At 35.4% G+C, this 72,089-nt stretch overlaps 3 protein-coding genes across 3 annotated transcripts; 2 read left to right on the plus strand and 1 right to left on the minus strand.

Annotated features, from left to right (window-relative positions):
* The first annotated feature begins 13,990 nt into the window (after positions 1-13,990).
* LOC128204529 (uncharacterized) lies at positions 13,991-15,771 on the plus strand. Its single transcript, XM_052905941.1, has 4 exons — positions 13,991-14,387; positions 14,442-14,683; positions 15,289-15,405; positions 15,685-15,771. Exons 1-4 carry the CDS (start codon positions 13,991-13,993, stop codon positions 15,769-15,771), a joined length of 843 nt encoding a protein of 280 aa, XP_052761901.1.
* A 2,489-nt stretch (positions 15,772-18,260) lies between these two features.
* Positions 18,261-18,662, minus strand: LOC128204530 (uncharacterized). Its single transcript, XM_052905943.1, has one exon. It carries the CDS (start codon positions 18,660-18,662, stop codon positions 18,261-18,263), a length of 402 nt encoding a protein of 133 aa, XP_052761903.1.
* Positions 18,663-23,414: 4,752 nt separating this feature from the next.
* On the plus strand, positions 23,415-54,555 carry LOC128205369 (uncharacterized). Its single transcript, XM_052906947.1, is given in 26 exon segments — positions 23,415-24,381; positions 24,636-24,749; positions 28,014-28,171; positions 29,037-29,190; positions 31,309-31,447; positions 33,882-34,031; positions 37,172-37,287; positions 38,838-39,062; positions 39,894-39,965; positions 39,968-40,047; positions 40,253-40,418; positions 40,921-41,122; positions 41,969-42,118; positions 42,563-42,777; positions 43,825-43,897; positions 44,830-44,952; positions 45,192-45,310; positions 47,060-47,235; positions 48,596-48,682; positions 48,904-49,080; positions 49,328-49,385; positions 49,824-50,013; positions 50,614-50,735; positions 51,132-51,313; positions 51,856-52,149; positions 52,577-54,555. Coding segments are annotated over 26 exon segments (4,500 nt in total). The 5' UTR covers positions 23,415-23,442; the 3' UTR covers positions 52,596-54,555.
* The last annotated feature ends 17,534 nt before the right edge of the window (positions 54,556-72,089 follow it).

Genomic DNA, 72,089 nt, shown 5'->3' on the forward strand with positions numbered 1-72,089 from the left:
TATTATTATTTTGTTTAGTATCGTCGTAAACAGTTTTGACATACAACTAACTAGGGTAATGCCTCTATAATTATTTACATCGTTTTTAGCTCCCTTTTTATGTAAGGGTATAACGTTTTCTTTAGTCTAGCTTTCGGGGAAATAACCAATGTTTAAAATAGCATTAAACACATTGCACAAATGTAAACCCAAAATATCTATAGATTCTATGAAATATTCATTTAACAAGGCATCTAACAGGACTTGTTACGTTTTAATGTTTTAACAGCAGCATTTATTTCAGCAACTAACGTTTCGAAACTCTCACTTGTATTTGTAAAATCAATATTTCAAACAGAACCTTCGGCTTCACCATTTTCAGTTTGTAATATATCATCACTCAATTCTGAAAACTATTTGGTAAAATTTTGCAACGAAATATAAGCACTGCTGTTCTGTGTAGCTTTTTTTAAATATTTCCAAAAGGCCTTAGGCTTTTAAACAACTTTCGCTTACGCTTAACGAGCTTTTTATAAACACTTTTCAAGGTGCACATTTGTATTCTATTTGTGTTCGATTTACAATGAGTATACATGTTCGCAGCGTCCGAGTAATTACGTTTTGCCGTTATACAATCATTATCAAACCATTGTTTGCTAATACAATGTGAATTGTCGACAAAACAATTTTTCTCTTTAAATATATAATCATTTTTAAACAAGGGATCAGCCGTGAATGGTTTGTGTAAAGTAATTAATTATATTATTGATATCAGATCTATTTTGTATATTTACATTTGCCGTTCATGTGTTAAACACAGTTAGTTTAGATATTAATCCTGCTCTATATTGATCTTAACAAAATTGCACTGCGTTTTACTTTTGTCGCAGAAAGAATAATTTGTTTTTATCGAAAACGCTAGTGGACAATGATCACTCCATTCATTGAATGGACAAATATTAAATCCGATAATATCATCAAAATTGAATTGCTTCCACAACACGTAATCAATAAAAGACGACCCATTTCTTGATGCAAAGGTAAATGACCCAGAAAATACGAAATCCCGTGGATTTGCAAAGATCAAGAAACTGTAAACCAAATGAATTACAATGTTTGTCTAGAGAGGCCCGAGCTAGGGGTATGTCTGCAATATCATCATTATTAATATCATTAGTAAATCTATCATACACAATAAAATCATTTCTAACTCCAACTACTCGCACTACGAACCAGTATTAAGTACACCACTTTTTCAAGCACTACCCTTTAAATGCCGAGCTCCAGGCAAGGGAGCTACTTGTACCAACTCCAAATTTAATGTTTCATGGCTTAAACCGTTACTAACGTTTTAAGAAAAATGCATAGCACATACATTTTGGAGCGGAAATATGAAAATCTGCGATCTGATCTTTTGTCATCTTTTTTTATCACTGGTTTGCAGATATCAACGGAAAAATTTGCTCGTTCCAAGACAATTATATTATATTAATTAAATGTATGTGGTCACAAAACACAAAACACAAAACGAATACAGAAATAATACAAGGGAAAGCCCAGAAACCAACAACTCAAATACAAACCCAGTTAAGGGGCAAACTTTAAGGATGTAACAGACAGCGACCGAGATATACAAGCGTACAAACATTACACAAATACCATACACGCACCAAAATATCTGTATCAATAAATAATGGGATTACCCCCTTTAAAACGGTCCATAAAAACAGTAGGGGTTTAAACGACTTTATGAGTACACAACCTCAATCTTGTCCCAAATATATTTATACTTGCAAAATAATAAATATGATACGATTCAAAGACTGAAAAGCCAAAGTGATCATATATTTAGACTAAACTTGTTTCCTAAATGTCAAAAATTCTCACAGCATACTTTATGTTCATAGTTCACCAAATACTTACGCATGCTGTTGTTATTTCTTTTGGCCTTTCTTGTCAGTAAAATCAGTCAGAAATAGCAATTGTTGTGACAAAAAAGTAGAGTTTTATTTAATTATGTACATGTTAAAATTCATTATCCAATATTATAAGTCCTCATACAGTCCTTTTACTTGATAAAGCTGCGATGAGAACACTATGGTTCCCCATCATCATACTCGTACAACATAGCCAGTACTTCGTCCATCAGCGTTTCAATGCTATGAAGTTCACATTCTTTGAGGGCGCCACCCGTAGATACGCATACCAAGAATTGCACTGTCCCTATGAACAATATTAAGTATGTGCATGAAAGTTGTGATCTGTTTGACTTCAAAACATATTTGATTTAAAAAGTACAAACTTGATAAAACAAGTACATGCATGTATTTATAAAAAAACCCAAATCTTTAGCATAGTAAAATGAATTGGTTTAAGGTATAGCATTAGACCAGATTATCAGCTTAATTATTCGTCTTCGGCGAAAATGAATTCCTGTCGAGGAAAAGGTGACCTTTTCTTTTTTGTTAGATATCGAGTCTCACAAGTAGGCAATCACAGCTACTTTTCAATATTTCTTGCAAATTATCAAATTGAATTGTATGCGTGATTATTTTTGCTTTGTACGCTCATCACTCGGTTAAATTTCTCATTGTCGTGTTTGTAATCGAGTAAGGCTGATTGTCGAAGCAATGACAGGATGAATACCGGTAAGCATGTAAATATAATGTTTCTAACCTGGTTCAAAGCAGCCAGTTGAACCTGGTTCAAAGCAGCCAGTTGAGCTTGAAGGCATTGGTCCTGACTGGGGTGATGAGGGCTGGATATTTCTCGAGGAAGATGGTGAAGAAGCAGAAGAGGTTCGCATTGCAATCGATCGTGTTGGCAATACTGGGGTCGAGGAACGGAGGCTTGGTGGTAATTCGATTCTTGAAGAAGAAAGATTTGGCGTTGGCCTTTCAGATGAAGATGTTTCTCTTGTTCTTGTTGATGTCGATTTTGTCGGCGTCTCTCTTGTGGACGAAATCCGAGCTATTCAGGTTACCAAACGTCTGGATGATGTGTGAGGTGGACTGATGTTTCTGAATGATGTTGAAGAAATAGCTTTTGTTGACGTTGGCCGGTTAGTTATGCTGGATCTGAATGAACAACCGGCATCTTAAGGCCAATTGCATTGTTTTTTACTACGTCGTAGTGTAGATTACCGGGACACTGGGTAATAACCTCGCCATCTGGACCACATTGGTAGAACTTGTTACAGTCCATATGAGGGTAGTTTCCAAACGATTTGTCACTACAAAAGCCGTCAGCCCATCCTGATATAAAATATATATAGATACCATGTTACGTCCGATTATAAAGAATAAAATGGAAACTAGGGAACAAGCTAAGCGAAAAAAATACTAACCGTAAAGTTGTATAGAGAACGTTTTTTGTTTAGTACATTTACAGCCAATGTTATAAGCATTTCTTTTTTAAAAACATATAATAATCATGCAACTGCCATGGAACTTTTGTCCTTACTATTGATAACGCTGAGATATAAAGATATTTAAAAGTAAATACGAAAGATATATTATTTAGTTCACATATTTACCTTTAACAATAGTTACCAACTCCAAACAAATAATGATCTATTTTCATTTATAATAATGCGTTTGTCAGGGTGCAAGTTCCAATGATAAATGGTTCAAGCGTTTGTATTTCTTCGAAAACAATGCATTATATGAAAGCAAAAAAAAAAACATTGTGGATAAATCGAAACATATATGCCTGCCACAATTGCAGAATTGACCCTAATTTACATGACGATATCGGTAATTATCGAAACAGCGATTCTTATGCTAAATATTTATAATATGCCCATTTCTATATATTTGTGTCGCCTGTAAGACAGATAATATGCATATATAAGCATAGAACTTAATGTTCTCATTGCTTCTAATGTTAAAAAGAAGTAATCTTTAAACTGGCATACGACAATCTGGCAAAATTTACATGGATTATAGCTTTATTGCAACTAGTTCCTTATTCCTTATTCGACTTAGTGTGCGGTTTAAAGTACGTGGAACACTCCATCCTGCTCAATAAGAAAACACATTTATTCAAATTATTTGATAAGATATATGTGCAATTGATATTTCGTCAAAAAATAGCATATGAAACACTTTGATATTCAGTTTTTTTTTCGTAAATTCTGTTCCTTATTCGAATTTTGGAGCGTTTTTAAAGCACTTTAAGCACTAAAACTCTCTTGAATAGACAATGCATTTCTTTAAACTTTTTATATAGACAACTTCTGCATAGTTATTTTGTCGAAAAGTGATAAAACGAGTAAGTTAAAAAAAGAAATACGTTTTCAAGATTTCTGTTCCTTATTCGGAGTTTGGTACGTTTTTAAAGCACTTTAAGCACTAAAACTCTCTTGAATAGACAATGCATTTCTTTAAACTTTTTTCTGTAGACCACTTCTGCATAGTTATTTGATCAAAAAATGTTTTAATCAAAAAGTTGAAAATTCACCGTTTCTGTTCTTTATTCGTGTTTGAATAAGGAACAGGGAACTAGTTCCTTATTCCTTATTCGATTTAGTGTGCGTTGTAAAGCAATTGAAACTCTCCATCCCTTTAAATAAGTCAATGCATTTATTCAAATTGTTTAAAAGGATCAATTTTTGATATTTCTTCAAAAAAAACTAGCAAATTAAGCACTTTGAAATTGAGTATTTTTCGTAAATTCTGTTACCTATCGGACCTATTCGGATTTTGGAACGTTTTTAAAGCACTTGAAGCACTAAAACCCTCTTGAATAGACAATGCATTTCTGTACACTTTTTATGTAGACCACTTCTGCATAGTTATTTGAAAAAAAATGTATTACTTAAAAAGTTTTTATTCCTTATTCGAGTTTTATTCGATTTTTTTCTATTATCGTGCATTATTTTATTCACAAAGTTGTCGAATTGTAATGAAAATATGAAACACATAACAAAGAAGTGATTTTATGCATATCTACAATTATTTATTTTGAATAAGGAATAAGGAACCAGTTCCCTATTCCTTATTCGAAAAAGGAATAAGGAATAAGGAACTAACTTATCGTTCATTTTCTGTTGGTAGTTTGTTATTTCTTGTTCTTGACTTGATAAGTGGACATAATAATGAGTTTGGTGTTGAATGAATTAAGATACTTCTCATAGCCAAATGATGTTTTGAAGATTTTATAAGATTGACTGTTGCATTTTTTAATAAGGGAGTACCACAGTGGTTAAGAATTATCTTTAAGCTTGCGCTTTACCGCAAGTTTAAGCAGTTTAGGATTTACATCTTGTTCATATTCCCAAATTCTTATAAATCCACACTTTGTATTGTTTATCGAATTCTTATTATGTCAGAAGGTAAAGTTTGAACTGTTCCGTAAATGCATTTATATATCAGTGATGATAATTTATCATCATCATTATTATTATTATTATTATTATTATTATTATTATTATTATTATTATTATTATTATTATTTTTATCATTATTTTTATCATCATTATTAATCACATTCATATTATTATTATTATTATCATTATTATTATTATTATTATTATTATTATTATTATTATTATTATTATTATTATTATTATTATTATTCATAATCACATTCATATTATTATTATTATTATTATTATTATTATTATTATTATTATTATTATTATTATCGTCGTCGTTACCATCATCATCATCATCAGCAGCAGCAGCAGCAGCAGCAGTAGCAGTAGTAGTAGTAGTAATACCATGTAATTAATCAATTACTTTGGGATCTCTATTCTCTTCTATATTTAGCGTCACTGGTTTTGTTCCAGTTTCGCCGTAAACTATATAATTTGGAGTTGAACGTTTTAATTTTAGAATATGCTTTAGGAAATTCAGCTGAACTCTTCAAGTTTATGACATCATAATTCCGTTACCCAAATTTCTGTGCCGTAAAGTAAAATTGGTTTAACTATTCCTTGTATTTCTCTTTCATTTCAGAGATTCATTTAATGTTCATGTTTTACACATTTTTTTCTCGACACTGTTACGGACCTAGTACTGGTATAGTTTATAGGTCTCTGCCACAATAAACATTTTGGATGGGAACATTTTAAAATTTTGTCCTCTAAATCGGTACGGATAGTAGACGGGAGTTTTAACCCGGAAGTTTTACATCGTTGTTTCTTACTGTCACCAAAACTGGGACAATAACAATAATACTTATTCCAGGTCAAAATAAGAATCGTTTTGGACATGACACTTGAAGCACAAATGTCCAATTTATGTAAGTTATTATATTTGCTGCATCGTGCAATTTTGGCTCATCCAACATGAATACTACAAATGAAATAATAATAATAAATCCTAAAGGTAGTCATTCTGCGTCCAGGCTTTTTTTTTAATGATGGGTCCAGGCTAACCATCATTAAAAAAGAAGCCTGGACGGCATTTTAGAATGACTAATCCTAAAGGCTAAAAAATTAATTGTTCTAGGTATGATATTTATTTATTTGTACCGTCATTGGCACACCATTTTCTCGACGGATTATGATCATTGGTTAGTCTAAAATAATAGACGTGTTATACCGGATTCTTCCAATCCCGAATGTCTAAACGGGAATGTGCAAAAAACAGGGGTGTTTTAAAAATATTGAAAATGTTTTAAGTGAAGTATTTTATGGTTGAAATTGATCATGAAGAGCTAAATTCATATTTTACCATGTAAGTGAAATGTTATTTTGCACTAAACAAGCATTTAATGCATTAAAACAAGTTGTTTACCTTTCTAATAAAACGAAAGTAGACTGACACAGATAACAATTATGCGGAGGGGAACAACTCGATACAATCGTAATAACTCGGCCTCCTCCGACAAAGCTTCGAGATAGACCTCGTTATACAATCGTAACAACTCGGCCATGGCCGAAATGTTTCTAGCGATTTAAAACTGTGCCCTGAAGCCTTGCAGGTGCCCTTCATGTATATATCGTTATGTTTTGATAGAATGAAATGAAGAAAAGCCGTCAAACTCATAATTATAATGTTGGATAAAAAAAAATTGTGTACGGACTAATATAAAATAACATTATCTGGTAATATTTCTTGTTTTTATGATATTTTATAGACGCTATATGCTTTAACCCGGAATCCTGATCGGAACAACTACCCACTTTTGATACTAAACAATTTGTACGTGAAGGATTTGCCATATCAAAAATCTAAAAAAAATCCGTCAACGTACAATTATTTGGACTAGATCATTGGTTTACTCTCAGGTCCATAACAAGAGCATATATAATCCTGATTTAAAAAAACAACATATATTTATTTTGACTGCATTCATGGTCTGTGTTTAAAACAGCCAAAATAAATTGGATTAATAATACAAAAATAAATTACTGTGAAATCATTTATATTTGTTGGCATGAAATTTAGTGTTTTTTTCGAAAATTTACATTTTGTTGGTATTTGAATTCGTGGTATTTCATATTTGAAAAATAAAATCTGAAACTGCGATCGTCCTATAGTAAGTTGTCGCATAATCTCCACACACTGGGCACATGATTTCCATCTTCTAGGTCAAACTGTTAATGACACTCGTTATAGTGGTACAACATGCCAAATTAGTGCATATACCCATGTAAATTATCAATTTATTTGGAAATTAAGGTCATGAAAGAATATGCACCCTGATCAACGACATACATGTGATAATGTCCCGGACGTCCGGAATTATCCGGGAAATCATATCTCTGTCACGGAGTCATGGAGGGTGCATGTTTGTCCCGGAAAGTCATAAAAAAAAAACGAAAAAAAAATCTCGGAAGCGATTATCTTAAGGCCTAAAATAAAAAAATTCTTGTTTGGAGTAACGCGACCGACCCATAAAAATCGTTGCCGACTCAAATTTTTTTTTGGCATTTTGATCCGCGATTTTTTTTTCAACGCCTTTCCGCTACTATTTTCTGTTTCTGCTCTTTTCTTCTGTTTCGGTTCTTTTCGATTTGTAGACACACTCGTAGAGCTTCGGTTTTTATCGCTGATCGCAATGAGCGTTTCGAAAACATGGCTGACTGCAAGTTTGTCGAACGTGTACCGAACGAAATTACGTTTTGTGTGACAATAAATTACTTAAGCCATATATACTGCATACAACCCCTTGGGGCAGGCTCATTTCATCAACAGACATAAGTTTAACATACTAGTTTTTAAATATTATTCATTGCAAATATTATTTATTGCAAATATACCTTCATGATTGTGAAATAGCTAACACAAAATTCCGATAGAATTGATTTTATTTGGTAAAACATAATGAAACATTTTACAATGTAAAATCAAGTGAACTACAAGTACACAAAGCCATTGTTTGATTGTATGTAAACCAATTTGTTTCACATTTTCGTTTGCTTATCCTGAGTGTCATAAGTTTGTTTTGTTGAGTTCATCTCTGCGTCAGTCTTAAGTAGATTGAAATTCTTTGAAATTAAAAAATAAAGGATCAGAAGTTAAGATGTTTGTTGTTCAAAAGTTTATTACAATGCCTTGAATAACTAGTGTTATGTAGTGAATGTACTGTACACAAGATCCAGTTGTCGTTGGAGAAAAAAAAAAAAAAACCTACCTACCTACCCACCTTAAAAAATCTGGGTAGGGTTACTCCAAACAAGAAATTTTTTAAGGTTGCCTAATTTTTCCAATGTAAGTCAGCTATTTTGCCTGTCCGGGACACTGGTCGTAAAACACAGGACATGTTGACACTAATCCGTTAATTGGTACGTGAGTCGTCGAGGTCATTGTCAATCACCGATAATTGATCTATTGGCCTATTGTTGTGCTTAACGAGTCGGGGAGGGTTCTTGTATGCAAATTTTTCATATGGATTTGTTTGGTCTTATGAATGATAGCTTTTAATTGATGAATTGATATTTTTCACACATTTTACCGACAAACGAGCATGAAGGTAAGTTCAAAGAAAGTGACAAAATGAGTAAAAAAAACAAAATTAAAACACGGAAAACATCCCATATTCCATTCAAATTTCAAAGTCGATACGTCGTTATACTTTAAACAACTTTAAACAACTTACGCGTCCATAAGGAATTTTAGTGTTTTGAACTTTTTTTCGAACTATCGTTGTGTATATTATTCATATCTTGGATTATCATTGGCTTTGTGTGTGTATTAAAAAGTGGTGTTTAATGTAGTGTGGACAATGTCCAAACGTCCGGCAGATTCTACGACTTGCGTCAGTAGCACCAAAAGAAAAAAACAAACCATGTCAAGTAAAAGCTACGTTTTGGCCGTCAAAATGGGTACATTTTCCCGATGTTAAAAATGACTAAAATAGCCCCAGATATGCTCTAGAATGCACCACAGACGTTCCCCATTTAAAAAAATAATCCGGGGGGGGGGGGCATGCCCCCAGACCCCCCTAGTGTGCGTTGACATTACGACAAGTGTACTGGAATCGACCCAAGATATTATCACATGTATGTCAAAGATATAGATTCATTGTAGGCAAAGCCAATAAATACTAATTAAGAATTTTGCAAACTAAAAACACTGGGTAGGCAATCAATAATGGATTAAATATTTCGTTAAAGAAAAAATCAAGTACTGACACTTGAAAAAGTGAATAAAGGGTCTATATTTCATAGGATCTTGAATTCGTGGATCACCAAACCCATGAAAACCACGAACATTGATGTCCAACGAACATAAATGATTTCACAGTATCCAAATTTTTATGTTCGTTAAAGATTCCATGATTAGAAAACCACTAAAATTTTATTAAGCTACCTTAAAGCTGCACTCTCACAGATTGAACGTTTTGACAACTTTTTTTTTTTTGTCTTGGAACGAGCCAATTTTTGCGAAATTCCATGAAAACCAGTTAAATAAGACTGCTGATTAAAACTTAGATCGCAGTTTTTTATATTTAAGTTCAAAAATTGATGTTTTATGCATTTTCCTTAACCCGTTAGCAACAGTTTAAGCTATAAAACATTAACTTTCGAACAGAAATATGGAAATCTAAGATCTGATTCATTTGTCAGCAATCTTATATCATTGTTTTGCAGATATTTACGCAAAAAAGTTCTCTTTCCTAGACAAAAAAAATAAAAAGTTGTAAAAATCTGTGAGAGTGCAGCTTTAAATAACTGGTTATTAGACACACTTTTTTCTCATATATTTCGATGTAAAAAAATGCCTGCGTCTATCAACCAGTAACAGGCTCTTGACATTTTTTCTGAGGTCGATTTCAGGCCGAAATTGGCTCTTCAGAGAAATAAATTGTGAAAATAAACTAGTTTGTTTAGATTTATGTAGAAAGGGATATCACTCGCATCACCCGGATCAAGTTACGTGTTAATACGGCAGTTGAAGATCGGGATACGGTTTATCGTAAAACTTTTATTATTTTAAATATACATTATTGTAAGAATAAAATTATTCAATATTTTTTTTGTATAAAACAATAATTAAACATGCATATAAAGAAGCAATTTGTCAGTGGTATGAAAGGTGCAAAAACCTCCAATTCCCTTAAGCAGTTTAACATACCAATAGTACAAACTGTTGCAATAATAGTCTTTTTTTCCAATTTTGTCACAGTCTTTTTACTTTCCTGTAGGTGTTGACATTTTGAGAACAAACATGTACAATATAAGGTTTTTGCTTTGCAAAGCTTTTCATAGTCGACTGGTTATTGTTTACGACACACCGTCGGAAAGAATATTTTTCTATGTATAAGTATTGCACGGTTTAAAATAACCATCGCCATTTTCACGAAAAACAAAAATTTCATCACTGTCAATAAACATGGTGGCCGATGGTAGCAGACAAGATTAATATTTTTCTATGCGTCCTAAAACCCAAAACATAAATTAAAAGTTTTTCTCAAGTTTTCACGGATTTTATGCCTAAGTCTTATAACCCCTATCGTCTTGTAACCAGTCATTTACGGTAGTTGTATAATTGATATTTTTGTTGCATGCCACAGACATCACAAATGTGTTAAAAAAAATATTGGCCATTCGGACCGACAACTTCCGATATTTTGTTGGTCTGAAAGAATATTTACCAGTGGTACATTTTTGTTATAAATCTTGTTTTTACTAAGCCTTTGTTGCTAATTTTACATTGACAAGGAATAAAAAGGTATGGAAAAATTAAGAAGTTATTTTTGCCAGATTTTGCTCCAAAACTAAATTCTTACAATGCCATTTTTAGCTCACCTGAGCACAAATCGGTCTATGTCCGGCATCTGTCTTCTGTCGTCCATCATTGGCGTCAACAATTGTTTATAATCATCATCTTCTCCTAAACCACTTGGACAATTTTAATGAAACTTCATAGGAATGATCCTTGGTTGGTGCTTTTTCAAAATTGTTTAGAGAAATGAATTCCATGCAGAACTCTAGATGCCATGGCAACGTAAAGGAAAAGTGTCAATAATTGGTAATAATCATCATCTTCTCCTAAACCCCTTTAACAATTTTGATGGAACTTCATAGGAATGATCCTTGGTTGGTTCTTTTTCAAAATTGTTCAAATAAATGAATTCAGTGCAGTTCTCTGGTTGCCATGGCAACCTAAAGGAAAAGCGTCAACAATTGGTTATTTTCATCATCTTCTCCGAAACTGCTTTGACAATTTTAATGAAACTTTATAGGAATGATCCTTGGTTGGTGCTTTTTCAAAATGCTTCAAAGAAATGAGTTCCATGTAGAACTCTTGTTGCCATAGCATCCTAAAGGAAAAGTGTCAACAATTGGTTATAATCATCATCTTCTCCTAAACTGCTTTGACAATTTTAATGAAACTTCATAGGAGTGATCCTTGATTGATGCTTTTTCAAAATTGTTCAAAGAAATGCATTCCATGCAGAGCTCTTGTTGCCATGGCAACCTAAAGGAAAAATTACAGAACTATTTTTGGTAAATACTATGAGGCCTATATATCGAGGGCTCAACGCAATAGTGTCGTAACTCCATTTTTTCACAAAATGATGTTTTTGCATTTTTCACATGCTTTAACAGTTTTACATCTGTCATAAAAATATTTTTGAAAAATATTGATTTTTAAGTACTTAAAATGAAAAGTTGTCCAAAAGTCGTATCTTAAATTGACTATTTTCATGTATGCAACACTGTCGTAACTTGAGTTACATACAGTGTTGCACTGAAAACTATGCAAAGTTCGATTAAAAAAAATATGCAACACTGTAGTAACTCAGTGAATTTCAATAAAATGATGTCATAATAATGATGCCATAGTGCTGTGATTTCACTTTTCTTAGAAAAGAAAACAACAACAGTAAACATATACATGTACATGTTAAAAATGATGAAATCCAAGTAATTTTGAAGATTTATTTGCACCACATCTGAAGATTACAGTTTTTAGGTGTTTTTGTTTGTTCTGTTTTTTAAATACTTATGAAATATTCCTTATCCTAGTTATGAATTGTAACTTGTGCTTATAAAAGTTAAATGATTACCTTAATATTTGATATTCTGAGGCGATATAAGTTATTGCAGTAGCATCTTAAGTGAATTAAGTCTTATCCTAATAAAACTGACTTTTTCCATAACTTACTTATCAAACTTATAGGATATTTATGGTAGCATTTTGATAAATAAATGAGTCTTACTAATACTTCTATACCATACTAGTTAAAATAGCTTGCATTTTTAATGTGGTATTGCAAATCTAATATTTGTAGAAAAAAAAGACTTAAGGCAAAATATTGTGATTTGGATAAGAATTTTTTCTCCCTGAAGTTGATAAGTCAAAATGGTTGGGAATCAAATAATGCTGATTCAAATGCAGTTCTTGTCAGTTTTTTTGTAATCAATCTTTAAATTTCACATCATGCTCCAAGCAAAAGCTACCTAAGACATCAAGGAAGCGAAGTGTTTTGTAGCAGAAGGAGACAATGTGTAGCAAATTTGGTGTGCGCATTAGTAACATCCTATACATTTCAACCAACAAACTGGAATGAGGAAACAATGGATGAAACTTTATTTAGGGGTGACAAACTTATAGCGGTCAATTTGAAAAGGCCATACTGGTCAACAGATGATATTCCTGATGTTCTGGACTTCGTTAACATTAACGGAGTCATGGCTCAGGAAGTGTCAGATGTATCAGACATCAGCAGTGAAGAATGTGGTTGTTTAGATGATGAGGACTCAGACAGCTACATTTTAGATTACTTGTTTCAAAATTAGGCAATGACAGACTTAAATAACATTTCAGAATTACTTCAAACATTTGATTTGAATACTTGAAGAGATGCTTGTGAAAATAATGTAAATGTTTGTGAAAGCTTGTATGATGATGATGATCCAGTTTACATCGAGTTATGATGTTGAAGGGAGTGGTATGGATAGTAATGTTGTTGATGGGAATAATGTTAGTTGGGATGCTGTGATGGGGTTGATGGCAATGATGTTGATGGGGGAGATGTTAATGGTTATGATGCTGATGTGGTTGTTGGCAATGGTGTTGATGGGATTGATGCAAATGGTTATGATGCTGATGTGGTTAATGGGGGAGATGTTAATGGTTATGATGCTGATGTGGTTGTTGGCAATGGTGTTGATGGGATTGATGCAGATGGTTTTGATGCTGATGTGGTTGATGGAAAGGGGGAAGGTCTTAATGGTTATGATGCTGATGTGGTTGGTGGCAATGATGTAAAGGGGGGAGGTCTTAATGGTTATGATGCTGATGTGGTTGGTGGCAATGATGTAAAGGGGGGAGGTCTTAATGGTTATGATGCTGATGTGGTTGGTGGCAATGATTTAAAGGGGGGGTCTTAATGGTTATGATGCTGATGTGGTTGATGGCAATGATGTAAAGGGGGGAGGTCATAATGGTTATGATGCTGATGTGGTTGATGGCAATGATGTAAAGGGGGGAGGTCTTAATGGTTATGATGCTGATGTGGTTGATGGAAATGATGTTGATGGGGAAGATGGTAATGGTCATGACGCTGATGTGGTTGATGGCAATGCTATTGATGGGGAAAAATATTAATGGATATGATGCTGATGTGTTTGGTGGGAATGCTGTTTATGGGGTTGATGGCAATGATGCTGATGGGGGAGATGAGAATGGTTATGATGCTGATGGTGTTGATGGCAATGCTGTTGATGGGGGGAGATGTTAATGGTTATGATGCTGATGTGGTTGATGACAATAATGTTGAAGGGGGAGGTGATAATGGTTATGATGCTGATGTGGTTGATGGCAATGAAGTTGACAGGGGAGGTTATAATGGTTATGATGCTGATGTGGTTGATGGCAATGATGTTGACTGGGGAGGTGGTAATGGTTATGATGCTGATGGTGTTGATGGCAATGCTGTTGATGGGGGAGGTGTTAATGGTTATGATGCTGAGGATGTGGATGGCAATGGTGCTGACGGGGAAGGTGTTAATGGTTATGATGCTGATGGTGTTGGTGGCAATGATGTTGATGGGGGAGATGTTAATGGTTATAATGCTGATGTGGTTGGTGGAAATGATGCTGATGGGGGAGATGTTAATGGTTATAATGCTGATGTGGTTGGTGGAAATTATGCTGATGGGGGAGATGTTAATGGTTATGATGCTGGTGGTGTTGGTGGCAATGATGTTGATGGGGAAGATGTGAATGGTTATAATGCTGATGTGGTTGATGGAAATGATGCTGATGGGGGATATGTTAATGGTTTTGATTCTCATGTGGTTGATGGCAATGCTGTTGATGGGGGAGATGTTAATGGTTATGATGCTCATGTGGTTGATGGCAATGATGTTGATGGGGGAGATGTTAATGGTTATGATGCTCATGTGGTTGATGGCAATGATGTTGATGGGGGAGTATTAATGGTTATGATGCTCATGTGGTTGATGGCAATGCTGTTGATGGGGAAGATGGTAATGGTCATGATGCTGATGTGGTTGATGGCAATGCTGTTGATGGGGAAATATGTTAATGGTTATGATGCTCATATGTTTGGTGGGAATGCTGTTGATAGGGTTGATGGCAATGATGATGATGGGGGAGATGTTAATGGTTATGATGCTCATGTGGTTGATGGCAATGATGTTGATGGGGAAGATGGTAATGGTCATGATGCTGATGTGGTTGATGGCAATGCTGTTGATGGGGAAATATGTTAATGGTTTTGATGCTGATGTGTTTGGTGGGAATGCTGTTTATGGGGTTGATGGTAATGATGCTGATGGGGGAGATGTTACTGGTTATGATGCTGATGTGGTTGATGGCAATGCTGTTGATGGGGGAGATGTTAATGGTTATGATGCTGATGTGGTTGATGGCAATGCAGTTAATGGGGAAATATGTTAATGGTTATGATGCTGATGTGGTTGGTGGGAATGCTGTTGATGGGGTTGATTGCAATGATGATGACGGGGGAGATGTTACTGGTTATGATGCTGATGTGGTTGATGGCAATGATGTTGATTGGGGAGATGTTAATGGTTATGATGCTGATGTGGTTGGTGGCAATGCTGTTGATGGGGGTGATGTTAATTATTTGATGCTGTTTGGGATGATGGCAATGAGGCTGATGTTGATGGTGATCTTTTTGATGAAGATGATGATATACCGTTGATTTATCTTGTTGACAAAGGGGAAGTTTCATTAGCTAATGGAAGTCAAAGCCCAATTTAAAAACCAACCAATGTAATAAACAGATTTATTAAGCTCGCTCATAAAGCAGATCATTCCAGATGTCCACCACCCCTTTTTCCCACATGACACTGCAGTGTCAAAGTTCAGGGTAGCCATCACAAATAAGAAAACTTGATTGTTTTGTATTGATGAATTCAACACATTGTATAGTCTGAAAATAGTTTTTCAGTCATCCGAAAAAATTAGCGAAATTGATTTTCTTGTTTTACTTGGTGTAATGCTGCTTTGACTAAAACATATTTTCTGGCAATGACCTAAAGTGTTTTTGAACCAGTTGAGTAGAGCTCACAGGACAAGTGAACTTGTGTATATTAATAAGAACTTCCCCTTTATGGAAACAAACCATATATTTGAAAACAATGGTCAATATTGTCATTTTTTTATGATATTTTCAAAAACATTTTTGCTGATTTTTTTTAAAAGAAATTTTATTGGACAGTCAGATGGAATTATCAAGAAATTTGCCAATTTTTGTCTGTTATATGGGAATGATTGTTTTAAAGTAAAGCATATAAAATGAAAGTATTTCAAAATTGAAGGACAGTATTGAAAGTGTGCTTAGCTTTGCGAAAATGATGTTAATTAGAGCTGTTTTTGAGTTTATGTTTAAATCATGTATCTATTCTTTGTTAAAGCTTTAAATAAACATTGTTGTTAAATTTGAGATGCAGGATGAACAAAATCTTGTTGTGAAAATTAAATACTTGAGTGATTAAATGTTCAAAAGTAATACAGTCATGTTGTGTTATTTCCTGATTTATGCTTCATTGTTTTATGGCGCGAAGAGTCTGACCCTTTCCCATTATTTAAGTGTAAAGTTAGACTTCTATTCAACTCGAATAACGAGCATTTTCAAACATGATGCACTATGGGTTGTAATAATTATCATAATTATATAAAAGTTGTCCATTAGAGTTTAGTTATTAACCATATTTCTAATTGATAATGACAAAAATATAAAGTGCTACAGTGTTGCATAAATATATTTTCTCAAATTGAAATAATATCAGGTGGAAAACTGTCGTAAGTCAAGTTACGACACTGTTGCATAAATATATTCTTTGATGAATCTGACTTTTGAGGTGGAAAACTGTAGTAAGTCAAATTTTCATCAAAATCATCTTTTGTGTTCAATAATTGAAGATAATATATTTTTTGGTTTAAAACTATCATACAGTACAACATTGTTATGTTCAAATACTTTAAATATATCCAACACAAATAAATTAAGAAAGTTTTTTCCTTCTCCTGAACAATTTTGAAAAATGGAGTTACGACAGTATTGCGTTGAGCCCTCGATATAGTGCTTAAATATTTGGTGTGTAACATTGTCTATTGGTTATCTACCATGTTAATTCAAATTATGCCCCTGGAGAAAAAAATGGCCTCACTCCGTTGGTTACAAGTTCATTATAAATACATTTTGTTAAAATCTGATAGTTATGTTAAGTTCACTCTCGAAGCAAGGGCAGCAAGTCTTGATATATGTTCTCCCTTTTTGTTGGAGATTCCACTTCTTTCTAAATTTAGTAACAAGGGAATAGATTTTAAATTTTATTAAGTCTTCAACATAATCACTTCTAAGGTAATTATTGTTCTTTTTTTAGGTTCATTAATTCAAATAATTATTATACACTTTATTCTTTAGGCCAGAGTTTTTTTGTTTTTTTTTTCGTTTTAAGGGAAATTTTTCAAAAATAAGTGCCAGGAGGAGGGAATAAAATTAACAAAAAGATGTCCAAAAATGAGCGTCGAGAAAAATAAATAAAAATAAGATGGATTTTCCGTACTTTTTCTTTTTTCGGGAAAAATTATAGAATGTATGTTTTGAAGTTGTGCACACTTGTTTTGTACTCCATAATGCCTGTTATATAATAGATCTGTATAATAAAGTCAAAACAAGATGTCATTTTCACAAGTAGCCACAATAATGCACCAGTCAATTGTAACCACGCCCACTCCTCCCAGGTCCGGAGAATAGCGGGGACTTTGACTTTCGGTCCAGGCAATCCTTGGTATTTAAAATCCCCGCCCTGCGGAGAGAAAGTACTGGTCAAATCCCCGCCAAATTCCCCTGCACTTTGAGGTAAGGCCCTTTCCCCACTATTTTCGGCGCAAAAACAAAACCACTGCATTCATTAGGCACTGCGGGGCCACCTGGAAGGTAAAAACACGGCCCATTTCTCTCATTATCCCCTAATTACCCAAGGACCTCGGGGGCCATGGTTACAATTGAATTGGTGCATAATCTGGTGCATAATGCACGTTTAAGGAACTTTTTTTAACATTTGGATATTCATTTTACTCCCTAAATGCCACAAGTCAACTGATTCACACCAATGAAAATATATTCTTCAACTGTAGCTCCACAGTATTTAACACTGCACGGTTAAATAAAAAATACACATATTATTATTATAATTATTATTATTATTATAATATATGCATGATTTTAACATGAGCATCTATGTTGTGAAGATACAGCTTTACTGCTTAACATAGACGTCCTCAGCCGAGTGCCCATCTGTCACTGGGTGTTTCGCCCCTTATCTAGGTACACCCTCTAGATGGCGGGGCAGTAGTGGTGATCAGTCACTACCTCATCTATGTTGGCTTCCAAGTCGGTTTGCTGCGTCGTAGCCAGAGCCAACTGGACGCCCTCTCTGCAGCTCTCCCAAGAGCGTGGACGGCGGTCTTCCTGACTCGTCCCTTGATGCCCACAGCTCCCAGCATTTTCAACGCTGACTGTGATGGAAAGCCTCTGCATCCAACTTCCACTGGGAAGAGCCACGTCTTCCAACCCCTCTCTCTACATGTGTCTACCAAGTCTTGGTATTTTCCCTTCTTCAGTTTGTATGCCTCCTCACATATCTCTTCCCAGGGTACTGTTAGCTCTACCAGTACAACCAGCTTTGGAGACCTGGACCAAAGTAATATGTCTGGCCGAAGGGTGGTATGGGCCACTTCCTCTGGAAACTTCAACTTTTTCCCCAGGTCTACCAACATGCCCCAGTTTTGCGATTCTTGTAGGATACCGCTACACACTGTTGTTGTCGGCTTCTTCTCCCCTTGTCTTACAAAGCTGATTAACTGGGGGCCTGTCTGTTTCAAAGGTCTCTTTTTTCTCCTCTCATATTCTAAGACATTTGCCATCTCTCTTAGAACCTGGTCATGCCACCAGGTATACCGCCCTTGCGCCAAAGCTGTTGGGCAAGAAGATAGTATATGCCGCAGCGATCCGGAATTCTCACACAGAAAGCAGGAAGGGTCTTCTAATAACTTCCACTGCTTCAAATTGGTTGGAGTGGGTAACATGTCATACACCGATCAGAGAAGGAAACTCAGTTGAAGTGGCTCATACCTCCATAGCTCCTGCCATGTGATTTTCCTCTTGTTCCACTTCGTCCAATTCCCCTGGGATCCAAGTTGTACCGCCTTTGCCGACCGTGCCTCCTCTTCTGCTCTCCGAACTTCTCCCTGAATCATGGTTCTCTTCTCTACATTATCAGAGTTCTGCCACCGCTGCTTCTTACTGATTCCCAAACCTTCTTTACCCTTGTTTGTAGTGCCTACAATATCCTGGTGTTTGAGGCTGCTTTCAGCCTGTTCTACAGCCTGGCTCACTGACCATTTCCTTCTCGTTCTAACTTCTATTCCTACTCCACTAATCTTACCATCACTTGAGTCTCTGAGTGTTAGTAGCAGACGTGTTTTAGCGACCTCGTACTCCTCGATGAGGGAGCTTATGGGCATCTGAATCTTTGTTGACTTGCCATAGAGTCCAATATTGGTAAAAGAAGGCGGAAGTCCAAGCCACCTTCTCAGATGCTTGCTAATTGCCTGCTCCAGTTTTTCAACTGTACTGATGGGGATTTCGTTTACCATTAATGGCCAAATGAGTCTAGGCAAGATACCATGCTGGAAGATCCATGCCTTGAACTTTCCCGGGAGTTCGGACTTGTCAATCCTCCTCAGCCCCTCTTCAATCTGCTGTTTTAGCCTGTCTTGGCTGCGGGTGTCCTTTAGTGTGGAATCAAACCACTTCCCTAAACACTTGATCGGGTTGTTGACAAGTGAAGGGATTTCCTCATCTTGTATGTCCAGCTTGAACTTGTCAGTCACCTTCACTTTCCTTACTACCAGACACCTTGACTTGACTGGTTTGAATAGCATTCTTGCCCAAGACACAGTTTTATCAAGTGCTTTGAGGATCCATCTCGCCTGGATATGGGTTTCTGTGGTAACTGTCATGTCATCCATGAATCCCCTATTTGATAGGAGCCTGATCCCAATACAGTGAAACTGCGTTCCCTCGAACAAGCTGTCGCTCGAGAACCGGTGTTCCCTCGAGGTCGGAGCTTGGTCCCGAACTTTTTTCCTTATATTTTCATATAAAATATTCCCACGCTGCCTTGAAACCTAATTATGTCGAGCAGTCGAGCAATATCCTCGGTCCCAAGTACACAAACGTGCACAAAACCTTATGGCTCCCTCGAGGACATAATTTCACACTTTTTCCCGAACGCGTGTTCCAAAATAAACAAACATTTGCTAGGTGTTAAAATTTTCGCAAGTTGTAAAAATTGCAATGACAGTTGAAAGGCAATTTGATAAGGGGTGAAAAACCGTTTTTCATTGTTAACGCATGACCGATATTAGTTGATATGGGCATTTGAGATGATAATTATGAGAAGTTACTGATAAGAAGTTAATTGTGAGAAATTTAAATGAGTTATGAAAATATGAATAAAACACTACCATATCAATTCAACATCGGATTGAACAGTTTCGCGAAACCGACATCTTGTCACAAGATGCGCCAATCAACAATCCTTGATTTTGCGAAACTTAAATCTGACTAAAGCCACAATATGTACTGTGATACAAATGTTGCTTGTTACGAAAATGTTACTTTTTTGTTAAAATAAACATTTCTATTTATTCATTTATTGTTTTTTCTTTTGCGTTTTACATTTAGTTTAAGACAAACTTTGAACATATTAGCGATTTCCACAACCCAACACATAATCGGTGTCTTAGTAAACAGTCTGTTTGACGACTTCAAACTTAAAATGCACTGATATTTCATATCAAACTGGAAAATTGAAAATCGGGTCGTTCGAAACATCGGATCCCTCGAGGTTTTGGCTCGGTCCCTGGCGACCTCGAGCGATTGCAGTTTTACTGTATTTGTAAGTGGGCCTCTTGATTCCCTCTCTGCTGCTTTGATAATCATGTTCATGCCCATGACAAATAAAATGACAGAGATGGTGCATCCTGTTACAATTCCTTTCTCAAGTGGTAACCAGTTTGTTGTCAAGTTGCCACATGAGAACCTCAGGTTGATGTTGCTGAAGTAGCTCATGATCAAGTTGCTAGCCTTGTCTGGTATATGGTAATGATGTAGTGCGACCTTGATTAGCTGGTGGGGTATGGAGCCGTAGGCATTTGCTAGGTCGAGTCATACTACTGTGAGATGCTTCTGGTTCATCCTTGCCTCATGTAGCAGTTGTGTGAGTGCGACGGTGTGTTCTACGCATCCGGAAAATCCGGGAATTCCTCCCTTTTGGACGGAGGTATCTACATATCCATTTCCTATCATGTAGGTTGTCATTTGCTTGGCCAGAATGGAGAAAAATATCTTGCCTTCAACACTCAGCAATGAGATGGTTCGGAATTGCTTGACAGTTTTGGAGTTCTTTTTACTTGGGACCATACAGCCCTTGGCCAGTTGCCAGCACTCTGGAATTGTTCCTTTCCTCCACACTACACGCAAGAGAAAAAACAGTGTCTGTAAAAGCTTTGGGCATTTCTTGTAAACCTTGTATGGGATGCCACTTGGACCTGGAGCTGAGCATGAACGTGTCTTTTTCACCACATCATTAACCTCTTTCCATGTTGGTTCATTCATATTCAATGGGGTGAATGGCTCTTCCATTGGTTGAATTCTATCACATTCTCCCAGGGTTTCGCTTCGGTATGGATCATAATGGGTTTCCCTAAGGTGCTGTTCAACCTCATCCTGGCTACTTTCGAGCTTTCCAGACTTCTCCTCGCTCAACAAACTCCTCGTGTATTTGTAAGGGTTTGAGGTAAAGGCCGTCTCTTCTTTGCCTTTTCCCTTCTTTTACACCTCAGCCTTTCTGCATTGGTTAGTGCCTTCAACCTTGCTCTTAACTGTTCCCTGAGCTGCACAATACCTTCTTTCTTTGCATCACTTGAGCACCTATACCTCTTCCTCAGCGACCGCAATTCTGCTCTGATCTTCTTTATTTCGCAGAGTCTCCTGTTTGGAGTAAGTGGCTTTTTGGGGAGGTCGGGTTTCTTCTCTAGCCCAAATCTCTCCTTTCCTAGGGCATAGGTAAGTGTAGGTAGTGCACGCAACTTCTTCTTGACTGCCCCTGTCAGTGCTGACTGTAGAATAAGGTTTAAGTCCTCATCGAATTGAGCCCAGCTGCTGTCATTCATCTTCGGCTAAGACTGCACCCTAACTACATGACTCAAACCCACAATACTGCACCCTAACTTCATGCAGACAACGCGAAAACTTTTTCTTCTTCACAGGACATTGCGACAGGTAAACACTGAAAGTTTACCTGTCGCACCAAATTTTTACCTGTCGCAATGTTACAAACAGTATTCAGTTACATCAGCCTAAACCTTGATTTTAAGCCTCTTTTTTAAATAAGTTTTGTAATTTCCCATTATAACAGGTTTAGATCACTTTGGTTAGATTTGTCTTACAGTACAATAATAAATTACAAAAAAAAAGCCAAACATAATGTAAAAAAATCAATATTCGGATCTTATAAATGTCATAATTTTTTTCTTCCCTTGCCTCCCAAAAAAAAACTCATCTGGTTCGTCTACCCATGGAACAGCTAGATCTTACTCTTTTTATTCATCTTTAAATTAAAGATACAATACGGTTAAAAAATGTAACGAATTGTACTACTAGTCAAACTCAGGCACAACATTTATGCAAAAACGAAAGTAGAGTTCTTGTTATTGGCAATGTTAAACAGAGCGGAAAGAAAGTCAGCTCGGTATATTAATCATCATATTTAAATTAACACGATTGCCAGGAACCACTACATACGGAATTTTGTAATTTCCGAACATTTCCGTAAAATAAAAGTATAAGAGTACGAGCTGAAATCGGAACCTTACGCCTTTTATCGGCTTTTACGAAAACATGTCGAAACGGGGTTTACAAATAGTGAAACACGGATTAACACGCTGAATAATCATGATATAAAAATAACTCTGAACATTTATTTAGAAACTGAAAGTAAATTTTCCGAAAATTAAACGGTGCTGACTTTAATTTTTCACCGGACATTGTGACCGACCAAAACAAAAGTTTCGTCGGTCAAAATTGAAATATACCGGACATGTCCGACTGTCCGACGGACATTCACATTGTCTGTTCATGACTCAAACCCACTAGACTGCACCCAAACTACATGACTCAAACCCACAAGACTGCACCCTAACTACATCACTCAAACCCACAATACTGCACCCTAACTACATCACTCAAACCCACAAGACTGCACCCTAACTACATCACTCAAATCCTCAAGCACCCTTGTTACATTACTGTACCTAACAATACCGCACCCTTATAGCTATACTAAAATAATTATTGTAAAATGGTGAATTTTGGTGAATGTTAACATAAAATTGTTCATACGGACAAATCCCTGGGTACATGTTTATTAAATGGATAGATGTTCATGGATAGATGTTCATGTTTATATTTTCATTTGTAGGTTGATGGTAGATGCAGAGAAAGATGAAGCTGAAGTGGTTTGGCGGCAACTCTGAGGTCAGTCAGCAAGTGAGCTATGCTGAGATGTCCAGTGGATCAGGGTTTACGATGCTGTCCCTCTCTCAGGGGGTTCAGGTTGGTGTGTATGGGGAAAAAAGGGAGCTAAGCTTTGAGCGAGTTAGTGGCTGCAGCACTTGTGAGGAGGTTTGTCTAGCATTGGCTGAAACCCAAGGGATAGCACCAGCAGTGGTTGACTGTTTTGGTCTGGCTTTTGATAACAGTCAGGATGGTAGATACACTTGGCTTGCACCTGGTGAGTTGCCTGATCTGGGAGAAAAAAAGTTGTGTTTTAGAATGAGATTTGTACCTGTAAAAGAGAAATGTCGAGATATGTTGAGTCAGTACAATGCTTGTTTGCAGTATCTGTTTTATCAAGTAAAATACGACTATGTGCACGGTGACCTCAAGTACCTAAAGGGTCAGGAAAAAGACAAGGACTCGCGCGGTGTTGGGGCCTTTGTCATCTTGATAATGATGCGGATTTCTGCACAAAATACAGGGACAGAAGAAAATGTGGAAAACTTCTTTAGAAGCATCAGCTTGAAAGACTTTTTTCCGCCTGCTCTAACTAGAAATTTTATTGACAAAAGATTTCTAGAAGGTAGCATTCGAAATAAATTAAAAGACTATCAGGATAAAAACCCAAGTGACAGTTACCCTGCAGACATCTTGATGCGATCATTCTTAGAACACATACTGCAGAGCGACAAGGACTTTTATGAAGAATCCTATTCCGCATATCAACTGGATTTAGAAAACATTCAAGTGCAGGAAAGTGACACTTCTGGGCACACACAATATACGAATGAACTGAGGATGAAAAGTTCTTCAGCAGTATCGCTGTCGATAAATTTGAATGGGGACTCCTCAAAGCTGAAAATCATTTCTGGGGTGAGTTTTGAATTGAAACTTCATTCAATATTGGTGGACCTTTTTTCAGTTCTGTGAAGTTATTTATATTGGAGAATCCTGCCTGTAAAGATTAGTTACTCTGAGATTTCCTCTGAAAGATATTGATTTTAATATCCTCGACAAAATTTTGAAAATATATAATAAAAACAGTAGTTTATTTAAAGTAGTCTTAGGTCTCGTATTTGATTTAGTCACCAATCGGAATGCTTACTATAATGCTCTGTATTTTCCAGAAACCTTCCTGTGAGATTTTTCTGCAGAAAATTTATGAGGTTAAATTGCAGCAGTTAACATTTGAAGGAATGGACTGGTTTGAAGTGCAAATTATAGCACAGGCCCAATACGAGGTAACATATTGTTCATAATTGGAATGCTAAGCGATAAAATATATGTTTTTTATGCTATACTCTTTAGGGGCATATGCATTTGCCCTTGTCTGTCTGTCCAGTCATTACAAAATCTGATGTGTGTGTGCATCCTGTACAGAGTTATGGCCCTTTACTTACCGGTTGTTAAAAAATAGGCTATAGAGCATGCAAAATTGTGTCCGGGGTATCTGCAAAAGTTTGGAAACCAGTCACAAAACTTTAAAGGCATTTTACCAAGCATGTTATGTTGTGCACCTGGGGTTCAGTGTGGAGCTGCATTAAGTAGGTGCCGAGTTGTCACTTAGTTAAGAAATTGCCTATAGAGCTAGCAGCCCTTCTTTTCCTACTTTTCCCTATTTTGTTTAGGTTTCTACTTTTCCATTCTTTTTCTTGAAAAAGCCCTACTATCCTTACTTTTTGGTAAAAATATTTCGAGAAATAATAGAAAAGTTTTAACTAAATGCATTGATTGAAATACATAGTCTAAACCTTGATTTTAATTAAGAAGCCACTTCTAGTATTTCGGTAGGATTAGTTGATGCAGTTGGTCTCCAGTGCTGCAAGTGGGGTTCTATGATGAGAGGTTCTTCTCCTCATCCTGTGGCTGAATTCCTCTTGAAGCATTGGTTTGTAGGCAAAGCTTACTACATGTACATCACAATTGATGAATAGGTTTTTTAATCATTTTAAATATTTGCATCAAATAAAGGTCAGGAAAGAACCCTACTGTCCCTACTTTTTGCTCTTAATATCCCTATTTTACCCTTCTTTTTTAAAAATATCTTCCTACTTTTATCCCAATTTTTTTGTTATTGGTCACTTAAAAGCCTGAGTAAGGAATCCTGAGTCTTGTGTATCACCAAAAGTTTATGAACCAGAGTCAAAACACTGAAATTTCAGAGAAATGTTAACCAGCAAATGAAGTTGTTCATCTGGGGATTTTATTTATCTGTACCAAGCAGAGTAATGGTTCTTAAATTGGGACATGTGTTCTGTACATACAGACATTGTATTGCATACAAGACCTACGACCCTATCTCAAGTTCAAGGGTCATACTAAGAGTTTAACCATTATGGAATGCTGCAGATATGCACATATATAGAGTTTATTTGGTCCTGTTCGGGCGGTTACTCTGTCATGCCAGGAGATATTTGAAAATTACTATGCATGTATGTTTGGTACATTAAGATGACGTGTCACATGCAAGACCTAACTTCTTACCGCTTACAGCATCACTCCTCCACACTTGACGTCAGTCATCATTCGGGCTGGCATATGCTTATAGATTATGATAGCTCTTCTTAATTATAGGCATATATCAGTAATTGCATAATTGTTTTAACTGGACTCTAACATCTCCTGTTAGTTAATATCTTTAGTTCTAACTGACTATAGGGAAAAATATGATATTAAAGTATTAAACAGTATTATACAGCCATCAAACCTTACTTTAATTTTTATCAGCATGTGATGTTGTGCAACTGTTTATTTTAAAGCACATTCATTGACAATGGGTAGAATAATGGCCCTTGCTTTTGTGACAAAGGATGAAAGTCCGTCTGACCGTCCGTCCGACTCAATAACTCAGAATATTATGGACAGATTTTAAAATAACTTGCCACATGTGTTCGGCATACCAAGACAACATGTCGCGTGCAAGAACCGTGTCCCTACCTCTAAGGTCAAGGTCACACTTAGGTGTTTATTCACATTGGAATGCTGCAATAAGGACATAGAGTATAGGTTGTCGTGTCCGGGCTGTAACTTTCCCTTGTACGGACAGATTTTAAAATAACTTGCCACATGTGTTCGGCATACCAAGACGACGTGTCGCGTGCAAGACCCGTGTCCCTATCTCTTAGGTCAAGGTCACACTTAGTGTTTATTCACAATGGAATGCTGCATATAAGGACATAGAGTATAGGTTGTCGTGTCCGGGCTGTAACTTTCCCTTGTATGGACAGATTTTACAATAACTTGCCACATGTGTTCAACATACCAAGACGACGTGTCGCGTGCAAGAACCATGTCCCTACCTCTAAGGTCAAGGTCACACTTAGGTGTTTATTCACAATGGGTTGCTGCATATAATGACATAGAGTATAGGTTGTCGTGTCCAGGCTGTTACTTTCTCTTGTATGGACAGATTTTAAAAATACTTGCCACATGTGTTCGGCATACCAAGACGACGTGTCGCGTGCAAGATCCGTGTCCCTATTTCTTAGGTCAAGGTCACACTTAGTGTTTATTCACAATGGAATGCTGCATATAAGGACATAGAGTATAGGTTGTCGTGTCCGGGCTGTAACTTTCCCTTGTATGGACAGATTAAAAATAACTTGGCACATGTGTTGAATTACCAAGACGATGTGTCGGGAGCAAGACCCGTGTCCCTACCTCCAAGGTCAAGGTCACACTTAGGTGTTTATTCACAATGGAATGCTGCATATAAGGACATAGAGTATAGGTTGTCGTGTCCAGGCTGTAACTTTCCCTTGTATGGACAGAATTTAAAATAACTTGCCACATGTGTTCGACATACCAAGACAACGTGTCGCGTGCAAGAATCGTGTCCCTACCTCTAAGGTCAAGGTCACACTTAGGTGTTTATTCACAATGGAGTGCTGCATATAAGGATACAGAGTATTGGTTGTTATGTCCGGGCTGTAACTTTTTCTTGTATGGACAGATTTTAAAATTACTTGCCACATGTGTTCGACATACCAAGATGACATGTCACGTGCAAGACCAATGTCCCTACCTCTAAGGTGAAAGATACACTTAGTGTTTATTCACAATGGAATGCTGAATATACGGACATAAGAATGTAGGTTGTCAAGTATGGGTGGTATTTTTTATGTTCAGAGGCAATTTAAAATAACTTGCCGTATGTATTTGTTTAATCTTTAACTTTTCATGTACTGACCTTGTTCATAGGTCAATGGCACATTCGGGGGCATTCGTCACATACTGTGACAGCTCTTGATGTTGATGGATTGAGTAAAAATAAATTGTTATAACGGAGAACAACTCGATCACATTGTTTTAAATTGTTTCATAAATGAAGTTATTTAAGGGCTGAATTTCATTTTGATTTGATCAACGATTGTGTTTATGTGATTTGAATGTGATGGCCTGACTAGCTGTTCCTCCATTTCCTACTGGGTATGAATACAGCAGACCTTTATAACTTTAACAGCCTTATGTCAATATTCACTGACATTTATCTGTACTTTCTACAGAAAGTGTACTTCAAAGACCAATTGGAGAGCCACTCATTTGTAACATGCCTTGAGAAATATTGCTTGCTCATGTTCAACTACTACACAAGCCTGTGCCCCGACCTGCAGTCACCACGCATACACAAACAATATCAGGTCCGTGCACATGGACCTGTTAGGTAAGTACTTGGATATGGTGCATACTTGTTTTGATGATTTGTATCCTTTTTCTGTTGTTCACTATCTATGTTTTATAACATATATTTTGTTTATGGTCCTCCAAGTTATCTTAAATCTGTAATACTGTTATAATAGTCCATTGACATGAACAATACAATAACTTAAAAATAACAACAAAAAAGTAAAAAATACAGTTATAGCCACTTCATGAATTTCAATGGATTTTATTTTCTGTTTTCTGCTTTATTGGATATTAACTCCATACCAGTAGACATACATACTACTTCTAGTGATCATCCATACAATTAATCATATATATCACTGATCATCCATACAATTAATCATATATATCACTTATCAACCATACAATAACTCATATATATCACTGATCATCCATACAATTAATCCTATATATTACTGATCATCCATACAATTGATCATATATATCACTGATCAGCCACACAATAAATCATATACATCACTGATCATCCATACAATTAATCATATATATCACTGATCGTACATACCAGTTAACACCATACCAATGATCATACATACCAGTAATCATTTATATCACTGATCATACATACAATTAATCAAATACATCACTGATCAACCATACAATCAATCATATATATCACTGATCATCCATACAATTAATCATATACATCACTGATCATTCATACAATTAATTATAAATATCACTGATAATCCATACAATTGATCATATATATCACTGATCGTACATACCAGTTAACACCATACCAATGATCATACATACCAATAATCATTTATATCACTGATCATACATACCAGTAATCATATATATCACTGATCATACATACCAGTAATTATGCATACCAGTGAGGCCACAATAAGGAAGAAGTTGAGTCAGCGAGGTCTCCAGTGTCGCGATTGGTACGTTTTGCGCTCAAATCTTCAGAAGTTCGGACAGTATGATGTTCTCTATCTCAGGACACCCAAGGACAAATCTCTCATAGTCAGAAGCTTTGGAAAGGTGAGCATTGCGTTATTATTTTATCATCGTGGGTAATGTATACGACCATTGTGTGTATGTACAGACCACATACATGTACCAATTTATAGTCCTCTATGCATGACAGACACCATACTCTATCACCATTTTAGGACATACACTTAGGCCACACCAAATAGATATTTCGTTCCGCGGATTTTTGAAAATGTAAAAAAAAATATTTATTTTTTTTTGTGCGCCCGCACCTCCATTTTGATAGCCAAGCAGATTTTTTTCAGGTAATAATTTATTAAAAGGCTAAAAGTAATCTAGTATAATTTTTCTACGCTAGTTTTCGTGTTTTTGTAAAGGGAAGTTACCGATGCATAGTGTTTTTATACTGTATATCGATCTGTTTAGCATGGGTTTCAATAAATTCAATCAAAATGGCGGCTTCCGGTATAAACAATGTGGCTCGAAGTTTTGAAATTAAATCTTATTTTTGACAATAAATATGTTTTGAGCATGCTTGAAGTCATTGTTGATCGTCTCATGCACTAAAGGAGCATTATTTAAAGCAATCATTATGCAATAAAGCATGTGTATCTAAGACTGGTAGCGATTATATTGCATAATTAGTGACTCGTTTTGAATGGAAATCGGACAGGTCAACTTAACTGGAACATGAGTCATTGTTTGGTCCAAATTGATGTATCAAGCTCATTTTTGATCAAATTCTGACAAAACAACAGTTTTGAACAAATATCTTTTCACAAATAGCGATTTAAACACTTGTCTGGAAATACCTCAACATAAGTAAGCCTAAGTTTATCACCTTATATTTTGTTTTTATTTGCAGCATAAACCGGGATTGTAATGCACTTCTCAATTGTAACCACTGCCCCGCCCACCCCTCGCCCTTGTTCCAGGGGTATACCGGGGACAGCAGAGGCAATGGGCTGTGTTTTTACCTTTCAGGTGGCCCCGCAGGGCCTAGTGAATGTGGTTTTGTCTTCATATTGAAAATAGTCGGGAATGGGCCTCACATAGGTATTCAGGGTTGCAGGGCCATTTGGCAGGGATTTTACCACCAGCAGTGTGTCCCTGCAGGTCGGGTATTTTACCCGGGTGTTGAGAGAGCGGAAGTCAAAGTCCCCGCTATTCCGGACTTGGGGGGGGGGCATATACAATTGGCTGGTGCATAAAAACATCTAAATAACCAAAAAAAAGTACTCTGAAAAATACCCTTGTTCTTTTTGTTTTAATAAGCACTTGTCATTGCATTTCCTGTGATAATAAAAACAAAATTTAGTCTATGTTATATGGAGTCTGATGTTTTATGATGCCTGTGTAAGTGATCATTTTTTTACAAATCCCAAATCAATCCTAAGTTATGTCTAAATACAGTTGCATATGATGTTAAACTGATTCAGGTAGATTTATATAAGTCGTTTCAAACTTTTAACTAAAAGCAGTGTTATTTATTATTATGAATATTATGTCATATGAATATTATGTCATATTAAAGTACGTTTTAATTATATAAGAAATTAGCTTTATCCATATAATGTTTGTACTAAACACGGATGAATAAATAGTATGTATTCCCAATGTCCATCAGAGGTTCAGTTCAAGATGGCATTAAAATGGGTATAAGGGCAATTATTTTGAACAATCTTTCTTATTTATATTGAATATAAGGAAAAATATATTTTTCGCTCTTCGCTCGCGTCGGATTTTATGAATACTGACAAAAAATTTTTTTTTTTTTTTTTTTCGGTCGCTCGCTCCACATTAATTTGGTGTGGCCTTATAGAAACACATAGAATTCCTGATTATATGGCAACTTACAGAAGAGTGGAGCTTGTATGATATCATGTTGTTTTGAGCTGATTTTTTTATCTTCTGAAGTGGTCAGTTATGGACATATTTTTTTTTTTCAAACTAGAAATAGCCCCAATTTCTTAAATAAACCTAGTTAGTACAATACGCTTAAGTATCACATTTCATTCAAATTAATATATTGTTATTACTTTTAATATAATTGATAACTGTTAAACAACACATACTAATATAAAATATAGTGTGCTGAGCTTGATCTTGTTATAAATGCTAGTGGACAAATTTTTGTATGAGAAAATGGAATGTTCTCTTTTCCAGGTAATGGAGCGGGAAGATGGTTTAGTTCTAGAAGGATCCCAGGCTGATCCTGTGTCTCCCAAACTGTTCTTTAGGCAACAGGCAAAGGCTCTGGGATTCCTGCCCAGCAATGTAATACCGGTCCAGCCACAGTCAGAAGGTGAGTTTATATGCAGTTTAGGAATATTTTATTTTTCATAAAGCCAAAAAAAAAACACCTGTGTTTCCGGTAACATGGCGAAAAAAAAAGGTCGGTCGGTCGGGATTTTTTTTTTCTTTTTACAGTTTTCGATTTCATGTAAATTTTGTTGCATCAAATCAATTATATTACTGGTTGAGAAGCAGTTTCCGACATTTTTTTAACGTTTTTATTGAATTATTTATACGTGTTTAAATATCTACTAAAATTGTTCACATTTTATATAACTACAGCTCAAGCTGCTATTGTCGATATATTTCTTACATGTGTGACGTCACATATAGTGTATCTAATAGGGGCGCAAAGAGGGTACTTACATTGTTCTGATTAGCTTGTGATGAGAAGCAGTTTCCGACAATTTGAATGCGGGGCATATTTAAGGTGCCTGTTGTGTGTTTTTATTTTCCGTTTATTTAATAAACTAAATATAAGACTGTAATAAGAGAAATGTTATTTAATTTTTCAGCATTTTCGAAAAATTTAAACCTTAAAATTTACGACATTCAATTCATACTCGAAATCAGGCAGAGACTGAATATCAATGATTTTTTTTTATTCATTTCTGATGGAAACTTGTGTTTGTATACATTTAAGTGAATGTGGATGCGAAACATTAGCATGACACCAGTGTTCACAAATATGTACACAATGATCATCGTTTGTATAAGTCAATTAAGGAAAACGTTGTAGCTATTAATAGATATGCAAATTAGGTTCACACGCATGCGCAATACGCTGCGCGTGCAGATCCCCCACGTGCAAGTTTGTGTCCAAAATGAAAAATAAAAATTAAACATTAAATAATAATAAAAGTTTCTTATGTGTCTCGGTAAGAATTTCAACTTTTGATTGCCTAGTTACATATAGTTGAATTGCAGTACCTTCTTTATGAAGATCTAAGGAACGTATGCGAAAAAGCGATTTGTCGGAAACTGCTTTCCGTCGGAAACTGCTTCTCAACCAGTATATCTAAGTTTTCCATAATTAACAAAAAGTCAGAAAAAAACAGCATGGTTCAATGTCTGAAATCATTTCCTTACCTTTGACTACCGTATTTTCCCGCCAATTTTGCCCATGAAATTTGGTGTTTTACTCCTTTATAAGACGCGATCGGTTTTTAGAACAAATCCAGCACTTCTAATTTCTATAAGTCTATGATGATGATCTAGCGAAACAGTCATTTATCAACTAAATTTGTTAATTTGCTTGAATAAAATTGCGATTTTTTTGTCAACTGTGAGCTCTCTTATGTGGAGGTAGGTTAATAATAGAACAAGTAAATGCGGATATGGATTTATTTTATGTATCTTATTTTATTATTTATAATTTATCATTATTCTCATTACAATCAAAGTTTCATGCATATTCGTAGTGAATTAAAACATTTTGGTCATTGTTTTAAGATTCCCAGACGACGATTATTGATTATTATATTTTTTCGATCGTATGGTATTTTCTTACCAGCCTAGACGAAATCCTGGCAATCAAATGGTATTATACTGTATCCGACCAACCGATTTAAAGACAAACCATAGCCACACGCCTTTGATCTTATTATCTTATTACAGCTTGTGCTCTGACGTCACAAATTGTACCGTTTGATCTGCAGCCGACACATTCCTATGAATGTGTTGTTATAACTTTTGCAGGTTTTTGTTTGGATTTCAGTTGAAGGGACTTAAATGAAATAAATAACCATTGATAACTGCGGATAAATTAATGTAACAATTAATGAAATGTGAACCACACAGTTTATAAGCCTGCATGAATTCGCAAAGCTTATCGAAAGAAGCCTGCATGATATTCGCAAAGCCTAATGTAAAATAAAGTAAGTTCTATTTTGGACATGGATAAAATAACATCGCGAACTATATCCTAAATATTTTCATTATAAAGACAGCAAAATGTGTCTCCTGTGATCAACTTCGTGTTTGGACCATAAACATGCGTTTGCCAATTTAAACTAAAAGATATCGGACAGGGATCACCAAACTCCGCCCTTTTGTTTCCCTGTTGACAAAGCGTCTCGGTAATACATAATCAGGAATGAAAGTTTATTTCCCGGGAACAGAGACAGACAAACAATGAAAATAATGACGATATATTTAATTTTTGGTTTTTTACTTTTATGCCTAAAAAAGATTAAGGTCGGTGAGTTAAACATAGGGTCGGTCGGGTTACCGGTGTAAATGATCATCCGTATGGCAAACCTAGCAGTCATGTTGAAACATATTGTTTAAAACTATTTCAAAATGTGGCAACTGAATTTATGTAATAAGTTAATAAATCTCAAATGTAGAAAACTGTCTGATATAGAGGTTTCAATCAATCAGCCTGTGAATAATGCTCTACAAGTTCAGAAACATTCTCATTTTCACTTATGAATTTGTTTCAGGATGTGACATTGTACAGAACCTCTTGACGAAGCATGCAATTACCTTGCAAAATGCCATTGACCTTGAGACTGAAGAGGAGGAAAAAAGACGTATTGCCAGTCAGCCCAAGGTCTACATGGCTGGTCAGGTCAACATTGCTGCTAAGATAGGTGAGTTGCCAGTCAGCCCAAAGCCTACATGACTGGTCAGTTCAACATTGCTGCTAAGATAGGTGAGTTGCAAGTCAGCCCAAGGTCTACATGGCTGGTCAGGTCAACATTGCTGCTAAAATAGGTGAGTTGCCAGTCAGCCCAAGGTCTACATGGCTGGTCAGGTCAACATTGCTGCTAAAATAGGTTAGTTGCCTGTCAGCCCAAGGTCTACATGGCTGGTCAGGTCAACATTGCTGCTAAGATAGATGAGTTGCAAGTCAGCCCAAGGTCTACATGGCTGGTCAGGTCAACATTGCTGCTAAAATAGGTTAGTTGCCTGTCAGCCCAAGGTCTACATGGCTGGTCAGGTCAACTTTGCTGCTAAAATAGGTTAGTTGCCTGTCAGCCCAAGGTCTACATGGCTGGTCGGGTCAACATTGCTGCTAAGATAGGTGAGTTGCAAGTCAGCCCAAGGTCTACATGGCTGGTCAGTTCAACATTGCTGCTAAAATAGGTCAGTTGCCAGTCAGCCCAAGGTCTACATGGCTGGTCAGGTCAACATTGCTGCTAAAATAGATGAGTTGCCAGTCAGCCCAAGGTCTACATGGCTGGTCAGGTCAACTTTGCTGCCAAGATAGGTGAGTTGCCAGTCAGCCCAAGGTATACAAGGCTGGTCAGGTCAACTTTGCTGCCAAGATAGGTGAGTAGCAAATCAGCCCAAGGTATACATGGCTGGTCAGGTCAACATTGCTGCCTAGATAGGTGAGTTGCCAGTAAGCCCAAGGTCTACATGGCTGGTCAGGTCAAAATTGCTGCCAAGATAGGTGAGTTGCAAGTCAGCCTAAGGTCTACATGGCTGGTCTGGTCAACATTGCTGCCAAGATAGGTGAGTTTCCAGTCAGCCCAAGGTCTACATGGCTGGTCGGGTCAACATTGCTGCCAAGATAGGTGAGTTGCCAGTCAGCCCGAGGTGTACATGGCTGGTAATGTCAGCTGTGTTACTATTATAGGTAAGTCCCTTACACAGTTTTATACAATTTCAAACCATATACTAGTAATTGGATTCTCCATTTTTTTATTTAAGCTTTAATGTGAGGATGGTTGTTAGCTGATATTCATCACACTTGGTTTATTTCTAGGGAACAAGAAAGTAATGCAGTGGCCATTATTGATAGAAACATCTTAGATTTATATGAATGTTATGAGTAGAATCTTAGCCTCTTTATAGACATGTGCATTATTTAATTAGCCAATAAATTTACACTGAATGAAATCAATGAAGGCTGTTTTGAAAGGCTTCACAGGAAAATGTCCCTTGTTTGGCTCAATCACAAGGCTCTTGGGTCACTGAGCTATATTACCTTGTCTATATTTTGCAGCTTTGCATACCAAGAAATATACTGTTAGAGTATAATCTAGTTTGGAAAAAAAACACAATGAAAATAATGTTGATTATGTACAGACATTAGCATAATCGTAAATGTGTCGTGGTGTTTAATGAAATGAACACATTTCAGATTTATATCAGTTCATTGCAATAAGGTTTCCTACTACTTACAGACAGGAATGTTGTTTTTAGCTCTTTTGGTTCTGCAATTGATTTTGTGAATTACTTTGCCTTGTTCTTGTTGAAAGGCCAAAGGCCATTTTTTTAGCTCTATTGGCCAAAGTTTGTGTATTTCTCACATTCATCTAAACAAAATTGCCTGTGAATGTTTGTTAAAATTATGCCCCTGAGGTCATTACTGGCCATCCCCCAGGGTTCACAGGTTTGGTATACTTCAATTGGGAAATGTTTGAAAATCTTTTTCTGTGAACCAGCTATGCAGACACTTGCTATTTTGAATAAGGCATAATTAAGTGGTCTGCTACCATGGTTGTTCAGATTATGCCCCTGGGGTCAAAGCTGGCACTGCCCTTGGGGTCACAAGTTTCCTAGAGACTTTTTTAAGAAATATTTTCAAAATCTTCTTGTTTCAAACCACAAGGCTCATACCTTTGATATTTATTGTGGAGCATCATATGATGACTGTCTAGCAAAACAGTTAAAATTATGCCCCAGGGGCTAAAGCTGCTGGCCCACCCTTTTTGAGCTTCCTTTTATTTTCAAAGCTACAGCAATGATATTTGGACCATATGTGCAGTTTTGCAAACGAGCATCAATGTTGTCCTCGGATGAACTTGACTTTGACCTTTTGACAAACTTTTTTTTATCTTTAAAGCTACAAAAATGAAATTTTGACCATGAGTGCTGTTTTGAAAGCATTTTTTTGTCGGATGACCTTTACTTGGCACCTATTAAAATGGTTCATGCAACTAATCTGCTTACAACACTTTCTGTCCTCAGATGTTGGCAACGTTTTCAGGTAACCCAAACACAAAACGTGAACTATATGTTTGTTGCCTTTTACACATACATACATGCTCTGGATTGAAAATGACCACAAGAGCCATGCCAGTAGAGCATAGGCCCTTGTTGTTATTAATTTGCATATTTTGTTTATTCAGTGTGTATATCTTGTTGTACACAATGACATCTCAGCTTTTGCCGCTTACATACTGGTATTTGTTTAGAAGAAGCACTTACAATTCAAACCTTAGGCATTTTTATATCGTATAAATGTAATTTCAGTGCAATTTTTGGAACTTTTAGTGCAATTTTTGGAACTTATCTTACATCTCATCTTTTTTGTTAAATCTATAAGGCATTTTAAAGTGTCTGATTTTGCAGAGTTTATCAGTACAAGATAGCAAAAAAAAATCAACAACCTTGGAATATATTGGCCTTTGATGTAAAAATCAATTAAAATCAGCTGTTAAACATATAAGAAATATTTTCAATTCAGAAAGCAAAATGGCCTGTTCTCTAAAAGTTTGCTAATTAACACTGCTTTAACTAGTCTTGCACGTTTATTTGACTGATGTACACATGCCTGTATGAGATACAGTCAAAACCCGTTGGCTCGATATCCCAGGGATCAGCGAAAATACTATTGAGCCAAGCGGGAATGCATCCACAGAATGAAACAAAATTGATCCCTTACACCCAGTTTGAGCAAACGAGGAAATCAAGCCGAGCAATAAAGGGCCAACTTGTTTTGACTGTATGTAGGCAGATATGGTCAAATGCTGTATTACTTAAATTTTGTAACTTACAGGGGAGGGCCACTTCACTGAGGTTTACAAGGGTCGGCTATGTGAGCAACAGCATGTTGTGATAAAGCAGCTGAGGTTGGACCCAGCCCTGCAGCGTCACCACCAACAACTGCATGAGGTCAGGTTGAGTTGTTAAAAAAGGTTTCAAACACACCACTACTAGTATGTGAAGCTACATTTACGTGTAAACATTGCTATTGAGTTAAATACTTATTTGTAAAATATCTTATTATCCCCCGCCTATGAAATAGGGAGGGGGATATTGAAATGGCGTTGTCCGTCCATCCTTCCGTCCGTCTTTCCTTCCGTCCGTCCTTCCTTCCGTCCGTCCGTCTGTCACCTGCGTTTTCTCAGTAACTAGCCGGTAGAATTTCATGAAACTTAAAATAAATATGAACCACTATAATGGAATGATGCCCGTCCAAAATAAATTTGATTGGTCAATTGTCCTTGGAGTTATTGCCCTTGATTTTTTGAAAAATGCACATTCACAGCCATTTCTCAGTCACTAGATGGCAGAATTTCATGAAACTTAAAATAAATATGAATTACTATACTGGGATGATGCCTGTTCATTTTTTTTTGGATTGGTCAATTGTACTTGGAGTTATTGCCCTTGATTTTTTGAAAAACTCTCATTTACAGCCATTTCTCAGTAACTAGTTGGTAGAAATTCTTGAAACTTGAAATAAATATGAACCAACATACTGCGATGATGCCTGTTTATTTATATTTTGGATTGTGTGATTTCTATATGAGTTATTTGCCCTTGATTTATTAAAAGATCCATGTTTGCAGCCTTTTCTATGCGACTAGCTGGTAGAATTTCATGACACTTGGAATTAATAAGAACCAACATACTGTGATGATGCCTGTCTATTTTTCTTTTGGATTGGTCAATTTTCCTTAGAGTTATTGCCCTTGATTTATTAAAAAATCATTGTTTGCAGCCGTTCCCATTCACCGCATACCTATGCTGTTGAAAATAGTGCAGTTCCAGATAAGACGCCGCTTTTAAAGGTGGCGTCTTATCTTATACTGTACTATTTTGCAATGATTGATGTTTCCGAGTAAGCAGTTTCGGAAAAGACAGTTTTATTTAATCATCCCTCTGATTTATTTCGTTAAAAAAAATTATCATAAAGTAGTCCCGGTCGATATTTTATAATTTGGCTCGGAAAGGGATAAACCAATGTGCTTATCTTATTCTTTCTGAGATTTTTTTTAACCTTCAAGCACAAACAAGCCATCAAGCACAAACAAGCCATCGTTGGCGGGGGATATCTTTTCACTGAAAATGCTTGTTAAACCTGTGTTGTAAGGCTAACTGATACTTGCATAAACCACTTTACTCATGGTCTTGTAATGAGTACTTGTCTCATAATGTTGCTCTCTAAAATGAAACACTTGGTACAGTAAGTAGCATTCTGCAACTTCAACAAAAAATAACATGGTTAAATTCAGTGTGTGTCTGATGTGATGATTTTCAAGAAACTTCTCAACTAATATTAAGGCATAAACTTAGTTGGTTAGAAAATAACATATAAAAGTACATAATTATGTGAAATATTTCTGCTGTAAGTATTTTGCTTTAAGAAGATTGTCTGTACAGTTTCGACAGTCAATTGCACAATACCCATGTTTTACCAACTTTCTCTCACATTGCAGTCCCTGATGTCTGGCTTTGAGGTACTGCTGAAGTTAAACGGGTCAAATTTATTTGTCAATTTCCTGGGACTAACCCTTGGGCCTAGCACAGGCTTGCTGATGAGTGGAACTGGCCTGTGTAGCATGAAGGCATTCCTGCGCATGGACAGGACTGGGCTTCCCCAACTGACATTTGTGCACCTGATTGATGTCTCTATATGCCTGGCAGAGGCCTTGCAATACATGGTAGGTTGACTGCTTCCAAATTATTTTATATATCATTATGTAACTGTATAAATTTGCTAACCTACTAGGTTTTCACATAATAGATTGATCTATTTTCAACCTAAGATTATAACTATTTTCAATTAATCATGATGTTTTATTGTCTAAATTCTTTCTTTTTGGTTCTTATTAGATCATGAATCAGTTGCAAGGTGAGGTTTTTATGACTGTGTTTGTTCTGGCATCCGCTCATAGTTGGTTTGTTTACAGTCTAGAGAACACAATTTTAAGGTCACTTATCTTGAGGCCACTATTTTAGACGAATACTTATAAAATTGGTCAGACTGAGTACACGCTGAAATGATTAGAAAACGGACTCCTTTGCCATTAGGCCACAATAGAGATGGATATTTTTACCTTTTAGCAATACATTGATAACATAAATGATAATGCTTATTAACCGATCACACAACAGTGTATCACTGAAAGCCATTGTAAATTGTGGTCTTCAAAGACAATTTTTGGCAAATATCAACATTTGCTGAAGGGTTCCAGTTGTCGGTATCTTAATTTTTAACACCCGTTATGATTTGCCTCTCTTTATTTTGTAATAAAAAAGTGCATTTTACAAACCATGAGCAAAACCCTTTAATGTTCATCCTAGAATCGAATTCAGGTCATTAATGAATATACCTTTTGTTAGGTGAAAAAGTAGGACACAGCTCAAATTATAGATGTATATAGTGACTCAATAGAAATGCCATGGCCAGGGTTCCATATATTCGGTAGGTGATTCAGGGCTCTTGTTCATATATTATGTAAACAAAATTATAACTTATCTTTTATTTTCAGGAACAGAAAAATTGTTTCCATGGAAACCTAACATGTGAAAACCTTGTAGTGGAGAAGTTTGACAATCGTGTGTGTTAGAGATCAAGGTCACAGACCCAGGCCTCGTCTGCTTCTACCAGCAGCTTCCCTTAGATCATGAAGTCAACATTAAAAGGTAGGTATTGTTATGAATTTAAGTTGAAGGGAGTAAGATTTAATGAGATAAACAAAATGGTAATTAGGTAGAGAGAATCCCTACAAATGCATGCACGCATTCTCTTTGACCAAGGAAACTCAAATTATGTTGGCATAAGTATGACACACAAAATGAATGATCGCTAACTATAACTATGATAAGGTGCTTTCTTTTTCTTCTTTAGACTTCCGTGGTTGGACCCCAATATGTATAAGCCTGGTGGCCTTAAAGAAGTGACGGCAAAGACCGAGGTGTGGGCTCTGGGCTCCACCCTCTGGCAGATGTTTGAGGGCGGGGCCAGTCCGTGGGAGGCCATTAACTCGAAGGGAGGGCGAAGGTCAATTGAAGCGGTGCGTGTTCGTGCTATTGCTGTGTTACTATAAAAGGAGAGGTGTTTAAATGCAGGGCTGTCTGTCAGCTCAGGGGAATGGGAATAAAGCCCTCCCATAGGGAAATTTACCTAGAAAATAGGAACTTTGAATTTACACAAATAATTCTTACAAGGAGTATTTTAAAATAAGTGAATATTTGTGTCATAAAGACATTCACATTGTTATGTAATTATAGTGACGGCATACTGGAGCGAAAAAATGCATATATCTTGGCTAATTTTGCCCAGTTTTAATAAAAACAAATTTTCTTCAAGCTAACCAAACTGGATTTTTTTAGGTGCGGAATAGGATCAAAAACACCTCCCTAAAATGTTTGTGCAAAAAAACACACTTTACTTTTTTGAGTTTTGTGGTACTATAAATAATGATGGAATAAAAGTATTGTAGTTTAAAAGTTATCTTTCTGATTTGGGAATTCATTAGAAATCATTCTTATTAAAAAATATTGTTGTTATTTAAGGTGCAGCAATTTTTTCTGGTAAATAAAAAAGTACCTCGCTGTCCGAAGTTGCTGAAACTGCAGGCAGATGACTCTGAACCAGTTCAAAAGTACAAACAAGAGTTTTACATGAAGTTGCAATACTGCTGGACATTAGATAGTGAGGAGAGGCCATGCCCAGAGGCACTGCTCAGGACATTCATATCCTGCTTTCAGGAACATTGTAAGCTTTTATAGTACTGTTTGTGTGGGATAAATCCCCTAGCATGAAGCTAAGAACAAATGATGATCATATTCTATTCTAAAGGTTTTTTATTCTGCGCGATAACTGCTAAAACAGCTTGATTGGTATGAGCTTGAGAAATATCCATTAACATTTTCCAGTGACAACCCTTTAAAGTGGCGCTCTTATTCAAAACCAAACATACAGATTATAACAAACATCAATTTTGACTGAAAAAAACTTTAACTACTAACTAAATAATGCCTTTATGGAAAATATTACTGATAACATGATTGTAACCGTGTATTTAAAAGTTCAAAACGCAAGCACATTTCTCTCAATTTAAATTCGGTATCCTTCATAAGAGCCATTGTTTTTGACATTTATTCATCCTTTTTGGAATATTAAACAAAAGTATTAATTTTGTTAATTCAAATTTGGGAGTAAGAATGCATCTTGAAAGAAAACATCAATATTTAGAATGCCATATTATGCTTTAACATCAGAAATTGGAAATATCTTGTCTCATTTGTTTTCTTAATTAAGACTAGAAATGTATAAAGCATGATCATGCAAAGCATTTTCCACCATTAAATGCTTTATATTTTCATAATATAATTAAAAGAAGGAGTTCAAGCTTTAAAAAATAGGGTTTATTATCCTGCCAATGTTCCGGCCATGCTTGCCTTTCTTCAGAGCATTACAAAAAATAGAAAAAGACATCAACGACAAAAACATTAAAAATGACGTCAGAAATGTTTACATATTTTGGCGTATATTTCATTATTTGACATAAAAAAAAATCTGTCATTTTGTTAATCAAAAAAGTTTTATTTGTCCATACAGCGAGAGAGTACCATGAGTATAGCCAACCAATATACTCTGCCGGCAGCAGTGGGCTATCCAGTATGGACAGTGCGACTACTGAGTTCCTCAATAGTGGATATACGGGCACCTCAAAACCAATACCCAATCTTTCTTGTCTCAACTCTTCAGGTAAATATTTGATATAAAAGGTGCAGTGGTTATATGAACAGGTAAAGTGTGTTATGAACTTCTCAGGTGCAGTGGTTATATGAACTTCTCAGGTAAAGTGGTGATATTAACTCAGGTAGAGTGGTGATTGAAGGCCAGTACACAGATTATTTGTCACCTGGTAGAATCTATACCATATTCTTCTAATGTGAATCAAATACTGGATCAGTCCATCTACCTTTATTCAGATCAGTTTATTTCTTGCTCATATTCTTCCTTTTGAAAATCAATTAAATTGATAACACTGCAGAATTTTTCTAACAAAGAACTTTACAGTCAATACTAAAAATGTTAGTTTGAAAGTATTGTCAAGACTCAAGCGTGTAATGTTTGTCTGATATCCGAAAGTTGAATCGTCTGCAGACATTGTACAACCAAGGATAATTATTTCAGATATATTCTCAGATCAAGGTGTGCTACCTTTGGAAGTAGATCTGTCAAAACATGCAACTGATCACCCCACTCCACCAATCCCTCGAGCCCAGGGGGTCGCCGTCAAAACCCCATACCCACCTCATGGGGAACCTTCGGCGGAGGTACACAGAGCTGGCGTAAACCTGCCTTCATTTGTCATTCTAAAAAGAAGGCTTACCATTGACAAAAGCAAACAGCTGGGAAGTGTAAGTATGATAATGGCCTAAAATATCTAAAGAGCATAACATTGAAGTGAGTTAAGAGCATCAGTTAATTTATTTCTTATCTGATAAAAAAATGGTGTAAATAATACATGTACGTGCCTTGGTGACATCAGGTGTGGCATGCAAATAGTTTGACGGTGCACACATGTTACCAGTAACAAGTTTTATTGTAAACATATAGCATTGAACAATATTCTGGCATAAATAGTTTCCTCCCTCAATGAAAATGATGATGCTCTTGTTCATCGTCTGATACCCCTGATACACTACTGCACTTGCTTCGTTGTGAACCGTGGGCGATATAGCTATGAAAATCTTGTAACATCATAAATTAATGAGGCAGTTTCATTGGTTCTGCAAGGAAACGTGTATGGATCTCTGACTCATATATTTATGCACAGACACTCATACTAATGTTTTCCAGTAGAAAAATATTCTGGCGAATTGAACTCAATCCACCTGATCACTACCAATTTTAAACCAGCCACTTAGACAACTCGCCATCGGAGACTTCTGACATTATAGGGTTATTTGAGAGTATTTAATTGTAACATGCGATTTCATTGGAAATAGAGTTGTCTTCCATGTGCCATTCATATTTATATAAAAAAAGATTTTTAACGGTATGTATGAAGTGTAACAGAAGAAAGTAACCATGGTTGCCGATGATGGCCCAGGCTGTAGTCTTCAGGCTTAGATAAACTACTACTTACAATCATAGTGTACAATTATACTATAATATTATATTATAATATGTACATGTATATAGTTAAATCAATGATACTTTGACTCATTTTAGTTGTCACTATTTAAAAACTGTAAATGTATTTCTTGAAGATAATTAGTCTCCATGTAACTATATTCCTACAAGCCATGTGCATTTCTTGTAGAAATGAATAAAAAACTTACTGTTTTTACTTATTTGCATTTAATCAGATTCATAGATCAGTGCACAAGAGATTTATGTCCTTTAAATAAGGTTTTGCTTGAATTTGTTGTACTAAGTGCCTTATTTATACCTTTTAACAGGGTTATTATGGTGCAGTTTACAAGGCCACTCTAGATAGGGATGATAATACACCATTATCTGTTGTAGTAAAAGGTAAAAACATACATTTTGAAATTACGAAATATTATCCTGAAATTTGATACTCAATCTCAATACAACAATACACACAGTGTAGAAAATACAATAACTCTGTTTGATTAATGATTTGTTCAGTTATAGTCTGTGATTAATAATAAAAAACCCAGACCAGTTCCTCATAAATCTATCATTATTATGTCCCCTTTTGAAAATTATTTGCAAATTAATGTTGATCGGTCGGTTCCAAAACTGTTGGTAGATCATTATACCATATAAGTATCTATTATGTGTTTTCAGTAGGGATAGCAAATCCAAAACGAGGGCATGCACGTAAGCCAGTAATGAGCTTGCCAAATTATCTGCCATGCAGCATGCACAATATTTTTTCTTGCATATCTAAAATTATCAATTTGTGGAAAAATTGATGTAGAAAACGCACTTTTGTACATTTCACCAAAAAGCGTGTTCGACGTTGTTTAGTGACATCATAAAGTGCAGTAATTTTAAATCACTATTGACGTCAAATAGTTCCTCTAAAAAATGCGTTTGTACGATTTTTTATTTTCAATTTTGATTAAAAGTCTTGCATACTTGATTACGCTTTATTGAAATGGCATAATATCCTTATTTATAAACCATACAATGAAAGAAATAAGAAGTGGCGCGTTGTTGCACGTAATTCATCTTACATGGGGGTGTAAGACGGGTTTTTTTTAGCACTGGTCACATGACTGGAAACTCATTTTTGGTATTCAAGAATTTTTTGTCCTTACAAAACTTCAAGTACAATTTAAATTAGGACCATGAAACTTTGTAGGTTTTCCCTTGACCAGTAGATTTCTCAAATTGTTTAGAGGACAGAAGGTCAAGGCCACAGTCAACAGAATCTCTGACAAAGCAGCACTCAGAGGGGATAATATTGGACAAACATCTCTTTTGATTTTCAGTTTTGAAAGAAGACAAAATTGAGGAGCGATTCAAGTTGGATTTCAAAAAGGAAGCTGAAGTTATGGAGAAACTTGAGCATGAAAACATTGTCAAGTTCTATGGCACCTGCGATAGCATTCATGGTATATTAATACTTTATCATTAATATAATTTAAAAAAGTGTTTGGTATTGGAAAAGAAGAAATTTATTTTTAAGCACAGAAGAGGGTGATATTGAACATTTGTAGCATTTGACATGAAATAATTTCTAGTAATGACTTATAATGAGGATTTAAAATTTCACACGAGAGATAATAAATCATGGATTGTTTTCTGAAGATGGCCCTATATATATGTATGGGTTTGTTGTTGTGTGTTGCAGGGTTCTGCCTTGTGATGGACTGCCTGGATCAGTCGCTATACAAGTTTCTGAAATCTCGCGAAAGGTCACAAAACTTAAAAAAAGAGGAAATTTACAAGCTTGCCCTTGATGTTGCCAAGGTAACAAATCTTAACGTTTATTTAGACAATGTTATTTTCACAAATAGTAACTACAAATTTACATAATAGCAAGAAAGGTTCATCTGAACACAATATATATTAATGTTGCAAGTATGTTATTTTTTTCTTCTAATCAATTGAAAACCTATTTCCTTTATATGCCCCCAAAGGTGGGCATATTAAAATCGCACCGTCCGTCCGTCCGGGTCTGTAACTTTCCCTTGTATGGACAGATTTTAAAATAACTTGCCACATGTGTTTCACATACCAAGACGACGTGTGGCGTGCAAAACTCGTGTCCCTACGTCAAAGGTCAAGGTCACACTTAGTGTTTATTCACAATGGAGTGCTGCATATAAGGACATAGAGTATAGGTTGTCGTGTCCGGGCTGTAACTTTCTCTTGTATGGACAGATTTTAAAATAACGTGCCACATGTGTACCACATACCAAGACGACGTGTCGCGTGCAAGACCCATGTCCCTACCTCAAAGATCAAGGTCACACTTAGTGTTTATTCACAATAGAGTGCTGCATATAAGCATAGAGTATAGGTTGTCGTGTCCGGGCTGTAACTTTCCCTCGTATGGACAGATTTTAAAATAACATGCCACATGTGTTCCACATACCAAGACGACGTGTCGCGTGCAAGACCCGTGTCCCTATCTCTTAGGTCAAGGTCACACTTAGTGTTTATTCACAATGGAGTGCTGCATATAAGCATAGAGTATAGGTTGTCGTGTCCGGGCTGTAACTTTCCCTCGTATGGACAGATTTTGAAATAACTTGCCACATGTGTTCCACATACCAAGACGACATGTCGCGTGCAAGACCCGTGTCCCTACCTCAAAGGTCAAGGTCACACTTAGTGTTTATTCACAATAGAGTGCTGCATATAAGCTTAGAGTATAGGTTGTCGTGTCCGGGCTGTAACTTTCCCTCGTATGGACAGATTTTGAAATAACTTGCCACATGTGTTCCACATACCAAGACGACGTGTCGTGTGCAAGACCCGTGTCCCTACCTCAAAGGTCAAGGTCACACTTAGTGTCACAATGGAGTGCTGCATATAAGGACATAGCGTATAGGTTGTCGTGTCCGAGCTGTAACTTTCCCTTGTAAGGACAGATTTTAAAATAACTTGCCACATGTGTTCCACATACCAAGACGACGTGTCGCCTGCAAGACCCGTGTCCCTACCTCAAAGGTCAAGGTCACACTTAGTGTTTATTCACAATGGAGTGCTGCATACAAGGACATAGAGTATAGTTTGTCATGTCCGGGCTGTAACTTTCCCTTGTATGGGCAGATTTTAAAATAACTTGCTACATGTGTTCCACATACGAAGACGGACGTGTCCTGTGCAAGACCCATGTCCCTACCTCTAAGGTGAAAGATACACTAAGTGTTTATTCACAAGGGAATTCTGAATATAAGGACATAACAGTGTAGGTTGTCAAGTATGGGTGGTATTTTTTATGTTCAGAGGAAATTTAAAATAACTTGCCATATGTATTTGACACATAAAGGCAAGATCAACTTTTCATGTACTGACCTTGTTCGTAGGTCAATGTCACATTCGGGGGCATTCGTCACATACTATGACAGCTGTTGTTTTCTAAAATGTAAAGACTGTCTTGACCAATATGATTCTTAAATTTCTTTTATTAGTGTAAGCCTTTGTCGCGGTACTTCATATATTTGAACAAGTAAGAGTCAAAGTTTGATCACCAAGGTTACATTTTTTTAGGGTATGGAATACCTAGAACAGAAGAAAATATTACACTGTGACCTTGCAGCCCGGAATATTCTCCTAACCACTAACCAACAGGCCAAGGTCTGTGACTTTGGCCTGTCCAAGATACTAATGGAAGATAAGGATTACTACAGGAGGCAAAACATGGAGAGGACAATACCTATATACTGGTATGCATATATACGACCCTTTCTAATAAGATCCCTCACCATATGGGCTTGCAAATGTTGATCTGTCTGATGGTTTGTCAGTTAACCATGTCTTGCCTGTGACTGGTAGTGTTGAGAGGTACTGGAGGTCAAAGGCAAAAAAATACAGTCAACAATTTTTAAAAAACTTTTTTCCCCAAAATATCAAGAGAACTTAGTAACAAATGACCTTCATCAGTAGGTTGCCCCCTTGCTTGTAAATGACCCCAATTGTTTTCAGGGGTGGTTGGTCAAAGGTCAAGTCAATAATCATTGGAAAACTTTGCACAATAATTCAAGAATGATTTGACAAAGGACCACAAAATTTCACCCTCTGACCAGTAGATGCCCAATACTGTTCTTTTGGTATGTCAAAGGCCATGTTTACAGTTATCATTGAGTATGAGCATGTACATATGTAGATCTGCAAATTTCAATCAGTAAAGCAGATCTTTCAGCACAATTGTTTGACAGTGGACCGTGGGACTGGACTGATGTGTTGCTCTTGACCAGTTTATGGTCCCTACTGTTTTTTTATGTTAATGGATGCAAGATAACCAGTGTCCTGAAAACTAAGCTTGACAGTGACTAGAGAATGTGTTGACAGAGGACCATGAAACTTCAGTAATATGTTGCGTTTGACTTAGTAATGCCCTTGTTAATTATGGAGTCAGTATCTGTAGGTCAAAAGTCAAGGTCATGGTCATCAATAATACATTAATGCTGTTAAGCAAATGTTTCTGACAAAGTGATGGTCAGAGGGTATAAAATTTTACACATTTCTCTTGATTTTGAAAACTTTGTCAGCACAACAACTTGGTGAAGGATGTAGACCATTTAACTCAATTATTTTGTTGCCCTTCATCAGAAGATGACCCCTATTGTTTTAAGGAATAGCAGATCAAGGTCAAGATCAATGTGAATTACTGTCTTGTTAAAACATATTTATGTAGTCTAGCAAAACTTTCTGACAAGAAGAACTCTGGGGCATATATTATTGTTATCTTCTGTTAAAATCATAAATTACAATATATGTTTGGTTCAAAGATGCCAGTTTGAAATATCCAAAACAGTTTCCTTTTTCTAAAATGGTGGTATCATTCTGTCTTATGATAAACAACTATATGTATTAAATAAAAAAAATATGAAAAAAAATAGCTTAGAGTTCTATATGCCAGCAACATTAGGCTGAAACCTCAGTGTTGATGATAACTGAAAGAGCATTTAAGCTACCGGTATTCAAATAAATATTTGTATGTTAAGGTACTCCTATATAAAGCGGGCTCTTGTTTTAAAATAGTTTTGTGTACACAATACGCAATGTTTTGTATGTTTAACACAGGTCTGCTCCCGAGTGGACCCATTCCAAACGTGTTTCCTCAAAGTCTGATGTCTGGAGTTATGGAGTTGTACTCTGGGAAATGTTCAGGTGGGCAAAGGTTTTATTTCATTATTTATGGATGTGTGTGAGAAAGAGATGATAATAGAGGGTCTTAATATATAACGGTGTTCATAATGTTAAAGAATTGTTGACAAACACGGCTGTACAAAATACTTTTAGAAAAAAAAACCTCAAAAGTGTATAATATATTTATGGAATGCTTATGGAAACAGAGGCATCATATGTTTGGATACTATTCTGTTTGGTAGTTATGGCAATGATCCAAAGATGAACAGTATCAACCCCAATGACTTTGTCGCCAAGCTGATAAAAGGGGATCGACTCCAGCGTCCGAGAAATTGCCCAGACCATTTCTACCAGTTCATGCTTCAGTGTTGGGACAAAGACCCAGAGAGGAGACCAACTTTTACCATGTGCAGAGATAGGTTAGTTTATACTAATTTCATTTACATGTAAACTCTAGCACAGACTATTTTGATGAAAGCTGCTAGCTTATAGAAGCATATTGTGTCTGTTCCCTTGACTCAAACTAGTATTAATGTGAGATAGTAATATGAGTGATTAATGACTATGTGGAATGTTTATTGCGCTAACATGATATATTACAGATGAAGTGTTATTCGAACATTCACAATATAATTGACCAAGACGATTTATTTCTTTTGTTGACAGGCTTGATGAACAGCTTTCTTCAAATGTCCAGGTGGACGACAAAAATTGCCTTGGAAAGGTATTGTTACTGCACCTTGCAATTTTTTAATATAAATTGTTAAGATACAGTCTTTAAAGTCGTCAAATTTGGAATGCAGTTAGTATTTAACTGGGGTAAAATTGTAGGCTGAATATTTCCGCCACATTACTACTATTACAATCATTTGAAGTTCCTCGGACTGAATTTGAAACAGTTTTCTGATCAGTGCTTAAAAGCAGCATTTACTAGAATAATTATGGGAGCACCTGACACATTAAAATCGTGGAATTCATGTGTTGATTTCATTGGCAATTTATTTCTAACCAATCAATGAGATTTTCTATTAATAATTGAATATAGTCACAAATATGGTAGAAACACGGAATCAATTTAATATATATTTATACTACCATAATGAAATTGTATGAAACTGACCAATATTTATTATATCAATTAACCCATTTCAACACAAAACAGGGTGATTTTGGAGCTGTTTACAAGCACCAGTGGTGTGGTCAAGAAGTTGCAGTGAAGATTTGCACATCTCCTCCTGATTATGCGAGGTTTAAAAGAGAATTCACTCTTCTCGAGAAGTTAAAGAATAGAAGCCCAGACAAGAATGGGCATCCGAACATTGTCATGTTTATTGGACTCAAGGAGCTAGATGGTAGGATTTCAAACCAAATTTTAAAATTCTCATTTACGTCAATCTGTCAAAAACCTCCTGCCCCAATGTTTTAACTTGGCGAGAAGTGGTTGAAAGTCAGGATAACAGCACCCCTTGCTTTTAATTTAAGAAAAGAAATGAAAATCAAATTTACCCACCCTCCCCATTTAATTTTTTTTTTTAAATTCTCATTTACGTCAATCTGTCAAAAACCTCCTGCCCCAATGTTTTAACTTGGCGAGAAGTGGTTGAAAGTCAGGATAACAGCACCCCTTGCTTTTAATTTAAGAAAAGAAATGAAAATCAAATTTACCTACCCTCCCCATTTAAAAAAAATATGTTTGGATGAGAATTTTGTGTTTCTTTTGGTTTTCTACGGGTTTGGGAAAGTAGTGCCGAAACTATGTGCAATTTTAAAGAAACTGATATCATATATTTATAACATGTTTTTAAGTTTATAACATTTCTTAATGATTTGTAATATCATTTGCATATTCATTGCTTAAAATCGTTATTTATAGTACCAATAACAAATACTTCCAGATTACATTTATCACAAATGAACTTAAACTGCGAATTCATGGAGTTCTTATTTTTCAGACCCACATGTTAAGTTTGCCTACATGATGGAGCTTATGAAAAATGGCTGCCTTTCTGATTACCTGAAAGAGCCAAAAATGTTGTATGATAGCAAAATGAAGTGCCTTATAGACATTGCTCAGGTAACTTCATGTTTGTTAGGAATCTTTTAAAAATGACATGTTGACTGGTTGAACTGATTTATTTTAAACTTAATTGTAAAGAGGAGTAAAAGAATCAAGTTGATATTTATTATCTTAAAGTCATTGTTTTGCTATTGGGTAAACATCCGGGGAACGTTTCAGTAAAGATCTTACATGTAGTTGATTTTCGTCATAGATTGAAATAATCATTGTCATAGTGTCCATATTTTGCTATATATTTGTGTGAATTGAACTCTTGCAAACATTAAAAATAAACATGAAGTTAATATTAAGAAACCGTGTGAGTGTGCCCCTCTGGTTGCATTTACCACTTGAGAACACTCTTTTTAAAGTAATTTTGCTTCAATAAAAAAACTCTTCACAAAAATCTTCCAGGGAATGGAATTTCTTTATGACAACATCATTATTCACTGTGACTTGACGGCAAGGAATGTGTTATTGACATCTGACCTCACAGCAAAGGTGGCGGACTTTGGTTGGGCGAAGGAACTGGAGAATGATTGTGAAAACAGTACATACAGGAGGACTGATTCTCAGTTTAAACTACATGTATTATGGTAATGATGATGATTGTGCAGTATTTGATATTTCTCTAATCGCAGCATTCTGTTTTGAAGAGATGGTCCAAAGGTTTTAAAACACTGGTGTTGTCCGAGTCTGGCTGACAGCAGAGTCAAGCAAAGACTTCATGTTTTGCTTTACTATTTTATTTTACATATCCTCAAAACTTGTTTCACATGCTATAGTTTACAATATACATGTTTTTAGCAATTTCCACTTACATCTAGCAAAATGATTGTGAAATAACTTTTACCTATGTTTCGTCCATTTACCTTTGGTTCTTTTCTATATGTGTCTTTGTAATATTTGTTTAGTTGAGTACATAAACCTTAGATAACTGCAGCTCTTAAAAACTCATTTTTGTGTTCTTTTGAGAAAATAATTTTGAAACCCATAAAATTTTAAATACCATTATGTAATCACCTGCCCATCCTGTTTGTCTGTTCATCCATCCATTGGTCTATTTGTCCGTCTGTCCACATGTTTTTTTGTTAATAATTTTCATGATTATTGATTTGTTTATCATTCATATCTACAGGGCTCCTCCAGAGGTTCGTAGCGGGACATACTGTCGGCAGTCAGACATCTGGAGTTTCGGCGTTGTGTGCTTAGAGGTCTTCTTGGATGGAGGAACCCCAAGGTTAACCAAACCTTCCCAACCCTCCCCAGGCTCCGATCCACAGGAGGAGCATTGGGCACGCCTCGCTCAGAACGAGAGATTCCCGAAACCTTTGACCTGCCCCGATGAGGTTTACAAGATCATGAAGCTGTGCTGGCAGAGTGATCCACAAAAGAGAATATCATTCAGAGAAATTGTTAAGAAATTGACTAGGTATATTTTTCATTTAACAGTGAATAGTACTGCATGTGAGTTTGGTTTGTGGTCACCAAGCCAGACAAGTGGGTTATCTCCGGGTTCTCCGGTTTCCCCCACAACACATAACCACACTCTCGCGTAAAATCGTGCCAACGAGAGTGACAAATATAATGTTGTAATAACTTGGTTCACAATCGTTGTAAAATAAATATGTTTAAACTTAAATAATACTGTAGTCAACCTAACTTAAAAGTATGTGCAGGTGGATTTAAAATAGTTTCTTAGTCAAGATAAAAAAATAGTTATGATATTTTACCGGTCAACTTTCAGTTTGAATTTTTGAATATAGTTCATAAGAGCAAAGCAAACAGAAGGAAAAAATGTGAATAATAACAATGAATGAAATTGAATGTAGTCACAATGACTTGTGTGTTATTTTCAGGATCAGGGCTTCTCAATAGGTCACCACCAGAGAAACTGATGTGACCCTATTTTGGAGATATCCCTGAAAGGAATAGGGTTTTGCCTGGGACCAATAACAAACTCCAGGTTTAGCTTATCTCAGCTCAAACATGCAAAATGCTCTTTCAATGGAGATATACCTGTGATATTAATAGTTGTTATCATTCAGTTCTATGTGTGTGATTTCATTGTATAACATCATACTAAGAAAACATGTGGAAATTGGTCTAGTATCTTGCCATACTCAATTTTATCTGAACAAACTTTCAAGCAGGCTATGATAGATATTTGTTAATATTTTTGGAGGTTTTCTTTAATTGAATATAACATATTGTTATGAATTCGTATTTTCATATTTCTTGATTAAAGCTGTGTTTTTGTTGTAAATGTGAATACCTGAACAAGACTCATGTTTCCAGACAACACCACATATTTTCATTGTGATGAAAGACTGTTAAGTGCTACAATACTAATCATTGGAAAGCCCTGTGATATTGTCTAAGATATGTGATGCTATTTAATGGTTTGTTAAAGGGACATATTTCTTTACAGATACTTAGAAATGCCAAGTTGACAGTTAACCCTTTGCATGCTGGGTAAATTGTCGTCTGCTCTAAAATGTCGTCTGGTTTATTCTAAATTTCTCTCAATTTACTTAAAACTTTGGGGATATATTGACTGAGTGGCAAACAGCTTGGAACCTGACCAGGCGCCGAGTTACTCGGCGTCTGGTCTGGTTCCAAGCTGTTTGCAAAGCCTTTAAAATCGCCATCAGCAGCCTAAGGGTTAATAAGCCAGTAGCTAACGTTTGTTATCTAGGCAATATTGCTATTCCTTATGTTGTTAGACAGAGTTCTATTTTTTGTATTACATGTATATCAGTTATTTGTTTGTTTTGTGATTGAATACAGGACATTGTTTACATGTATTTTGCACAGCAGTTCGATGGGAATGAACTCCTGCTTTGGTGTTAAATGACCTGTAATTTTTTAATAACATTTGACCTAAATAAAAAAATCATAGTAGATTTATCAAAATGGTCGTTTCTACCCACGCTCTAGCATAACATAACTTTGAATTACTGCAGTTTAAGGTATTTCGAGATCACTTATATTGTTAAACTGCAGTCATTATTAGATATTTTCTGCTAGATTGTTGGTAGGAATGAACACTTTGAAAGATATGGAAAAATTTTTTTTTAGGTTAAATGTCACTAAAAATATGACACCAAAGCAGGAATTTCATTCCCTTTAAACTACTGTGGTATTTTGTTATTGTTTGTGTTTACGTATGAAGTGCATTTAATGCAATGACTCCGAAAGATTTTGCCCTGATGAGGAAATTCAACATCTCAGCCTCAGAAAACCTATTTGATTTTGTCAAAATTTGGCGATACAAAACATGAAAATATATAAATGAGCCCAGTGATAATTTTTTAACCTGATAATGATACCGAAAGATTACAGAACAATGTTTTCCTAAAAAACAGATGTATTAATTGTGGGATTGGTTAGCATGTTATACGCAATATCTCAACTCTCATGGGTTTTTAGTCACTTTCTTAGCTAATTACTGAAATTCTACTAAAGTGCCATGTCAGTATTATATCTTCTTTATAAAGACTTGCACTTCGATTAGCTTTGTGAGAAAAATAGCTGTTCATTGAGTACATGAACATATAGTCAATATATTGGCATTACTAGCTCTAACAATTACTAATATACGTGCATGTAGGGATTGGCGTTTTATACATGCACGTACATGTAAGCATAGGCGCTATATACATGTCAAGTTGTATATGTAGGCATTGGTGTTATACGCAAATACTAGCAGTTTGTTTCAGACTTGAAGTTATTATTAGTTTAAACTTTCGTTGCATTTGCTTGTTGTATAATGTTTTGTTATAGTGTGATAAAATCAACAATTGTTATTGAATAAAAGATGGTGTGTGATTATAAATGCCCTTAAATGGAAAAAAGAAACCCCAGACCTTTATTGGATTGGAGTTTAATATCAAATGAAAGTGAACAAAATATCCGATGGAGACACTTCAGGGCGGCAAAAGTTTGCTGTTTAATTATAGCTAAAAGGAAATGCCTGCTGATATAAGGTGTCTATTTGTAAGTTCAGGGATTACAGGAGTAATGAATACCTCCACACGCAATCTGAGATATAAATGGTAAAAGTTCTTCAATTTTGTTGCAGAGAGCAATCACAGTTTTTGTCCTACGAAAACTATCAAATGACTTGTACAACCCATTTATCGCCTCCTGTCAACGCACGAAGTGCCTTGAAATAGCCTTTTGAAGTTACATGTTGTATTTCAAGTTACAATTCAAGTGTGTTATGTCTTTGCCATAGCGACAACAGTTTTGTCTAATAAAAGAGTAAATTGTATACAACAAAACAAAATAATATGCATATCCTTATGACCATCCAACAACATGCTAAGTTTCATAAAATAAGTTGGCATACTTTTTGCGATATCGCAAGACCAAATTTTTCGGATGAATAGAAAGATGTTCATACTATTTTTGTTGCCAAAGCAACCTCTCTATTCACACACCAAGTTTCACGAAAGTAGCTTTAATACTGAGTTATGGTGAGAACAAGTATGCTGTTAGAGATGGCCGTAAAAGGAACGAACCGAACTTTATGGGTGACTTTTGCTAATTTTAGTGGTGAATGCCATTCATAAACAACGTATAAAGTGGTTGGAGTAAAATCTCATGACTCTTCATGGAACTGGACATTATTTGGGTACAGCATTGCATGCACTGTAATATTTACTGAGGTACTTTTATATATTGGATCTTTGCGTACGTGTGTCTAAATGCAACAGTATATTTATTTTGATGGATTACTCTACTGTGTTGATTTTTTTTAATGTCATTTTTTTCTTGATAGTAGTCATTAGTAAATAAAAAAAATACAACTTTATCAGTTATACATGAGTGTGTATAATGAAATTATCACTGTCGACAATTTTAACCAAATAATGTATAATTCTGTCAAATCTATATGGATATACAGAGACTGTCTACAAAGGCCCCCCAAAACACTAGCTGTTCATCTTTTGTTTAGACGTTTGCAAAATTTCAAATGAATTCGTTCGTTTTCTTTTGACCCCAAATTTCAGAAGCATAGTTAAAAACAGAAGCTATTGTAATGACCCTGTCATTACAGGACATGTTGAATTGAATACATGTATTAAGAATTTACCTGTTGACACATTTGGAGACATGGGACTTTAAGACACATTTGGAGACATGAGATTTTAACTTGATAACCTAACATATTTATTAATAATATGAACCATGCATGATTCAAGTAATATTTCTTACCTCATTATATATTATTGATACACGATGAGATGTTGATTTGAATATGCAACGTAGGTTAAATCCCCACTCTACCATATTTTTATTTTATATCATAATGGTAATTCCTTAGAATATGTTTATTCCATTGTTAAAACTATAACTAAAACATAATTCATTATAATCTCATAAATTTGTCTTCTGTCGTTCTAAAAGAGCCACTTTCTAAATTCCATATTTGTTTGTTTGTTTACATTTTGTTCGTTACCCAAACTGTCATGGCTGCCTGCCAGGAACGTATCCTTGGACCTCTAGGGCGGCCAGCCACTGATTGGTTGGCGCCCGAGCGGCCCTCTTCTCGTTGGATGGGCGCTCTCCGGGCAGATAACCATTGGCTAGTTTTGGTCACGGGGTAAATCTGGACATACTAAACAAAAAGCGCGTTAACTTGGAACTTTTTTGTACCGTCTCCGTGGCCTAGTGATTAAAGCGTCCGCCTACGGAGCGGGGGGTCGTGGGTTCGATCCCGGGCCGCGTCATACCGAAAAACGTTAAAAGTTGGATCAAGTAGCTCCCTTGCATGGCGCTCGGCATTTAAAGGGTGGTGCTTGGAAACGTGGTGTACTCAGTACTGGTTCAACCCAGGAAAGTTGTATCCCGTGTTTCGGTGCTTTACACCGAGCACGTTAAAAACCCAAGAGGTCTTTTCGCAAAGAGCTAGGGTATCGCACCCGGATCTCTTGTATCTCACTCTGTTTCTTCAAGTCTTCCAATGTCTGGATTTGATTGCGAATTACTGTCACTTCTATCTCATGTTACTTAAGGCATTTAAACACAATTTAAGTCGTGATGGCGTCACGGCGGGGTCAAGCCATAATGGAGCCAATGGGAGCGGGTAGACCTTGATGGACTCAAATAAACAAACAAACAAACTTGGAACTTTTAAACTTGGAACTTTGAGCATTACATAACGCTGTCTCTGACATTTTTGAGACTCGAGTCTCAGTCCACTAAACACAATAAGTGGTGTATTTTGAATCTTTGTGATTCTTGTTTTACTTGACTGTGTGTCAGTAATATTACACGATCTGTTGTAAAGTGACAATCATTAAGTCCAAGTCCAGACGTACCTCGTCCAACGACATAATCAACATACCAGTATATATTCTAAACGGGAATATTAAAGTATATTCAAACTGTCAGTGTTTTCATCCTAATAATCCTCAACTCACGCTCAGTAGTTGGTAGAGTATTTTACACTTTACAGGCATAAACAAGCTGACATTGTTACTTTGTTTCAGATCGTAATCCTTATAATTACAGAATAAAATAATCAGCGCTTGAATGGTTTGCCAATTAGGGGATTTTGGCTTAAAGCAAAAATGCAAGTGAAGTTTAAAATAGTCCCATAGTCAATAAAGTATTTCACAATACAAATAAGTTCTTCTCCTTTCACGAAAGACTATAACTTTAGTTTTTAAGAGTATAAACTGATAAACCCCAAGTAAAATAAAATTTTGAAAGTATATCAACACGTATATGAAATTAGTCACGTGTTTTCCAACAATGGCCATGTCGTCAGCAAATAAAAGCAATATAGAACAGAACAAAACAGATCACCTATTTAGATACAAGCACATACAGCTTATGATCATCAAAACAATTAACATAGCATGCAAAACAGCATAGATAAATTAACATAATTAGAAACAAATGTCAACAAGAGAGCAATTACATCCAGTTTAATTTAGACTGTACAGTTCACTATATAGACTCTTATCTGATTTGCCTTATAGTAAAACAATGGTAGCAATTGCCTTGTATATACCATTTGACTGTCAACTAAAACAATTTCACAATACCGTAACCAATTATGTTATATGTCAGTGAAGAGCGGGGCTTTGGTGACCTAAGCTTTAATAAAAAAAATACACACTCATTGTATGAAACATAGGTTAAAAGTAAAGAAAAGTTCACCACATGCTATGCTCTGTGGTTACGTCGGTATAATCCAAATTTATTATTGCTATTCAATTCAATTCAATTTATTTGCATTATATGGCCTCCGGCCCAAATACACAATATACAACATGGATTAAACATAATGCATGAAGTAATGACATAGACAGACAAACAACACAGTCAATTTAAACAATGTTGACGTTTTATGGATAACAGTACATAACTAATATACTAGTAACAGAATATCTATCTGAACATTTCTAGGTATTTATCCCTCTCTTTAAGAGAGTAGTAAAGATACATGGCAACTTTCCGAAAAAAATTCACATTGTCGTTTGACATCAGAGCATAAAACTTTTGAAGAGTTGGATATTGGCAATAATACATAGGTAGATATCTCGTTCGAATATCAGAATATAAAGGACATGACAGCATGAAGTGATATTCATCTTCCAGTACGGTTTCACAATACATACACACACGATATTCTCTTGATATGTTATAATGTCTACCTTTCTCTATCATTAAGCAATGTGAAGAGCTACGGAATCTTGCCATACAATTTCTAAATTTCTCACCATCTATAGCAGCAATAAATTTTTCTGTTTCAAAACAATATTTATAGTTACAATAATATTGCAATTTAATATTGTCTCTACACCTTGACTGCCAGTTTTGTAAGAACTGGTCCTTTAGAGTTTGAACATATTGAATTAAAAATAACCTTGGGTTTGGAACATTTTGCGATTCCCACACATATCCAAACCCATTACTGTATAAGTTACGCTTAACATCAGTAACCCAGTTTTCATACCCTAAATTGTCATAATATATAAGCATCTCATAGCACAATCTTGTATATCTATCTTTGGGCAAGTTGAGTAACCTTAACCAATATTTAATACATCGTTTTGAAGCATAAATGTGCATAGGATATCTCCCTGTATCTCGAAGTACGGCATCATAACATGCAGTGTTATTGACATTCAAAAATCTTTTGCAAGCACACACCTGCACTGTTTCAATGCACTGTGTGTGTTTTAAGCCCCAAATTTCAGAGCCATATAACATAATAGATGCAATTTTCGAATCAAATACTTTAAAAAACGTTTTATATGGCAAGCAAGATAAATGTTGTAGAGAACTAAAAATGTACATAAGTACCTTCTTTGCTTTCACCGACATAGCCTCTGTCATTTTAAACATTGATAATCTATTTGAAAAAAAAAACATCCCAACATATGTAAAACCATTGGCAATTTCTATCTGTCTGTCATTATACGACCAATTTTCTCTTCTCGCCACCATTCCACCTCGTTTAAAAACAAGTACTTTTGATTTGGTGGTATTTACAATTAGTCTGCTCCTTAAACAAAACTGATATAAAACATTTAATTGTTTTTGTAAGCCAACAACAGTATCTGATATCAAAGCAATATCATCAGCGAACATAAGCAAAAATATTTCAACAATATCCGGAAATAATTGAATCCCTCTGATATTATTTTCACATAACATTGAACATAAGTCATTTATGAACATTGCAAATAAAACGGGGCTTAGGCTGCAGCCCTGACGTAAACCAACCGGACATGTAAATATGTCTGATACACCCTCGTTGGTTCTTACACATGCTTTGACAGATGAATAAATACTTTGTATTGACTTGTATAAGTGACCCCTTACACAATTTTGTTTTAATACTTTATACAAAATTGGCCGATCAACTGAATCAAAAGCTTTTTGAAAGTCTATAAAAGCTACATATAGAGGTTTCCCTTTCTTACATAAATATTTATTTACAATGGAGTATAAAACAAAAGCATTTTCAGCTGTAGTATATCCCGCCCTAAATCCTGCTTGGGATTCTGAGAGTTTGTTGTAAGCCTCAACATAAAAGGTAAGTCTCTTTGTTATTATTGATATATAGACTTTACTAAAAACATCCAGTAATGCTATACCCCTGTAATTGTCAGGACTACTATAGCTACCCTTTTTGTGTAGAGGTATAATGACTGATTTTGCCCAGTTATCTGGAAATTCACCTCTAGAAAACAATCGATTAAAAAGTTTACGTATAAATGGTAACAATACATGTACGCCATATACTATCTGCTGGGGTATAAGACTACCTCCAGAAGCTTTATTTATATTCAATGCTTTTATACTGTGTAGTATTTCTTCATCAGTAATCTCAGAATTAAAAATCAACTGTTCAATATCATCAAAATGTGTGTCTATATCGACAGAGACACATATATTATTACATACATGGTTATTTCCTTCAGAATTCGAAAATAGATTACTGAAGTGATCATACCATTTGTCCAATGATATAACATTCTCTGATTTAGGTTTATTTAATACCCGTTTAATTTCACTCCAGAATTTTCGGGAGTTAGTTACAGAGGACTCGACTTTATTCAAGTATTTTCTGTTGAACAACATTCGTTTATGTCTACATACATTTTATATTTAGATTTACTTTTTACATAAGCATTCAAATTTTCATCACACCTGCGTTTTCTAAACCTTTTCAAAAGCTGTCTAGTAGTGCGTTTTGCCTGTGTACATTCTTTATCAAACCACACATTGCACTTCTTTGGTTTACATTTTTTTCTAATCTTTTGGAAGCTTTTACTACTGTTACAAATCACAGTTTCAAATTCCTGAATAACTGAATTTATATTGGTTTCAGCATCTGACAACATAGTATCTAGATTTGTAAAACACCCGTTTAGGATATTTTCAGATATACAATATAAGTATTCCACACAATTATCTTGATTTAGGTCATAGAACATATCAGTACGTTTACAATTATTTACGGGCATATCACCTTGATCTTCAAAGTCAAAGATAAGGGCACATGACTACTTTCAGTGCACGATTTGATCTCAAACAATGTAATTATATCAAACAAATCTTTTGTCACAATATAATAATCTATGACACTACATCCGTTTTGATTAATAAAAGTAAAGCCAGCACCTCTATCATATCTACCGAAGCGACCATTCACAATATAACATGAGAGCACTTTACAAAACTCTAGCAACTCACGCCCAAATTTATTAGATTTGGTGTCACATGATATCCTTTCAATACCAATATCACTGTCAATTATATCGCTGAACTCTTTTAACTCCGGAATATTGTCCGGACATACTGTGTAATCAGGAAGACTAGCAGTTCTGGCATTAAAGTCACCACATAAAATAAGAGCAGTGTCTAAAAGGTTATTACTTATTATATGGTATTCTAGTTGTTGCAACGCAGACATGACAGAGAGATTAATCATTATAAACTGGTGAATTTTCTGGTGGTATATATAATGTTATATAAAGTACATCTCGATCTAAAGACAATAACTTTTTATCTATTAGTAACATCACTCCAAAACTAAAATTGTCACATACACGTTTAAAATAACTAGCAATATTGTATTTTACCAAAACTGTTACACCACCCATAGCTCTACATCCAGCACAAGACTTTTTAGCATTACAAGAAAAACATGTATATTCATTGAAATATTTGTTACAATAGTCTGAGTCACAATCCCAAGTTTCTTGTATACCGATTACGTCATATTGTTTTATAAATTCAATTATATTAGTAGAAAACAATTTCGATTTGAAACCTTCAATGTTCCAAGTTAAAAAATGTAGCAGTGTGTTCGTCTGTGCAGGGCTTTGGCCATCATCCTATCTGGCATGTCCGTCGACTCGAGCTGGCCTATCGTCATCCGAGATCACAATGTCCATATCAGAGGCAGGGTCTAAATCTGGACTCCTACCTCGACGTCTAGCTGCTCGTTTTAATGTTCTGGATTGTCCATCAAAGTCTCCAGTGCCAGTCAACGCCGTTGCCTTTGGTCTAAAGGTTATAAGTTTACCCTTTTGGAAGTAACCAGTAAGACCGTTCTTCCTGAGGTCCTTTAGCTTTTGTCGCTGTATGAATGATAAGTCATTCGATACCCGGATTCCCTTGCTTCTCAACGCTTCTCTGTGGTTGAATAACTCAAATTTATGATTACTATTTTTGAATTTTACAATCACCATTCTTGGTTCATCATCTTTTAATTCACCGACCCTTCTAGCACTAACAATCAAATCTATGTTAAACTCATCCGGTTTTCCAACTACATTTAAAACATTTTCAGACACAACATTTTCCAAAGATACCAATTCTGTCTCCGTTTCTTGCAAACCGAAAATTCGAAGCGACGATTTCAACCTTTCCGACTCTATAATATTTAACTGCCTTTCAATATTTGTCAAACGTTCTTCCTTAACTTCATCAGCAAGAGACAATGATGCTACATCACTATTCAGTAATTCATGTCCATGCTCAAGGATATCAACTTTCTCTTTAATAGATTGGATTTCATCCTTTAGACTTCCAATATCTTTTTGTACCCGGAAAACTTGCTCTTTCACACCCCTAACCTCCTCTTTAGTGTCAGCTATAGCGTACAGAATCAACCTCGTGTTTGGGTCAATCGTAGGTTCATCAGGATTAATATTCATACCTGGATTCAGTATGGGTCCCGGGTTGGTCTCCACATCTGACGATAGTATCAACACACGTCTGCAATAAGAACTATAGTGCCCTCCGAACGAAACACAAGATGGCATATATCCTTGCATGGTCCCGTGTAACGACGATGATGTCCATGTGCATATTTCTGTATACGACTCTGAGAGATTCTCCAATAACCATTCGTGTGCAATCATAACTCCAGATACCGCTAATATTGTGAACAGAGCGTATGTGCAACATATGAAAGATCGTAGATGAATGTCATATCCTGTCGTGAATTTATTATATTTCTCATATTACTAGCGCTTTTATTCACTTTAGATGACAACGCAAACGCACCAATTCTCGCACGATATGTGCCAATGTCAATTCCCATTGTTACTATGTCCACAACGCGCTTCCGTAGAGATTTTCAATAACAGCCCATCAATATATTAAGAAACTATTATACGAGGATGCTGGTATAAATAGACTCACGATAATTACAACTTAACTTTGAAATGATACAAAGTTATTTGAATTGAGTCCATTTAAACAAATTAGAAAATACGCATAGCTAGGCGATGTTAAACATATTTTTAATAAATTTTGACTCAGCTTTGTGTGGCAGAACCAGCACTCTGACAGTGCAAAGTATTTTTGGTTAATCTTGTTAAACTAAAAATAAATCACTAGAATAGCAAAACAAACAGACAGTGATCTTTTATTGTTAGTACATCTCCAAAATGTTTCAATTATAGGATTTACAAAACTGATCATAAGTTTGAAGTATTATTGTTCACTTAAAGACATGTTAATTCCACTCTCATGAATTCTAGATGATTTATTAACCATGTGCCGGAGCCCGGAAAGTAAACATTTCTGAATAGTACAGTTGGGCGTAGGTTTTTATTTTAAGCTTGCAAATTAAGTACGTGAGATTGTTGTCTGAAGTTGCATTTTTATACTTCGTTTGAGATTTAAATTATAGGAAAATTAATTAAACGTACACTTTACATAGTTTAAAAATGAAACAATTTCTTCTGTCTCAATGAAAGTTATAAAGTATTTGACTATTTACCGGCTTCACCGTTATCGCTATATTACTTCTATATGACATTGAATTCTTGTATTTAATATTAATTAATGTTATGGTTTTTGTATTAAATGTCTAAACTAACATGTTAAATCAGAAACTGATACAAAAGGAGTATACGAGAATATATATAATGGGTTCATCCAAAAGAGTTGTTAAAAAGGATCATTCCGGTTTGGTCACGTGATGTTACTGTATATAAACAGACTCGAAAACAACGAGCAAAGAGGTCAGTTCATATAAGTATACATATATGCAGACTAGACGAAACGTCCTGTTCTCAGAACACTTTCCTGCCAAAGAAATGTCCGCGAGTCTTGCACATCCTATAAAAAAATACCGAATTTATATATGGTTAATGGTTTTTAAGACACTCGTGCTATCCAATTTCCATATAACAACAAGTTAAGACCAAATAAATAAGAACATATCCAATAGTCAGAGCTATGGGACCACTGTATATGTCATTCATCGTAGGGCCCGTGGCAATTTGGATTCAAAATTAGTCGTTGAGCGAAAATCCCACAAAACGGTGTGAATAAAACTCCCCCTTTCGTCTCAAAAGTATGTTTCAGTCACACTCGCCATCGGGGATGTGACGGGGTCAAGCCATAAAGCAGCCACTATAAGTGTTTGTATTTTTGAGTTTATTAAGGTCTGCGCCCATTGGCTGCATTATGGCTACAGCCACAATACGGCGCGGACAGACCTTTATAAACGCAACAACAACAACAACAACAACAGGGAATGGTTAGTTCGTGTTTTGACGCCGATGGGAAAACACGTCAATGCGTTAGTTTATAAGGAAGCTTTGAAGTATCTAATTAATTAAAGACAAGCATTGCGCTACAGCTTATAGTTTTTAGGCTCGGACACCCGAGGGGCTTCTTTTTGACCTCTTAGTAAGCCTGGATCATTGCGATACAGACGGAACAGGGTCAGTGGTTTGATTCCCCGTACAAGCATTACAATTAGGACTGAGGGTTTCACTGCTATATTGTGAGATTAGTTAATGAATATTTTGTTTGCTGGACCTGTCAGCGTGAAGGTGTTGTAGTTATTTCTGTTAATATGTTCTGCTACTATATCGCCCCCCCCCCCCCCGCATGTGGGAAATTATTAAACGTATTAAAGAGTGAAGTAAAAATTACAGCTTTCACTAGCAAATTAGCAATGCTAAATGAAAAATAACTATGTATCAATTTAGAAAAATCTTTAAACCGTGTATCCTGCATATTTATTATTTACACTGTCATAAATGCAGTTTATATTTTACAATTTAATACGTGTACATATAACGTTTTATGCACAACTTATTGTTTAAGGATAATCATCCAAGTTTTTCCACCCGAATATTTTATCAGTCGAGCTTCGTTTCACTTTTAAAGTATCGTTGATTCTGCCATCGTAGAGTCCGAACACACTACCTGGAAAACAAGAAGACCAGTGCATATGAATGACAGAAATATCAGGACTATTTGGAGTCAGAAAAATAGCCAAGTAATTGTTATATATGATCGATTTGCCTGTACAAAACGTTTTCACTGTTTTAGTAAACTATGTTAGAAAGGGGATTTACAACCTACCAGTGTGTAGAAAAAGTATTCTGTTTCCCTTGAACAGTTCTGGGTTGTTATTCAGCTCCCGTTGCAGTCCTTTGAACATTTAACTGTTAGGTTTTTTTTGCTCTTATGTTTTAAATATGGCCAAATGTTAACATTATATATGTTTTTTATTTTTCATCTGAGCTTTTACATTGCATTGTCTTTATCATTTATTTAAAAACTTACAAGTTGGCTTGACTTGAATCGGCTTATGACTTTATACAGGACAAATGTATAGGACACATGTAACATAGATAAAGTATCGTTATACCTTATTCAGGAATGGCGTGCTGAATATATAATCTACACATACAGTATATGAACACGTGCAATTCGTGTTTCAAAACGGAATGAAAGATTAAATAAACAAAGCTACCTTGCTGCCCGAGAGGGTGCTGCCAGTCATGTCGTCCCTCTTAATGGAAACGGGGAAACCTTTTGGGATTCCCGGGAGACGCCATTCGTGGATTGGAGTGGGTTTGTTTGCTAGCTGGCGGAATAACAATTTATTTTTGGACGCTTTTATATCAGCGTGTGTATACCACGTGATAAATTACGTCATATAAGTATACTACGTTTGAAGGCAACATTGTGCTTAAAATGATGACTTAAAACAAACATAACTTTTCTTTTCTACACCATTTTAAATGAAACAAAGGGCATTTTATGCCGTTGAAAGCGCCCCGCCTCCGTTTTATCACTGGCGTATCATTAGGTGACTAGTTTCTTCAAAAACTTCGACAACCTGTTTCCAAAATAATGTTTTGACAGTGATCCATCAGGCAGCAGTTTTGCGATAAGTGTTTTAAGAAACTAAACTCCCAATCAAACTCTGGTTAGAGAAAGAAGGCAGGGCTCTGCAAGCGGCATAGACTGCGCTATGTTTAAACTTGATGGTGAAGATATAGTAAAGATATTTTTGTTTAAAGTCTTTATTCAAAGCAAAATATTGCCTTCCGACGTTGCATTTATGACGCAATTTGTCACGTGGTATACACACGTACTCTATATGGCAATTGATTTTTTTATAGATATTTTATTAGTAAAACGCCAATAGTTTGTGAAAACATACATTAATGACACTGATAAAAAGCTATTATAGGGACTTGTGTTACGACCACCAAACGCAACTTGACAACAGCCACATGTATATAGTCTCCAATTAACGTTTAAAAGTCCACACAATATCTTCACTGATTAAAGCACTTTTGAATTTGAGTTCAAAGAATTAAATACACATGTGTTATTGAACACAGTTACACGCAATCCATAAACACTTTCACAATCATTTCCACAAAAGGTTGAAATAAAATCCTTATAGAAGATCAAAGATTTTAGCAACATCCTGGCAGTGGTGAAATTTTATAAAGATTTTTTAACTTTTTTATTTTTAATTCTACCAATGATTTATGATCAGCAAAGTTTGCCATTACCAAATGAGAAAGTTCCAGAACACAAAACTCTTACCAATTCTTCAACTGCTAGACATTAAATACATGTAAAACTCGAGAACATTCTGAACAAGTTTTAACAAATTAATGCAGAAAACTATCATAGGGGGAAACATAGTTAACTTCTTTTAATGAACCTATGTCGCCATGCAACACAATTATAAAACAATGAAGTACTAAGATTAAAATACATAAAAACATGTGACACTTGGGATGAATATATGTACATGTAATGTTACATGTGACATTTGTGATGGATATATGTATATGTAGTAAGACATGTGGCACTTGTGATGTATATATGTATATGTGATAATAAATGTGGCATTTGTGATAGATATATGTATATGTAATAATAAATGTGGCATTTGTGATAGATATATGTATATATATATATATATATATATATATATATATATATATATATATATATATATATATATATATATATATATATATATTGATATTTTATCATTATTATACAAACAGGACAGTAAAGTGTATGTATTTAATTCAGAAAGATGTCGAAAATCTGAAATTCATCTGACCGCAGCAATACACATAAACACTTTGTAGTATTGTACTGTAGTTTGCTACTTGTTGGTGATCATACGGTTGATTTGTTTTTCAGAAAGAAGAATTTACATTGGTTCTTCCACAATTAGTGCTCTCGCAGCTTTATCTGGAGTTTTGGGCATTTTACTTATTTGCACAGCTGCTGTTTGCTACCTGTTGTACAGACGGCTGTCTACACCATCAGGTATATAAAGTTATATCAGTTTTAATATTAATTTAAAAAAAAAATACATAAGATATATATTATATACATGGTGTATATATTAATATTCACAAATTTCAATTTCAAAATAATAAAATAACTGGACGCACTTAGTAAAATTTGATAAAACAGCGTATTATAGCTCCTGCATAATATACACACAAGCATATGGACATGTTTAAATTTCCTTGAAATCTATTAGATGTGCTATATGGAAACGCATTTAGTTCCCTTGAAATATGAAAGATGCACTATATGGGGATGTTATTAGTGCTCTTGAAATGTGTTCGATGCGCTATATGTGAATGTTCTTATTTCCCTTGAAATATGTTTGATGTGATACACGAGAATGTTATTAACTTCCCTAAAATATGTGAGATGCGTTATATGGAAATGTAATTATTTCTTTTGATATATTTTAGATGCACTTTATGGGAATGTAATTATCTCTTTTGACATCTGTTAGATGCACTATATGTGAATGTAATTATTACCCTTGCAATATGTTAGATGCACTATAAGGGAATGTAATTATTTCGTTTGACACGTGTAAGATGCACTATATGGGAATGTTATTATTACCCTTGAAATCTGTTAGATGCACTATATGGGAATGTAATTGTTTCTTTTGACATATATTAGATGCACTATATGGGAATGTAATTGTTTCTTTTGACATATGTTAGATGCACTTTATGGGAATGTAATTATTTCTTTTGACATATGTTAGATGCACTATATGGGAATGTAATTATTTATTTTGGCATCTGTTAGATGCACTATATGGGAATGTAATTATTTCTTTTGACAGCTGTTAGATGCACTATATGGGAATGTAATTATTTCTTTTGGCATCTGTTAGATGCACTATATGGGAATGTAATTATTTCTTTTGACATCTGTTAGATGCACTATATGGGTATGTTGTTATTTCAATTACAATCTGTTAGATGTGTTATATTTCAGTAACAGAACAGGAAGATCAGCGTGAAACCGAGATGACCTACGAACAGCTACAAAGACGGGCAAACGAACCAACATACATGAATGCTGACGAAAATTATTCTGTGCTTTCAGCGTAGAAGCTATTACTTTGGGTATTTGTACGATAATAGTGATGTTACGAGACATTTTATTTATATACTTAAACTTAAACAAAGTCAGACGTGTACTTTGATAGTTTTTGTATTTTGCAGTCTTAGTTTTTATATGCATCGTGAACTAGTTAGTTTATTTCAAAACAATATATATAAACATGCAACAGGTATTTGTGTAGGACGTCTTGTTTTGTACCCATATGCTCTTAGCACTTGGGAAATGCTTTTGCACGAGTGGGGTTAAGCGCTTACATGCTGGTTTTAGTAAGCACTGCGCGCTGTCGGCTTCCTTAACATTTAAACAGGATATTGGATACATTTAAGGATGCTTGGCTTGTCCAGTTAAAATTCCCTGGTTCCCTTTCTGACAAAATGGAACTTCAATTGTAAATGTAGTTCTAAAGCCACACTACGAAATAAATCCAAACAAACACTACAACATATTGCAAAAATAAATTAGTGGCTCAGAACATCCAACTCACGCCCTACGTGTGGTTTTTAGAATTGTCTTACAACATTGTACTTTCCAGCGTTTTATAGAGACATTTTAGGTCTGCAATGCTATAACTTGCCACATTGTAAGTTATGATATAAATATAACTAGTTCAAAAGAAGTTACTTGAACAGACTAAGCATCGAAAAGGTAACCATGTACCTATTTTAAAGAACCTATAAATTAAAGCTGAAATTACAATTTTTGGGGGAAAATTTGCTCTATTTTTTGTTTGATTTGTTTCATACTTAGTAGGTATGTATTTGTGTGTGTGTCGGGAGTGTGTGTGTGCAAGGGGGTGGGGGTGGGGTTGTTATTGCATGTGTCCAATTAATGAATTAATGCACTTATTTGGTGAGAAAGAAAAATGATTTTGAATTGTTGCTGTCTTCTGAGTCAAAATGCGTCTTATCCTATCCTAGGTCTTTGGTATGTGTTCTGTTTGAATTGCAATCTACCTTAGCGTTTCAAATTTCTGCTAGTTACATATAAAGTATACGTTTACCAAATTGTATTCACATCTTTAATTACTGAAGAAGCTTCTAACATTATTATACTTTAAAATTGGAATCATACCCGTATCTGTTTGTATGTTGTTTCATCTTTTCAGCGAGCGTACGATATAAATAATGCAAGTTTGGAAAATTCACGAATACAAAGCAATGTTCAAAACCATATAAACAATTTCACCACTCCTGGTTTAACAATTTATTCCGAAACATATTAGTATTTCAACGGATATCAAACAATTCGAAAAAAGGAACGTTACGATTGGCTGTTAACTATTTATAATGTATATCAGGGGCTTAGCGTATAACCAACCAAACTTGTTATATTTGTATATACAGTTTAAGTCTAGTAGGCCTTGTGCATTTGGAACTGGGCGAGCGACTGTAGTTCTATTGTATTATGTTTTCAAATTTACATTTTCTGCTTAAACATAGTAAGAATACAAACATTTACTTAAATATATATGACAGTTTTGATCTGAAACAATTTGTGAAGGACATTATATACAAATGCTAGTAAAATAAAACAAAAACAAAACTGACATTTCAAAGTATTTCTTTCAAACATTTTATCCGTTCTGTTTAATTTTAACAGAAATTAGAAATATGGTAGATCTTGTTTAATTTTTTTTAATGTATACTAGCTTTGTTAAATATAATGGCCTACGCTTAGTAAAGGATATAAGGTTAATTTTGATATTCAAATAATCTAGACATCCAATTTACATAGTAATATGAATGAGTGCTCCAAATAGACATCATATTATGAACACTTGATGTGAACAAATAGGAATGTTGATATCATTAAAACATAAGTAAATAGTTATGTTAACATTTTACAAATAATAGTTTATAATTTAGATAATATAACATTTCAATTACATGTAACATATGATTGTTGAATTCATTAATATACAATGATCTTATATAAAAATATAATAGTATTTCCATTTAATAAACTGTAGTTGGTGTTTATTAATATTTGATATTTAGTTATTATATTTATTAATTGTTGAATTTTGTAATATATACGCATTGAATCAACTGCAAAACTGCAAAACTCTGTGGTATATTTATTTGTCAACATTGGCCATGGCATTCTTGATGTTTGGTTAATAAATCTTACCTGTGAAAGTAATAAAAATGCTAACACATTCACATTTCAAATAATTACAACACTTGTATCAAAATCATCTCACAAATGTACTTACACATGGTTCGTATCATCTATTATATTGTATACTCATAACTGATCTATATCGATTTGTATAAGACATATACAAGTACGATTTAATATGTATCAATTGTTGAACTTTATAAAGAATAATGCATTTGCAGTTTGAATTCGGTAGGAAGTGGTGTATATCTTTGAGCAACTGATGCACTTGAATGAATAAAACATATTAATCAGAATTAATTTTGTCTTTATATTGGTTGAGACAAGAAGGCTATACATCGATCCGACCTGTCAATCAAACTAATCATTATTGGTCAATGAGAAAGCTGCAAATTATTCACCGAGTCCCGTCCGCCATCTTTACCCACACACACAGCAGCGATAACTGTTTACAACCGGACATTTTATTGACGTTTTAAGACTTATTTGTGAAAATGGTTAAACGATGCGGATGGAGAATATGTTATGCGGATGAAAGGTATCCGGAGGGACTAAATGGAGGCCGATTTAAACGATTTCCGACCTATAATCCGACATTGAGAAGTGCAAATGCTGGATTAAAGCCTGTGGACGGCCACACGAGAAACTGAATGTTAACAGGATAAACCAGCACGAAGATGTCTGCTCGAAGGTTAGTAAATTCAAATTTGGTTTTATCGTAAAACGATCAAAATACAGTCATTTCAATTATAATTCTGAATTCTGCAAATGTTTATTTTGTTGACTTTCTTGTGTCCTAAATATTGACCTCCATGATCATGCTAGTTGAAACCTTAAACAGTTTCCATCAGGTTATGAATGTGTCAAGTTTAAACTACTGTTTTATTGTATAATATGTAACTGACTGGCATTGTGGAGTCTTGTCACACTAATTATATTTTACTATTATGCATATTTAAACACTTTCATGGAGGAAATGGACCATCTAAAGAGTATCCTGACACATTATCAGCTGATGGCTTGAGAATAACATCTTCAAGAACACTCCCCAAAATGTTTGGAATAAAGCATTGTGAAGTGAATTGTGTGTTTGTAGTTCATTTATTTAATTAATTTTAAAATTTGTAAACTTGGTCTGTGTATCTTATTCTATCTGGCAAACGACAGTTTTCCTTTTCCGACTGTGCTACTATGACTTGGTTCACTGGAACTGGCTTGATCTTTGATCCCTTTGGCACATTCCATTGTTGGGGAATACTTGTGTAACTTTGTTGATCAGGAACATGGGTGAAGTTGTGCAACTTGAGTTCCTGAATGGACTTGATTAAGCCAACCACGTGTGAACAATGATCGCTCAATCTATAAAAAATGAAAACAGAAATTGTTGACAGAACTTATCAAAACAAAAGCATGATATCATGCTGTGAAATTGGCATGTGTTTATCCTACACTGACCCGTGAAGTGTCAGTTGACTTTCCAGATGTTAAATGTCTAAAACGAGGCAGTAACTAGAAATATGAAAACCAATAAATTGAAATACA

Source organism: Mya arenaria, chromosome 10 (genome assembly GCF_026914265.1).
Source record: "Mya arenaria isolate MELC-2E11 chromosome 10, ASM2691426v1".
Lineage (NCBI taxonomy): Eukaryota > Metazoa > Mollusca > Bivalvia > Myida > Myidae > Mya > Mya arenaria.

Bases quoted from the DNA above. Each gene is read 5' to 3' on its own strand.
- LOC128204529 (XM_052905941.1), top strand. From the start codon at position 13,991: ATGGATATGATGCTGATGTGTTTGGTGGGAATGCTGTTTATGGGGTTG. The intron at 14,388-14,441 runs GTGTTAATGGTT...TTGATGGGGGAG, and splicing joins CAATGGTGCTGACGGGGAAG to ATGTTAATGGTTATAATGCT. The intron at 14,684-15,288 runs GTTGATGGCAAT...ATGGCAATGCAG, and splicing joins ATGGTTTTGATTCTCATGTG to TTAATGGGGAAATATGTTAA.
- LOC128204530 (XM_052905943.1), bottom strand. From the start codon at position 18,662: ATGTTGGTAGACCTGGGGAAAAAGTTGAAGTTTCCAGAGGAAGTGGCC.